At 60.3% G+C, this 65,779-nt stretch overlaps 5 protein-coding genes across 13 annotated transcripts in view; 3 read left to right on the forward strand and 2 right to left on the reverse strand.

Moving 5' to 3' along the window:
• The first annotated feature begins 2,131 nt into the window (after positions 1–2,131).
• Positions 2,132–8,952, forward strand: POLD2 (DNA polymerase delta 2, accessory subunit). Of its 2 annotated transcripts, none has more exons than XM_044245755.1 (11): positions 2,132–2,170; positions 3,060–3,331; positions 5,477–5,598; positions 5,803–5,926; positions 6,181–6,295; positions 6,470–6,668; positions 6,952–7,032; positions 7,169–7,326; positions 7,549–7,676; positions 8,065–8,166; positions 8,529–8,952. In XM_044245755.1, the coding sequence occupies exons 2-11, from the start codon at positions 3,112–3,114 to the stop codon at positions 8,687–8,689; spliced, it is 1,410 nt and encodes a 469-aa protein (XP_044101690.1). In that variant the 5' UTR covers positions 2,132–2,170; positions 3,060–3,111; the 3' UTR covers positions 8,690–8,952. The 2 variants fall into 2 exon arrangements, with proteins under 2 accessions (XP_044101690.1, XP_044101689.1); XM_044245754.1 differs by lacking the exon at positions 2,132–2,170 and adding an exon at positions 2,219–2,442.
• Positions 8,953–9,067: 115 nt separating this feature from the next.
• Positions 9,068–18,824, reverse strand: AEBP1 (AE binding protein 1). Its single transcript, XM_044245756.1, has 21 exons — positions 18,401–18,824; positions 16,425–16,766; positions 15,839–15,901; positions 15,641–15,712; positions 15,360–15,494; positions 15,204–15,281; positions 14,509–14,586; positions 14,236–14,316; positions 14,079–14,132; positions 13,082–13,191; positions 12,870–13,009; positions 12,539–12,623; positions 12,298–12,442; positions 12,116–12,201; positions 11,693–11,816; positions 11,307–11,503; positions 11,036–11,215; positions 10,473–10,824; positions 10,253–10,392; positions 10,058–10,157; positions 9,068–9,888 (listed from the first exon to the last, which is right to left on the reverse strand). The coding sequence occupies exons 1-21, from the start codon at positions 18,651–18,653 to the stop codon at positions 9,239–9,241; spliced, it is 3,465 nt and encodes a 1,154-aa protein (XP_044101691.1). The 5' UTR covers positions 18,654–18,824; the 3' UTR covers positions 9,068–9,238.
• An 18,621-nt stretch (positions 18,825–37,445) lies between these two features.
• Positions 37,446–45,677, forward strand: POLM (DNA polymerase mu). Of its 7 annotated transcripts, none has more exons than XM_044245762.1 (12): positions 37,446–37,803; positions 38,984–39,167; positions 39,825–39,923; positions 40,079–40,249; positions 40,917–40,988; positions 42,459–42,579; positions 43,751–43,883; positions 44,006–44,108; positions 44,207–44,437; positions 44,512–44,595; positions 44,749–45,089; positions 45,448–45,677. In XM_044245762.1, the coding sequence occupies exons 1-11, from the start codon at positions 37,610–37,612 to the stop codon at positions 44,833–44,835; spliced, it is 1,479 nt and encodes a 492-aa protein (XP_044101697.1). In that variant the 5' UTR covers positions 37,446–37,609; the 3' UTR covers positions 44,836–45,089; positions 45,448–45,677. The 7 variants fall into 7 exon arrangements, with proteins under 7 accessions (XP_044101697.1, XP_044101693.1, XP_044101699.1 ...); XM_044245758.1 differs by having other exon boundaries at positions 37,736–37,803; positions 38,055–39,167; XM_044245764.1 differs by lacking the exon at positions 37,446–37,803 and adding an exon at positions 37,815–38,184.
• A 9,285-nt stretch (positions 45,678–54,962) lies between these two features.
• Positions 54,963–57,276, forward strand: PGAM2 (phosphoglycerate mutase 2). The gene is made up of 3 exons (XM_044245767.1): positions 54,963–55,427; positions 55,544–55,724; positions 57,070–57,276. The coding sequence occupies exons 1-3, from the start codon at positions 55,014–55,016 to the stop codon at positions 57,234–57,236; spliced, it is 762 nt and encodes a 253-aa protein (XP_044101702.1). The 5' UTR covers positions 54,963–55,013; the 3' UTR covers positions 57,237–57,276.
• Positions 57,277–57,961: 685 nt separating this feature from the next.
• Positions 57,962–65,779, reverse strand: part of DBNL (drebrin like) — an 11,615-nt gene continuing 3,797 nt past the window's right edge. Inside the window, exons 2-13 of one of the 2 annotated variants that reach the window (XM_044245766.1) lie at positions 65,217–65,272; positions 64,032–64,144; positions 63,433–63,507; positions 62,220–62,366; positions 61,482–61,559; positions 61,063–61,217; positions 60,933–60,978; positions 60,595–60,685; positions 59,940–60,035; positions 59,720–59,832; positions 59,306–59,408; positions 57,962–58,938 (exon numbers count right to left, since the gene is read on the reverse strand). In XM_044245766.1, coding sequence (XP_044101701.1) covers positions 58,799–58,938; positions 59,306–59,408; positions 59,720–59,832; positions 59,940–60,035; positions 60,595–60,685; positions 60,933–60,978; positions 61,063–61,217; positions 61,482–61,559; positions 62,220–62,366; positions 63,433–63,507; positions 64,032–64,144; positions 65,217–65,272 — 1,213 coding nt within the window. In that variant the 3' untranslated portion in view covers positions 57,962–58,798. Of the gene's footprint in view, positions 58,939–59,305; positions 59,409–59,719; positions 59,833–59,939; positions 60,036–60,594; positions 60,686–60,932; positions 60,982–61,062; positions 61,218–61,481; positions 61,560–62,219; positions 62,367–63,432; positions 63,508–64,031; positions 64,145–65,216; positions 65,273–65,779 lie in introns of both variants that reach the window. The other variant, XM_044245765.1, reaches the window with a different exon arrangement.

Below are 65,779 nucleotides of genomic sequence, written 5' to 3' on the forward strand. Positions count from 1 at the left end.
GGGAAAACTGGATAGCTCTATGCAAACAAAAGAAGTTAAACCTTACGTAAAGCCATATATAAAAACTAATCGTACGTGAATCAAAGACCTAAATCTAAGAGCCACGACTGTAAAACTCTGAGAAGAAGCCATGGCGGGCAAACTTCACGATACTAGATTTGGCAGTGAGTTTTTGGATATGACATCTAAGGGACAGGAGACCAAAAGAAGAACAGGTTATGATAGGACTTTAATACAATGAAAACTGTGTGCATCACAAGACAGCGTCGACAGAGGAAAACCCATGGAATGGCAGAAGATATCTGCAAATTACATCCCTACAAGGCATTAATATCCGGAACACATAAAGCACTCCTGAAATTAAAAAACAAAAACATAACCCACTGAAAACATGGACACAGAACTCGGGAATTTCTTCAAAGATACACAGGTGGCCAACAAGCCCATGAAAAGGCATCCAACATCACTCATTATCAGAGACATGCAAATAAAACCCAACTGCGGTGGTACTGCACACCCCAGGAGGCAGGCTACCAGCAGAGCGCCAGAGAAGACCGTGTGTTGGCCGCGATGTGTAGAACCTGACGGACTGCACTGCGGCTGGGAACGTAAAAGGGCGCGGCTGCTGGGGTGAGTGCGGCAGCCCCTCCGGAACCTGACCCGGAGGGACGGTGGACTTGCTCCAATTCCACCTGCAGGTATGTACTCAAAACCTGAAACCAAAACCTTGACACATTGTGCTCACCTGCATCCAAAGCAGCGAGTTTCATGAGCCCCAAGAAGGAAACCAGCTAGGGCGCCTGGGGACTCATGTCATGACCGCAGGGTCCTGGGATGGAGCCCCACAGGGGGCTCCCTGGTCAGCGGGGGGCCAGCTTCTCCCTCTGCCCCTCCCCCGCCTGTGCTCCCTTCCGCCGTGTGTCTGTCATAAATACGTAAAAGCTAGGATGCAAAACAGCTGAGTGTCCTGTCGGGCTGACAGACGGACGAACAACCGAGCTCTGCGTGTACGAGGCGGCGCTACTGGTCCTGAAAGTCCGCAAGTTCCGACTCGCGGTCCAGCATGGACGTACCTGGGAGATCGTGACATAAACCAGACGCGAGAAGATGGACCCCGCATGGTTCCCGTCCGCGGGCACGTGAGCTGAGGCCCGGGGACAGACGGACGGACGGCGGCTGCGCAGGGGAGCAGATGCGGCGCTCCGCGGCGCCGTGGTGAGGCCGGACGGTGCAGACGACCGCGCCGCTCCGGGAAGGCGCTCGGAAGCCTCTGGGCCTTGCACCCCAGGGGTGCTCCGGGGGCCGTCCTGCGTGGTGCAGACGCCCCCGGCGCGAAGACAGCCCGCCCGGCACGGCTCGGCGAGGAAACGCACCGAGTTCCCGCCGCGCGCCACGAAGCCTGCCGGGAGCCCTGCGCCCGCGCGTCCCCCGCACATCCGGACAGACCCCGTCTCACGCGTCGACAGCTGCTCGGGTTCAGGGGCGCGTCCCGCGGTGCCCTGCACACTCAGCCCTCGCAGGCGGCACCGCGACGCGGCGGCGCTGTGGCCGCAGGACCCCGAGGCGGGCGCAGGGCTGCAGGCCGACCCTGCACGGGTGCAACCGCGCGGGCGCCCCACACGCCCACGACCGTCCGGGGCGCCGCAGGCTGGAGGATGAGGGAGACCCCGGTGCGGGGGTCGGGCCACAGCCCGTCGGCGTTCGCGTCACTAACCTCAGCCCGAAGCGTTCCTCCGCGGTTCAGGACCCCAGTCCCGGGCCCTGCCCTCCGCGGGCTGACCTCAGGCAAGCTCCTCGGGACACGCAAGCGCGCGTAGCCCGGGAAACCCGGGACGCGGCCACAGGTGGGGCGCTCGCGGACTGGCGGGAGGCGGAGGTGGGCGGGGCGGCGCGCGGAGGAGGCGGGAGGCAGGGAGGCAGGGAGAGGAGGTGGGCGGAGCGGCGCACGCAGTTTGGCGGGAACCCGGCGAGGAGGTGGGCGGGGAGGCGTGCCGGATTGGCGGGAGGCTGTGTCGGTGGGCGGGCCCCGCCGTGATGACGGAACAGGAAGCTCGGCGACTGGTAGAAGGCGTTGGTGGGCGGGCACTAGTGAGAGGCGGTGCTCGGAGGTGGGCGTGGCGGCGAGCGCGGACTGGCGGGAGGCGGCGGGAGGCCGGCGGCCGGCGACTAGGTAACTGAGGTCCTGCGACCCCGGACCCGCGTGGCGGCGGCGGAGGCGGCGGGGCCGGGGTTCCGGTGTCCGCGCGAGGCCCTCTAGGGTCCCTGCTGCACGCGCAGAGCCGAAACCGGAGCGCGGCCTGAGGCCCGCGGGGCTCCTTCCCGGGCTGCGGCCCGGCTGCGCGCGTTCGGGCCGGAAGTTAGTGCGGGCAGCGCGGCGGCCGGGAGCGGGACGGCCGAGCGGGGTCCGAACCGGGGTCCGAGCCGGGCCGCCGCGCTGGAACGGTACGCAGAGGAGGAGGGACCGTGAGGCGTGCGCTGCCCACGGTCCGGGAGCTCGTGTCCCAGGCATGGGGCGGACCGCGGACCTGCCGCGGCGGTCGGAAGGGGGACACGCGAGCGCCCGGGGAGGGGGACGGTGAGACGGGAGCCGAGACGGCGGGGACGGGGGCCAGCGAGGCCGCCACGTGCAGACAGAGGCGGGGACAGAGGAGTTGTAGGATCTCGGGGTCTCGGTCACTGAAACGGGCCGGTCGAGCAGAGGGTGGCAGGCGTAGGTTTGTTTCCAACAGGCGTGTCTCCTGGGGGCGCAGGTAAAGGGAGGCTGGCCTCGTGCCCGACATGGGGCAGGGGCCGGGGGTCGTCTAGGTAGAGCGTGAGGCAGGCAGCGCCTTGCTGGTTTGGAGAGAGTCAGGACAGCCCCAGGTGGGACAAGCCTTCCGAGCCTTCCCGTCTCCAGTTTCGAATGAGTGTGACAAGGTGACCGGCTGGCATCCAGCCTGGGCTGTTCTGAACCACGTCTGGGCTGGCGTCCTCCTTCCATGCCCGCAGGTGCAGGGGAGACATGGTGGGAGAGCTATGGGGTGGGCAGGGGCTGCAGGGCTACGTCTGTGTCTTCACAGTGACTGCCCCGCCTGGGCCCAAGCACGGGGTTCTGAACGCGTCTGGCACACCATGTTCTCGGAGCAGGCTGCCCAGAGGGCCCACACTCTCCTCTCCCCACCGTCCACCAACAATGCCACCTTTGCCCGTGTACCTGTGTCCTCATACACCAACTCCTCCCAGCCCTTCAGGCTCGGGGAGCGCAGCTTTAGCCGGCAGTATGCCCACATTTATGCCACCCGCCTCCTCCAAATGAGGCCCTTCCTGGTGAGCCGCGCCAAGCAGCGTTGGGGTAAGTGATGCATTCGGGGAAGTACTTCCTGCCTGCCAGCCCAGAAGGGTCCGGGTGTCGGGGGGTGTTCTAGAGATGAGCGACCAGATACATCTGGGGCCTTCTTTAGTTTACCCCCCTTCCCGGTTGTCTTGGGAAAGCAAACCCGTTGGTGCCTCCGCTGCTTCTTCAGGTAGTTACAAGGATTAAATTAAGGAACCGGTGGCTTTAGAGGCTGGGATGAGGTGGGCTTTGTTCTCCTGGGAATAGTGGTCATCTTACTGGTGTAGGGACGTTCCCTGTCTGGAGAGCAGGATACGTGCTTGTTTGCCCGCATGTGGCCACCTGTGTCTCAGTGCGGCAGGCCAGGTACCTGGCACTGGGAGCCCAGGTCCGTGAAGACACGCCTCCCACCTCGGGGGCTCCCTGTCTGCTGCTTCTTTGGGCCCTCCAGCCTGGTTCGGTCCTGTGGACTCTTCTGTCAGCACACATCTTCTTCCTTCTCCACTTGGTCCGTGACCTGTCCTGCAGTTACATTATTGGTTGTGCAGACAGGACCCGCAGTTTCAACTTCTGGCCGATGCCCCGTTCCTCAGTCTTACTGTGTGTCAGAACAGCTTTCCAAGCTGTTTTCAGTTCATCTGGAATGTTTACAGGTGGGACCGGGCTTCTCCATCCATGTGTGTTGGCCCCAGCCCTGGCCTTGGTGCTCCAGCTTGGGTCTCAGCTGTGGGGAGCCGTGGCACTCAGGCCCGACCCACAGAGCCGGAGGGAATCGACTCTGGTGTCATTCCAGGCAACAAGAACTAGACCGTCACATGTGTTAGGGACATCTTGTATTGTCTGTACCGCAGGCACAAGTGCAATGGTCATGTCCTCCGCCACAGAATGAGGTCTTCCTGTAGCTCCTGGTGGCCTTTCCTTGGTTTCCTTGAAGCCCTTGGGGACACCCTCCTCAAGCCCCGTGTCACTGCCACCTTTTAGGTTCCAGCAGCACCCGGTCTGGTGTGGCATTGCCTTGCAGTCACCACTGCTGTGGCTCCCATGGCTCCATGGCACTTGTCACAGGGGCTGACCCCTTGTTGACTGCTGTCATTTCTCTCCCTCTGGGTTGTACCCTTGGTGAGGATGAGATGGGCCATGCTGTTCACTCCCGGTGCTGATGCCTGGCCTGGTGCCCGCATGCCATCCAGCTGCACACGTGTCCTGCCCTCGATGCAGGGATGTGTGGTTCTGCCTGGTGCTTAGGTGTGCACAGTGGATTCCAGCTGTGCAACCTTGAACTGTCACTTAACCTCTCTGTGCCTCCGCTGCCTCAAGCGTGTGATGGGGCAGTAGCATCTACCCTGCGTGTTGGCAGGCGTGGATGAGTTTCAAGGACAGTGCTCGGTGTGAAGCGAGGGCTTGGCAGTCCGGCTCCGGAGTTTGTTGTTTCTGTGGGTCTCTGGCATTTCTCTTTCAGCTGCTGGCACTCTCCTTACCTCGTTTTGAACTACTAGCCTCCTCCCAGGGCGCAGCTCTGTGGAATGTTCTTGGTTATTCTGAGGCAGAAGGGGCAGCTCCAGAAAGGGCTGGTCCTGGGGTCACATGATCCCTTCGGCTCCTGGCAGCATTTTTCCCAGGCTCCGGGTCTTTCCTGACAAACCCACAGGCCTTCTGGGACTTGTGCTCCTTCCTCTTGCCTGCCTGGGTGAGCCCTGCACACCGAGCCTCTGTAGTTTTTAGGGCAGGGTTCTTCTTTCTGAGAGTGAGTGTTATGATTTTGGTGTAAGTGACGTAATGCTCCGTGTCAGTTTCCTGGTTGCTCGTGCTGTCATCGACGGCATGGTCACAAACCCAGCAGCTTAACACACCAGACCCGTATTCCCTGTTCATCCTGGAGACCAGGAGTCTGAATGCAGGTGCTGGCCGGCCAGGAGCACCTCCTCTTTGGCTCTCCCCGTTTCTCGCAGCAGCCATGCTCCTGTCTCTGAGTGTCTGTCTTTCTTATGAGGACGTGGGACGCGGGAGCCCCGCCACATCTTTCTGTCTTCCTGGGGCCGAGGTTGCTTGTGTCAGGGGGTCTCTGTACTTGGTGGTCTCCTTCTCTGCAGAGGCCGGCCTGTGGGCCGCTGCGTGGTGGGCGGGGAGGCCACTGGGTCCCTGAGCCCGTGCCATCGTGCCCAGGTGGTGGAGTCCAGGTAAAGAAGCTGTGTGAGCTGCAGCCGGGGGAGAAGTGCTGTGTGGTGGGGACCCTCTTCAAGGCCATGCCGCTCCAGCCTTCTATCCTCCGCGAGATCAGTGAAGAGGTGAGGTTGGCCGCTGCTCCGGGAGCACCATTGGGACCACCAGCCATGGACCCCGGGAATCAGGGCTGGGCCTCTGTCCCGGGGTGGGGGGTGGGGGGTCGGGGGGCGTCCGGGGACTGCAGTCCCAGAATCTCATTGATGGGGCCTGGGAGTCTTAAGATCCGGCTTCTGGCCCCACAACTCCCTCCCATCTCTGCCGTCCAGCACAACCTGCTCCCCCAGCCTCCCCGGAGCAAGTACATCCACCCTGACGACGAGCTGGTCTTGGAAGACGAGTTGCAGCGCATCAGACTGGAAGGCGACGTCGACGCGTCAAGGCTGGTCACAGGTGGGGGCGGGGGGGCGGCCCACACCTGTCGCTGCAGGTGCAGCCCTTCCTCCCCAGAGCGGAGGCCCAGGGAGGGGGGTCAGTGGTTCCTGCCTACATCCAGAGGTGGTGACCCCAGGATTCGGTCCTGAGTCCTCAGTGAGAATGTTCTGGTGTGGCAGAAAGGAACTAGCTGGTTTTGCCACAGGGGTGCCTAAAAGGAGATGGTAGCCTCTCAGGCTTCCATCCTGGAGCCTGACACTGCTGCTCCCCAGGGACAGTGCTGGCCGTGCTCGGCTCCGCGAGAGACAGTGGCAAGTTCGTGGTAGAGGACCACTGCTTTGCAGAGCTCGCCCCCCAGAAGCCCGCACCCCCCCTTGACACAGACAGGTGAGGAGCAGGCACTGAGGGGTCTGGCCAGTGGTCTGGGGAGGTCATGGTTGCCAGGCTTCATGTCCTCTACTCACCCATGACGGTGGCAGAGCTCTGCCTGTGGCCAGGCTGGGGGCAGCAGTGGGACTCCTGCTCTCTGGGTGCACAGGAGGACCCTGACTTCCCCTGCAGGTTTGTGCTGCTGGTGTCTGGTCTGGGCCTGGGTGGAGGCGGGGGCGAGAGCCTCCTGGGCACCCAGCTGCTGGTGGACGTGGTGACAGGGCAGCTGGGGGACGAGGGGGAGCAATGCAGCGCTGCCCATGTGTCCCGGGTCATCCTCGCTGGGAACCTGCTGAGCCACAACACCCAGAGCAGAGATTCCATCAACAAGGTACTGTCCCCGCCCACCCGCCTGCCCACACTTGAGCCCCTCCTTCCCCAGGGAGAGTCGGGGTGCAAGGTTTTGCACATCTGGTGGCCAGTGCCCCACAGTGATGCTGCGGTCTCTGCCCCGGCCCTGCTTTCTGAGGGCGGGGGACCCCGTGGCACAGAACCCGTACCATCCCTGAGCAGTGGGCCTCTGCTCCGCTCTCCACTGTCCAGCCGGGGATCTGAGTGTCCCTTCAACCTGAGCCTGCCTTGGGGCCTGACAGCCTGCGGACTTCTATCCCCAGGCCAAGTACTTAACCAAGAAGACCCAGGCAGCCAGCGTGGAGGCGGTCAGAATGCTGGACGAGATCCTGCTGCAGCTGAGTGTGAGCGAACTGGGTGCTGCCGGGGACGGGACTGGGGTCTGTGTAGCGGGCGCCGGCAGGTGGGCCGGGGCAGGGGAGGAGGGGGGCTTTGGAGGGCACTGGGCCCTGCAAGCTCCCCTGCCCCTGTGCCCTCCAGGCGTCGGTGCCTGTGGACGTGATGCCAGGCGAATTCGACCCGACCAACTACACACTGCCCCAGCAACCCCTGCACCCCTGCATGTTCCCGCTGGCCACCGCCTACTCCACGCTCCAGCTGGTCACTAATCCCTACCAAGCCACCATTGATGGAGTCAGGTAGCTGTAGCCACACCCCCACATGACACCTGGCCTCAGGCCTCAGTGGCACCAGGATGGGAGGGTTGGGTCCAGGGCTGCAGAGGGCCCACCAGATCTGGGCTTGCTCTTAGAGTTGGCTTGGGACACCCACCGTGAGAGTGCCGGGTGATCTCAGGGCCAGCTCCTTTGGGAGCACAGGCGGTGACCCCATGCGGGGATTAGCTGAGCCTTGCCTTGCAGATTCCTGGGGACATCAGGACAAAACGTGAGTGATATTTTCCGGTACAGCAGCATGGAGGATCACTTAGAGATCCTGGAGTGGACCCTGCGTGTCCGTCACATCAGCCCCACAGCCCCAGACACACTAGGTAATGGGACTCAGCCACGTGGGGTGGGGCCAGAGGGCCAAGGGAGTCCTATTCAGGGGCCTTGATGTCCAGAGGGTTCGCAGCCTGGAAAAGCTTCACGCTAGTTCTGGAATCTCCCCTGGAATCTTCAGGCTTCCACCGTCAAGGCGCTGTGTAGGGCCAAAGACCGTGGAAAGCATATTGGGAGCTCTGGGTAGAGCCTGGCGCCCTACCACAGTGGCCACCCAGCAGGGCATGCTGACCTGACCCCAGGGCCATGGGGCTGTGGCACAATGGGCAGGGCTGCTACCAGCACAGCCCGAGTGAGTATGAGGGGGCGGCGACCCAGCTGCCCTGACTGGGCACCGTGTAGAGCTGAGAAGCTCCAGCTGCTGTGGGCTTCCTCCAGGATGCTACCCCTTCTACAAGACCGACCCATTCATCTTCCTGGAGTGCCCTCACGTCTACTTCTGCGGGAACACCCCTGAGTTTGGCTCTAAAATCTTCCGAGGTGAGTCCTACCTTCTGGGGGCCCCGGGCCTGGGGTGTCACGAGGGACCGTATCCTGGGGACAGGGCTCACAGAGGAGACCTCCCTGGAGTCCCCAGGTCCTGTGGGTAGCTGACTGAGCATGTCCGAGCAGGGGCTGATCGAACCGCACCTGTGCAGCAGGCTCACTGCCCACCTCTGGTCAGCAGGGCTTCAGACTTTGACCTTCATGCTGCCCTCGGCCCTTTGTCTGGTCCAAAGGGGCTTCTGTGGCCAGCACCCCGACAAGGCTCATGGGGAATTCCTGTTTGCTTCTGGGGACTTCTGTTGGAGCCAGGGCCCACCCAGAACCTAAGTGGGAGTGCCCGTGTATCTTCTTTACAGGACCAGAGGACCAGAGGGTGCTGTTGGTGGCCGTCCCCGACTTTAGCACCACACAGACTGCCTGCCTTGTGAATCTGCGTAGCCTGGCCTGCCAGCCCATCAGCTTCTCGGGCTTTGGGGCAGAGGACGAGGACCTGGGGGGCTTGGGTCTGGGCCCCTGACTCAGAGACCCCAGCTATCTGTTCCATGTGACACTGACCCAGCAGCGGCATTTGTTTCTTAAGAAAAGCCCGATTGGGACGCCTGGGGCGCTCGGCCCATGGAGCAACCAAGTCTTGATTTTGACTCAGGTCTGATCTCAGGGGCTTGAGATGGAGCCCCATGTTGGGATCGGCGCTGGTGGTGGAGTCGGCTTGTGAGTCTCTCTGCCCCTCCCCCTGCGCATACTCTCTTTCTCTAAAATGAATAAAGTCCTTAAAACAAAGCCTGACCAGTGTGCTCCTGTTGAGCCCCAGGCAGAGAAGAGGCCGGTGGGGCATGCCGCTCTCCCTCCCCTTCCTCCCGCCTCCCACCTACCCCAGTGCTCTGCAACAGGTGTGTCTACCGTGAGCTTGCTTTATTGGTGAGGCTGTCGGGGCAGATGGCTGAGGAGTCCATGCGCACGGGGCCCTGCAGCGCCCTGACCATCCAAAGCAGCCTGGCTCCTCGGTGTTGCCCCATGCGCGTCCCCTCCCGGCCCGTTGACCTCGAGGCAGGGGGCTTCCCTGTGCTCAGAAGTCCCCAAAGTTCACTGTGTAGGTTTCGGCTGTAGTGAAAGCGAAATCTGGGCCCATGACCACCACCACCTCCTCCTCCCCGTGTTCCTCCTCCTGTTCCTCCTCGTGGTCCTCCTCCTCTGGCCCCAGCTCCGTCCCAAACTCCGTCACCACCTCCGTGTAGGTCTCCGTCTCCAACTCCTCCCAGCCCACCGTGGTGGCCTCGGGCTCAAAGGACCAGGGCCCCAGGCTGGCGATGGGGGTGGGGGAGGGGGTGAGTGAAGGCGCGGGGGGCAGCGTGACGGAGGTAGTGGGCGCAGCCGTCCCGGGGGTGCCGGGGGCAGCGGTCGCAGTGGCGTTGAGGCGCCGGAGCCGCAACTGCTCGCGCATGCGCAGCCGGTACTGCAGGCGGCGCCGCTGCATCCGCCGCTGCTGGGGAGTCATGGGGCGCGAGGGGTCGATGCGCGGGATGGGCCGGTTCCCGTTCATGGCCATGATCTCACGAATGCGCTTCCAGTTGGAGCGCGCCAGGATGAAGTTGCACTGGGTGGCCCCGATGTCGTAGTCCACGTTGCAGGTCTTGGCACTGGGGGTGTAGCCCTCGGCGTGGGCCGTGACGCGGTACTCACCGGGATTCAGGATGCGCCAGTAGTCGCCGCCGCTCGCTGCAGAGGGAGGCCGGCGCTGCTGCCCAGGATGTGCGCTCCCAGCCCCCAGCCCTCCCTCCGCCTCCCGCGGACCCTGGGGTGGGGGGTGGCACCGCGGATGGTCGAGACCCCGCACAGATCTGCCCCCGCTTCAGGCAGGAGGGGTGGCCCCGTGTGCACAATTTACCTGTCTTCACGCCGTGGTTAATGCCACTCACAGAGATGGTGGCGTTAGCGATAGGGATGCCCTGCTCATCCGTCACAACCCCCTTGATGCCCCGGTGAACCTGCAGAGGGACACAAGGCCGGGTGTCCCCTTGCAGGCCCCACGCAGCTCCTGTGAGCTCCCAGGGGCCCCAGCCCAAGCCAGTGCCCACCCCACCTGCTCCATGAAGGTGAGGAGAGCCTCCTTGTTGTTCTCCCACTCTCGGGGCAGCTCGCTCTCATGGGGGAACTTGTCGCAGCCCAGGTAGATGGAGAGCTCCAGGCAGTTGGTGTGCAGGTAACTGAAGTCGTTGATGGCTACTCAGGAGCAGACAGAGCCGCAGTCACTCATGGGCCCCGCCAGATGCCCCAGCCCGGCCCCTCCCGGGCTGACTTACTCCCAGACCGGGGGTTCCACTTGGCCCCATTGACGATGCCCATGCCACTGGTATAATCCTGTGCTTGGCAACCTCCCCGGTATGGCTCCGTCATGGTGAGGTGGGCAGACGCGAAGGAGATGGCCAGCCAGCGGAAGATGGCATGGTCCGGGGTCTCCTGGGCCTCGGATACCTCGTCCTCGTCTTCTCCCCGGGCAGCTGCCATGGCCGCAGCCAGCAGCTGCTCCTGGGTAGGGGTCCGGGCCATGTCGTAGGGGTAGGACACGAGACGCTCACCACCATTCAGGTTGGCCCCCAGCACGAAGGGGTTCTTCTCCATCCAGGCAATGATGGCTCGGACCTCTGTGGATACCTGGGGGTGGCCAGTGCGTGAGGTTGGAGACACAGCTGCCATCATCTCCCTTGCAGAATGCACCCCCATACTCAAGCCTCCTCTGTGCCCCCATGCCTCGGTCGGCCCAGTCCCAGCCTCAGTCCCCCACCAGCCAACCCCCAAGTCCAGAGCTCAGGACCCCAGGGTCTGGGCTGCTCCCCTAGGCCTGCTAGCCAGGCTGCGGCCTCACCGTGGCATCTGGAGAGAGGTAGCGTTCAGGAATGGGCAGGTTGTTGTTGGGGACCCGGTAGGGGACCCATTTCCTCTCCTCTGCTCCCCAGAGCACAGAGTTGAGATCTGGGAAGTCCTCATAGATGTCAAAACCTTCCTCAGTCCACAGCCCCATCGCCCAGTTCCCAAACTCAGAGCCCTGGAGGAACGAGCGGGGTTGGTGTCAGCCTGCCCCCCACCCCCGCTCTGTCACCCCCACCCACCAGCCCAGCTTCTGCTCCCCGACCCACCATCTGCGCTGCCACCTCGTAGCCGTCGGGGTTCAGTGAGGGCACCAGGTGGATGCGCGTGTCCTGCACCAAACTGCGCACGCGGGGGTTCCCGTCGCGGTACTCGCGGCACAGGTACTGCATGAGAAGCAGCAGCAGCTCTCTGCCCAGCACCTCATTGCCGTGGATCCCAGCCGTGTATCGGAACTCAGGTTCCCCTGCAAGGGCAGGAGCCTCAGCAACCTCCCAGGCCCCAGAGGAAGCACCCACCCAGGGGGCTGGGGGCAGCTGAGTCTTGCTGGGCCCAAAAAGGCAGACTGGGACCCCCAGAGAGGCTCTGAGATAGGCAAAGGGACCAGCTGCAATGCCAGGGAGGGCAGGCCTCCAGGGGGTTTTGGGGCACACACCAAGCTCGTGATCCCCGGGGTTGTCCGAGATCTCCATGGCATAGATCTTGAGCCCGCGTGAGCTCTTTCCCAAGCTGTACGTGCGGGTAATGGTGGGGCACTCCTCGTTCACCACCTTCATCAGCTGGGCGCAGGAGAGGGCACCAAGTCACAGACCCCAAACCCACAGAGGCAGCCCTGCACGCAGGCAGCGCCACGCCTCTCCCACCACCCTGGTCTGTTCCGTGGGGAAGGCCTCTGTGGTGGGAGTGGTCCCTGCGGGCCATACTACCAGCACCAGAGGGAGAGGGCCTGCAGTTTTCCCCTGCCTGAGGTGAGGGCCAGCCGACCCCCACCCCTAGGCAGGCTGCATCTGGGAGCCCTGACCCCAGTCACCGGACAGCCTCTTCCCGCCCCTGCGCCGACCCAGGGACAGGCCCTCACCTGGCGCATGTCCTTGTAGCTGTGGTGCCGGAAGTCCAGGTTGTCGGTGGCCACCACCTCGTTCTGTGCGTAGTAGCTGTGGACAGCTGCAGCAGGCAGCCGAGGCCCTGAGTGGGCCACCAGCCAGCCCCTCCACCCCGGCCAGCCCCCCACCCGGCTGCCTGCCGGCCCCCTGCACTCACGAGTCACTGGACACCCCAGAACCTCCAGGCGCATGCACAGGCTGCCGTTCCAGGTGAGAGGGTAGACGCGGATGAAGCGGGCCACCACCGGCTCTGGGAGCTCGCTCAGCACAGGCGTGTCCTTGTCCACATTTCCATGGAAGGTCTGGGGAGAGGCTGGGCTCAGAGCAGCCCCCCCACCCCTGCCAAGAGCCGCTCCCAGTCCCGATGCCAGGGCAGAGCCACGAGCTCAGGTGCCCACCATTTCCTCGTAGCCATTGGTGTACATAGTCCACGTCTGGCTGTCGTTGCTGAAGCCCACGAAGAAGGAGGTCACGAAGTCGTCACTGGGGAGCAGATGGCTGTCAGGGCAAGGCTGCTCTCCCTACCCCAGGTCCCAGGGCCTCAGGAGCTGGCAGGGGCATGTGGAGCTCGACCTGGGTGGCAAGAGTGGCTCCCACGCCCGCTATGTGCCACAGGTGGGTGATCTGCTCATCCACGAGGATTGGGCGTGGCACATCCTGCATGGGATGCAGTCCTGTGCCCAGGGCCATCCATCCCTCGAAAAGTGCCTGGGAGTCTGGCTGACGTACTGGATGCTGGAGTCACGGCCCTGGGTGATGACGCCCGTGAACTTGGTGATCCTTCTGGTGTCGACCTCAATCCACTGTCTCTGAGCGTCGTCCTCAGCGCACCATGCCCCGTCGTAGTAGTCATCCTCGGTGGCCCCAGCCTGTTGGGGGGTGGGTTGAGCAGGGGGAAGAGCCCCCGGGCCAGCCTAAAGATGGACGACCCCGACACCCACCTGTATGTTGAGCCGGCCTCGCTGAGCACCCAGGCCGTGGCGCAGCATGGACGAGGCCCGGATCTGGTTGTCCTCAATGCGGTGGGACTCCATCCCAATGGGGGGACACTCTAGGGACATGGCACCCAAGGCTGGTGGCCCAATGGCTCTGCCACTCCCTCCCGAAATCCAGAACGAGGAGCCCAGAGCCTGCGCCCGAGCATCAGGGGATGCTCGTCAGGGCAGCCGCACCCCAGGCTGTGCTTCCCCTCCCTGGGACTCAGCTTCCTCCTCCAGAGAACTGGCAGTGATGCTGGCTACAAAGGGCCCTGGGGCTTACGTGAAATTACAGGGAACGGCAGGCATGGAGCTCAGCCCCTCCCAGCCACCCCCCCCTTCAGGGCCTCCTGCACACTGCCTTGTGCTGTGAGTTCTATCCCCGGAGAATGATCCCAGGGCACAAATGCTCCAGGACCTATCCCTCCTGGGTCCCAAGACTTTAAAAGCAGGAAAGGGTTCTGGAGGTCTGGAGCATCATCGGGAATTCCAGGTTTGGGACCCACGCGTGGCTTTGGGTTGTCTGTCCAGCACCCTTACCCTGCTGCCACTGCATGGACCCCAGCCCCCACAACCCCCACACTCCCCAGCCTCCCCACATACACCAGCCCCCAACATACACCAACCTCCCCCACATACACCACCCCCAGCCCCCCACACTCCCCAGCCCCCCACATATACCAGTTCCCCACACAGTCCCCAGCCCCTCACTCCACAGACCCTACATACACCAGGTCACACACACCAGCCTCCCATGTCCCCCACATACCCTAGCCCCCACATATACCAGCCTCCACAACACTTCCCAGCCCCCTCAATCCCCAGCCCCCACATATACCTGCACCCACCTTACTGCAGACTCCCCACACTCACACACCCATCCCCACATACCCCAGCCTCCCCACCCGCAACCCCCACACCTGCTCTCCAGTCCCCCGCAGGCCCCAGGACCCTCACTCACTGACTTTCTCGGTCGGAGCCCACTCCTCCTCCAGCTCCTCACCCTTCCGGGGCCCTGGAGGCAACAAAGGGAGACGTGGTGCAGAGGATCCTGGGTCTCGGCATGCACGCGCTCTCTCACAGACACCCAGGCAGCGAGTCCAGCCCCAGATGCACACCTTTGTGGTCCTTGCCCTTCTCCACGCTCCACTTGTCATCCTTCTCGTCCTCCTTGGGGCTGCCCTCCTTTTTGGGTTTCTCTGAGTAGTGGAAGGTAGAAGCCATCTTAGCCCTGGGCTTCAGAGGGCGAGGGGCCTGGGGTCGGTTCTGCAGGGCTGGGGGGCTCGAGGGTCAGGCCACGGGGGGAGCTGGGAGGCTCAGGGGTCAGGCCGCGGGGGGATCTGGGGGGCTCGGGGATCAGGCCACGGAGGGAGCGATGCGGCTGCACTCACTCAGCTCCTCCTTTTCCTCGTCTGTCTCCAGCTCAGCGTGGGGCTTCCCGGGTCTGGGAGGCCCGAAGTAGTAGTCCACTGTGGGGAGGCAGAGCCCTGCTGTGGCCCAGGTGCTGCCCCCAGGGGACCCTCTGTAGACCAGAGCTCCTGGGTCCACAGGAGCCTGGCCAGCAGGACCAAGCAAGAGGGAGAGCAGGAGGAAGTGGGATCAGGGCGGGCCTTGAGGAATCCAGGTAGGCAGGGATGCGTAGGGAGGATCTCCTGAAGGAGAGGCTGTCTAGGCACAGGTAGGATGAGCCCAAGCGGGGCAAGTCACCAGCCTGGCTCAGGAGGGCATGGCCAGGGGAAAGGTGAGCCATGGAGTCCTGGGCAAGGAGTGGGGCGCACACAGGACACACCTTGAGTGACACCTGACGCCTGTAGCCAGGAAGGGCTGGTCTTGAATGGGGGCTGAGTTGGGGCGAAGGGTCAGTGGGAGGGATTAGTGGGGACCTGGGGGCAGGGAAAGGACAGGGAACTTTTCAGGCCCCTGTGGACACAGGCACAAGAGGGAGAGGATGGTGACTGCCCAGAAGGAACTGGAGTCCTGCGCGGTGATGGGAGCCAGGGGCTTCAAGTGGCAGGACCCGTGGCAAGGGAAATCCCACCAGAAAGCACAGGAAGCAGGGGCGTGGTGGGCCGGGCCGGGCACTCACTGTCGTCATAGTGAGGGATCACATAGCCATCCCCGTAGTCAGGGGGCAGGGGTGGCGGCAGCGGCTTCGGAGGTGGCTCTGTGGAGGTGGGAGGCAGGGGTGGGCCCAGAGCCCCCACTCCGGGCAAACCCCTGCCCCCCGGGGTCCCCATCCTACCGATCCTCTCCTCCGGGGCCTCCAGTACGGGCCCGGACGGCTTGGCTTTCTCTTCCGGGCGTTCCGGCCAGGGCCGCTCGGGCCTCCTCCTGGTGGGGGGTGGCCGGGGCCGCTTCTGGCGTCTGATGTACTCAACTGAGGGGGAGGGTGGGCTCTGAGCCAGTCCAAGGGCCCCCCTCAAAGGCAGGGGGGCTGGGAGGACAGGGTTTCTGGGAGGACTGACCCTCGGTGGACCCGGGGCCAGGGGTGCGGATCCGGACGGGGGCAGGGGGGCCACTCACAGTCCTCGTAGTCCTCCCTCTCTATCTGGTCGTTGTAGTCCAGGGTGGGCGGCTCGGTCTCCTCCTCCGGCTCTGGAGGAAGTGCTCATAGCTGGCTTGTGGAAGACACTCACTGATGCCCCTCCCCAGGCCCACCCTAGAAACCCAGCCAGCCTAGGCAGCGGGTCCTCCAAGGCTGGGAGGACATTGCCCACTCACCAGACTGGCGCTCCAAGTCAGTTTTTTCTCCTGGATCCAGCCAAGGACCTGGGAGGGCCCCACCTGCAAACACAAAGCCCCCAAGCCAGTGGACAGGAAGCCCACCCTGACCACGGCTCGTACAGGGAGCGCCCACGAGACCTAGGCCATGCTGACAGCTCCTGGAAGCCTGGGCTCACTCCCAGGAGGCCTAGACTGTTCTGGCCTTCAGCACCCAGTTGGCGTCTCCTGGGCTGGAGAGCTGGAGGGTTTTCTGGGGAGCCCAGGCCCCAGGAGGAGGGCAACCCAAAGGCCGAGGGCCCCACAACACACAGGCGAAGGGATCCAAGTGGGGCCCCAGAGGACAGATCCAGGATACTGGAGATCAAACCCCATCCACAAGGCCACCAACACCCCTACCCAAAGGAGGCAGCCGCCCCAAGGGAGGTCCAACCAAAGGGCTACATTCATGACAACAATAAGTCTACGGGGCCCACCCTGAGTGGCCCTCAGATCTATCTGCAGGAAGCAGGGGCCTAGGGATGCCCTCCCCCTCCCAGTCGCCTAGCAGTCAGAACCCCACAACCCCAGGAGAGCCTGCACACACCTCCCTCCTGGGGCAGCTCCTCAGGGCCGGGGCTGGGGGATAGGGGCCATGGCCACCACAGGGTTTCTGAGGGGGTGGGGGTGGGGGGCCTCTTCCCAGTCGAGGGCCTCTTGGTGGCTTTGGGTGGCTTCTCCTTGGGCTTCTTGGTGGCCTTAGGTGGCTTCTCCTTGGGTTTCTTGGTGGCCTTAGGTGGCTTCTCCTTGGGTTTCTTGGTGGTCTTAGGTGGCTTCTCCTTGGGTTTCTTGGGTGGCCTGAGGGACCCTTCCAGGGGCTGCTTGGTGGCCTTGGGGCCTTTGTCCTTCTTCCCTTTCTTCCCTTTGTCTTTGGTCTTGTCCAGAGGTGCTGTCACAAATGCAGACTTATGTCAAATCAATGGAGACTTCACTCTGTACCTCACGGGGCCCCCAAGGTGCCCACAACCAGGGCACAGCAGCTCTTGCTTGTCCCACGTTTCTTGGATTGGGAAAAAGAGAGGTTAAGTAGCTCGCCCTTGTGGCGGAGCTGGGATAGGAAACCAGGCTTCCCGTCCACAGCTCGATCTGCAGCTCTCAGCCACCAACACTGCAGCTTGGCCAGGGGAAGCAGGCCCTCACCCTCCCACCTGCTTAAACTCAACAGAGGCCCGTCACCATGCTCTCCTTCCCCATGCGTCCACTCAGCTGACCAGGGGGCGTTATACTGTGTGGGGCACAGAAGGGACAGAGAGGCGACTGAGCGATCCAGGCCTGGGGGAGTGCCCTGTCTAAAGGGGAAGGAGGTCTCACCCCCACCCCACCACCACCCCCCCCCGCCAACTATCACAGAGTCAAGGGCCAGGTCCTGGGGCCTCCCTGAAGCTCCCCACAGAGCAAGAAAAAGGTCACTCGTGCCCGTTTTAAGAAGTAAGAGGTCTGCTGTGGGTTGGCTTCTCTAACCAAGAGGGGGTCCAGGGGGCAGGAGGACAGGCAGGCACTGATGCTGCCCTCTCAGAGTCTGGGGGAGGAAGCAGGAGCGGGGCACGGGGCACGGGGCACTCTGTGGGAGTCCTCCTGGCCCCTGAGAAACTGCGGTGCAGTGCCCGAGGTCTAAACACAGAAAAATTTACAGAATGCACACAGCCAGAAGAAACAGAGCTGCCACCACGGCATCCAGGAGGCCAGGACAGCAAGCCTGGAATGGGGAGTAGAGGTGGGGAGGGGAGGCCATGTTGGGTCCTAGGATCCGCCTCCAAGGGGTGGGGAAGGAGCCAGGAAAGATCTAGAAGAGGACACAGGGGAGGGGCTGCTGACCTCAAGAATGATGGATGGTGCCTGGAATCTCCTGGGAGAGAGAGATCAACAGGACCCTTGCCCCCCTCCACAAAGTCACCACAAACACATGAGATTTATTGACAACTGATTATGTAAGAAGCCCTGGGCCGCATGCCCTGTGATGCTCAGGGCGGTGAATGCACAGTCCAGAGAGGGCAGGGCGCTGCCCACGGCTCCCTGCAGCCCCCTCACCTGCCTCTGCGCTCTTGGAACAGGAGGCTAGGCAGGAGGCTGCTTGGAGCCCTCCCAAGGGAGGCCTGAGGCTGGGACTCTGGGGGGTGGTGTGGGCACAGCCAGGGTGTGCCACACACAGGCCCCAAGACCACATGAGGGCAACTCACAGGACAGACAGGGGGCAGCCAAGTCCCCAGGTGGCTCAATGCTCCTCCTTGGGGGGGTGGGGCTGGGGGTGAGACCGGGAGGGTGCAACCGTGAGGCAGCAGACCTGCTGGATATGTCTCCATGCCCAGAGGGCTGCAAGCCAGCCCTGACCTCTGCCTGGCGCAGTCTCCTGCCAGACATCTGGGCTCTCCTGGGCCTCACGGAGCAGACTGGACAGCAGCCAAACCCCTGCCAGGGCCTGCCCTTGTCACCTGTGACGAGGGGAGCCCAGAGGTCCCCCATCGGGCGCAGTGGACCAACCCCCTCCCCAACCCCACCACCCCCGCACGCCCCTGGAGATCTTACCTTCTTTGGCTACCCCCAGGCGCGCACCCCGCTTGTCTCCCGTCTGGGCTTTGCGGGCGCGCAGGGTGGGCTCGGGGGGCGGCGGCACCTCCAGGTCGTCCTCCCGGGTCTCCGGCTCCAGCTCCGACAGGAAACCCTCGAGGAACTCCTCGATCTCGTCGTCGGTCAGCACCGTCTGCGGGCACCCCCCGGGGCACAGCGCCAGCAGCGCCAGGAGGCAGCCGAGCAGGGGCGCCCCGCGCACGGCCGCCATGGCTGGGGCTCGCGTGGCTGGCAGGGGAACCGGGGACCCCGGGGTGGGGGGGGCGGGGGACTCGGGGGAGGGGCGGCAGAGGAGTCCCGCGTGGGCCGGGGCCCTGGGGTTGGCAGAGGGTTCCGGGAGGGAGCGGGCGGGAAGATCCGGGGTGGGGCGAGAGGGCTCCGGGCCGGGCAGGGGCTCGGGGATAGTGGGGGCTCAGGGGTGGCCGGGGACCTCTGCGGCGCTGGTGGCGGCTGGGAGCTCCGGCCCCGCGTGGCGCGCTCCCGCGCGGACCGCCTCTCCAAAGCTCCAGTGGCGGCCGGGGCGGGGGCGCTGGGGCTTCCGGAGCCGGCTCCCCCCACCCCTGGGGAAGGAGGAGGAGGAGGAGGAGGAGCCGGGCGTGGACAGAGGGGCTGCGGGGGCGGGGGCGGGGGGTGGCGGGCGGCGGTCTGTCCTGGCGCGGTGCGCGCTTGGCACTTTCCGAAGCGGTAACTGGGGCTGGCGTCCCCGGCCTGAGGCTGGCGCCTAGGGCAGAGGACCTGGGGGGTGGGGCGGAGGGGACGCGGGTCTTGAAGGCGCAGTTCCTAGGGGTCCACGCCGCCTGCCCCCCACGCTGGGTCTGCAGCAGCTCACTCGAGTGGGACCGGGAGGCGGGATGCAGGAAGACTAATGGAGGGGGTCGGGAGCCCGGACGGCAGAGTCCAGCCGCGGCTTCTGGCCTCCGAGATCCTCCCCATCTCAGGGCTCCGGACCGGGACCCGCGGTGAGGACTCCCGGCCAACCCATCCTTCCCTCTCTCCGGAGGCTGGGGCTGGCAACCCTGTGAACGGTCACCAGCTTTCCTTCAGACGCCCAACTAATTTCCCGGGTCCGTGGGCCACGTGCGGGTGCCTGGTGAGGGACAGCTCTTAGGGAACTTGCTGTCTAGTGGCAGGCAGGTTCGAGCCTCCCCCAGGGCAGGCGGGCTGCTCTGCTGGGGCTGGGAGCCTCTCAGTAATGCCCCCCTCTCCCTGGGTCCTGGCAAACAAGGGCAAGCTCGGAAGGAGGCAGAGACAGAGCAGGGAGGGAGGGGAGTCCTTTCCCATTGTATTAACTTTGTGTATAATTCACAGGACCCGGACTTAGCACTCACACAGCGATTTCCAACCGAGCTGAAGGGGTTCTTGCCCGCCCCACACCTGAATCTCCTCAGCCCACTTATGTGGCCTCTCCAGCAAACGACATAGCCGCTGGTCAAGCCCGGAAAGATTTACCCACAGTGCCTGTGAGCCCAGTGGCATGTGGACCATACGGGGTGGGGAGGGGGGGTTCGAAGACAGAGTAGACCAGACAGGGCCCCTGAGGGCCCAGCTGGGGAGAGGCTTGGTGTGCCTTTAACCCAGCAAAGCTGTGTGCTGGGACATGCCACAGGGACTGTCCCTCGATGCTGAGGCAGGAGGTGCTTCTGTCTGGGGCTCGTCCCCTCCCTAGAGTTCCTTCTGTTTCCTGCAGTGAACACTGCCTTGCCTCTGGACACACGGCTTTTGCACCGGCTCAGACCCCAGCACAGACAGCCCTCCTGTGCCTCTTACCATAACCTGGTTTTTAAAGACTGTTCACAGCAGCTCCAGCTGCCGCGTGGGCCTGGGAGCACAAGTATTGGGTAGTCAGAGAATCTCGGAACCCATCAGTAGTATCTGTATGGGTGCCCACCTAGATCTGTGAGTCCAAAATAGATTGGTAATGTCTGCCACAGGTGCTGGTGCAGCCCATTAGGACATGTGTGTTTCCACAAGCTCCCTGAAGGTCAGCTGGCCCCACATGGGCCTCACAGCTGAGGCTGGACCTCCCTGCGATGAAGGAGCGAGAAAGTGCGAGAAAGCACCGAGGGATTCAGTGGGTCAAGTTTGGCAGCAGTCAGCCCTGAGCCAAGGTTGTCTGGGAGGCTTTGGACCCCTGAAATGGGTGGGAAAATCCAGGAGCCCCTGGGATGAACCACAGGCAGTTTGGTCCTCGGACTAACGCAAAAGAGAAGGAGCAGGTCAGGAAGCCCCTGGGCCACTGCACGCAGCCACAGCCAGCCAGAGGGACACTGTGGGGGCTGCTGGCTCAGCCCCCGGACCAGGAGCAGGCCCTGGGGAGGCTCTGTACCCCCTCTGTTCAAGGCCCTTCCTTCACTCGGCACCGGCTCACCTTCGTCCGTGCTTGAAAGGCACTGGGGTTGTGTCAAGGTCTGGTCCCTAGGGTCCCACCCCAGCTCTGCTGTCCCAGCCATCTGAGGGCATGAGGAACCCCCGCCCCCAGCCTTAGATGGTGGTGCAGATGCGAGCACGTGCTATGCCTGGTAGGCTGTCAGCAGTGAGACATGCCAGCGTCTGTTGTCTCCCCCCAGAAACCACGCCGCCCTCCTGAGCTGTCCAAGCACCGCCCAGCCCCTGCCCCCAGCCAGCGTCCTGGTCCCTGCTCTGTACTCACCCTGTCATGTGTCCCCAGGCCGGTCCTGGCTACAGAGATGAAGCAAGCTCTTACCCGTAAATGTCCTATTTGAGCCTCTGAATCATCATTCTTGAAACTGTCTTGGAATTTGCTCTGTGGCCCCCAGTTGAGTGTGTCAAGCAGGGAGGCTTGAGGCCGGGGCGGGGGGACGTCACTTCCCTGGGAATGCTTCTGAGTTCAGCTGGCTCACACATGGATCAGATTTGGGCCCAACATCCTCTGCCAGGGAAAATAGAAACCGTAAAAAAAAATGAGAAAGGAATAGAAAGAAACTTTTCCTTGGCCACAGTGAGTCACCAACGGGAACATGAGCAAAAGCCTCGTGGGGAGCTGGGCAGGGGGTGGGGGTGGGGAGTTGGGGGCCCTCTGCCCCCAAGTGTCCGGGCAGGTGGAGAGCAGGGTGGCAGCTGTCCAGGCCAGGCCAGGACCTCCTGCTCCGTGCTTGGGGCTGGGACCCCACTTTCCCACGCATTTACCCTAGAAGGCTCTCGAGCTGGGCCCAGGCTCTGTCTGGGGGCAGAGAGGCAGCCATAAGGCCTGTTAGGGGGTCCCTTGGTGCTGAGGAGCAGGCCAGCTAACCAGACTCTCTGAGGGCAGCATGAGTCAGGTCCGGGGGAGGCGCGTACCGGTGGCTGCCATTCACCCCTTCAGGGTCCGGGGCCTCCTGCTCCCGAGTGGGGTGTCGGGATGCAAGTTCAGGGGCTCTTGGGAGCTAGTGAGGGCCTGCTGGACCTTCCAGCGTCCTGTACCCCCACCTCAGGGGGCTTCCCCTCGCTCCCTGGTAGGGTCTGCCCAAGGGGCCACAGCAGGACCCGACTTGCCAGGGAGAGGGCAAGCCTGGTGGGCCACTCTAGCTGTGTCCAAGGAAAGAAAGGAGAGTTTCTGGAGGAACCTGTGGGCCAGCAGCAAGTCCTCTGGAGAGGGAGCTGTAGGGGCTCTCCCCACCCTCGGTCAGGAGCAGGGGAGCCCTCAGAGGTCAGCATAAGAGCCATCTTGGAGGAAGGGGGCCGTGCAGAGGCCCTGCAGGCTGCCAGGGAGGGCCAGGGGACATGTAGACAAAGCTTTCAGGCAGGGGTCACGAAGGCCACGATGCTGCTTTCAGCAATGTCCCCATGGTGTGGTGGGGGAGCTATGAGCTCCCACATTGGAAGGGGTGAGGAGGTGGAGAAGAATGGGAAGGAATGGAGGCCACCCTCTTTCTAGTCTGGTGGGGTCCACCCTACAGGGACGGGGAGGGAGGATGTTGTAGGTGGGATGAGAACCAGAAGGCTGAGAGGAGGTAGCTCTGCCCTGCATGGTGAGGAAGGCCCCAGGATGGGCCTGGGGCAGGAGGGAGAGAGCTCCCACCATCCTGGAGGTCAGTCTTAGAACTGGGACCTTGAAGAGTTCCGTTGACTTAGTCTGTGAGACCAAGGCTGGCTCAGGACCCCGGGGCCACTGCCCCACAGGGACAGAGCCTGAGGAGTCCTCTGTCTCTGCAGCTTGGACAGCTTCAAGGCAGTGCTGGCCTGGGCCTTGGGAAGTGTGAGGGTCACTCCCATTCTTGCCCCCATGACCTTGGCCCTGTCCCTTCACCCACCAGACCTCAGTATTCCTGCTTTCCAAATGTGGTCACCAGAAGCACTAGGAAATGCTGGGGGTGGGGGCAGGAAGGGCACCCTCTACTGGCCCCTCTGGGGAAGAACTGAGCTCTGGGTCTAAAGATGTCCCCAGACCAGCCAGCCGGCCACCCCAGCAGGAGACCACCTCACCCCATGTCGCCGTGGCTACCACATTCCCCGTACTAGGAGACTAGGAGGCCCTCCACGTCCTAGTCTCCAGCCCACAGCCACCCCCAGTGACGGCCCCCTCCACCCTACCCACCCTGCCCGCACCTTTGGGCCCCCAGGCAATTTGTGCATGCCTCTGTGGCCTGTCTCCACACTAGCTCACTGGCTCCTGGAGCTCCACAAGCAGCTGGCAGGCACAGAGACCATCTGCCCTGGACACAGTCAGGCTGCAGGGCACAGGAAGTGAGTGATGGACTGTCTGGAGACAGACAACAAGGGGAGGGTAACGACCAGTGGGGAGACAGAGTCCTGGCCTGTGAGACAAAAGATGGGGGATCTCAGAGGGGGAGACTCGACCCCCCCTAGGCTAGGACCCCCTGTCAGGCTCCCACGTCTCCGGTCCTAGCACGTGGAGGGCAGACAGGGACGGGATTCACACTTGTCCAGTAGGCTACCATCTTTCCCTGTCCCTAAGTGAGAAAGCAGCTGCTGCGGGAGAAGGGATATGTTTGGGTCACAGCATGTCAGCGGCGGGGACGGGCCAGGAAGGACTTTGGAGCTGGACTGAATGCTCTTTCCATCTGGGCTCCCCAGCCTCTGGGCCCAGGCCAGGGGGCCGCGGTGGCGCTAGCCCGGCCTGCAGAGGCCCGAGTGTCACCTGGGCCCTGGGCAGACGTGAGACATTCACCCACCAACAGTACCACATGCCCGGGGTCCAGCTGGGGCAGCCACAGGGCACACGAACTGGGACAGGCATGAGTGGCAGAGCCGGGAGGCCGCGAAGAGACTCTCCTCGGCTCCTGGGGCCTCGGGAAAGCAGCTTGGGCACCAAGGCTGGGCCGTGGGGGAAGCAGAGCCTCAGTACTGAGCCGGCCAAGCGGAACCTTCCTCCACGCCCGGCCAGCCGGCCCACGTGTGGGGGTCCTCTCAGTGGAAGGCCTGGCAAGCCCAGGCTCTGGACAGCAGGCCCCGGGATCACGTCCCAGCTCCTCTCCGTCTCCTAGAATCCTGGTTCTGTCTCTCAGGATCAAGGGAGAAGGCCCTGGGGCCGGCCCACTCTTCAGCTCCTCCCTCTGGGGAGCGGCCCCTAGAAATGCCCCCTTGCGTGCAGGGGGTCAGGCTGCTGGGGTGGCAGCATGGGACCTGGGGTCTCCCAGACAGTGTCTAGTCGGCCACACAACTGGCAGAACAATTTCCTTGGTTTCTGACATGTGATTTTCCACAGTCCGGTGTCCCCGCCCAGCTCACCAGGCTTGCTCTGCTGAGTGAGCAGAGTTCCCCCGGATTCCTTCCATCACCGCAGGACCCAGCCCCCAGGGAGATGGGGGTCACCACAGCCACGGAGGCCCTGCTGGCTGGCGGGGGGCAGGCGTCCAGTGTCGTGAGAGCGTCTGTGTATGTGGATGGGACCACGGTGCACGGCGGAGGCAGCCGGTCAGCCTGCCAGGGGCGCGTCCCAGGGCGAAGGTTCCAGACAGCGTCTGCTGGGAAATGGACTGTGGATCCTGGTGGCTGTCCTCACCCAGATGAACTCCCGATGGACTGAAGTTACAGATGTTAGAGGAGAAGCTGTCTGGCCTTCAAGGAAACAGGGTTCTGAGTTTGGACTCCTCTCGGGAGAAGTTTCTGGGCAGAAACTGCATAAAAAGAATCAAGACCTTTGTCTGGATTAAAGTTTTAGTTTTCTATTCAAAACGTACTGAAGATCACCTAAAAGGGCAAACAGAATGCTGGGGGTGGAACTCCCTGGATGGAGAGAGCATTTCAGGGGCTCGGCAAGACTCCAGAGCGGCCTCCGAGCTTCTGCCTCTCCCCTCTGACAAGCGGTCACAAGGGCCACGAGGACCCCCTCCAACAAACCTAGAAAGCTGGGCCCGAAAAACAGTGCCTTTGATAAAAAGAAGCTGCCCAATAAAATTCTTTACATTTTTAAACCAATCTGACCTTGTTTCCTTTTTTTAAAAGCAAGAGACAACACAGAATCCAGCAGTGCACCAAAGTACAAACATAAGTTTCCAGGAAATACTTGCAAACTGTTGACCTCATTAAAAAATCACAAAAATGCGAATTAAAATCTGTGCTCGGTGCTACTTTTCCTACGTGAGAGGCTCCGGGACAGAACATCTCCTGGTGGAGGCGGTGCTGGGGAGACCCCGAGCACACCACTTGGGATCATTTGGCTGCAAAGGACAGGACCGGGCTGAGCTTGCTCCACGAGTGTGTCCTACTGGGCTGGGGATGCCCAGAGCCAGAGACGTGACCTCAGGGTGTGTCTGTGCCATGTCTCCAGACCGGTTTGCTGAGCTGCCCTGCGCACTGGGAGGAGCCCACAATCCTCAGGGAGCCAGACCTGCCGGAGAGCGAGGTCAACCCCTCTCCCTCCCCTCCCCCACTCTCTACATCTGTATGTCTGCACATACATGATGTACGCACATGTGTGTTTATAGTGATACACATATCCCCTGAGGGCTCCGTCTCTCTGGAGAGCCCGAGCCAGAACCTCCCCCACAGCAGCCGAGCGGACCGACCATCCCATGGACACCTGGTAGGATGGGGCCCCTGCTGTCCGCTGCTGCCCAGCCTTCCCTGCCCGCCCCCAGCCCTTCCATATCCCGAACTCCAGCTTATCACGTGTCCCAGGAAAGGCTGGGACCAGGTGACTGGACTCCAGCCTCCCCCTCGCTCCCCTCGGCCTCAGCCAGAGGGCGGGCCATATGCACACCCCACGGGGCTGCCCCGGGCCACCTTCCTGGGGGCCACGAGAGGACCGGATGGCTCAGCAGGCCGCAGCTCTTCTTCTTGGGAAACCGGATGCAGCCTTGTGAAGACCGCATGCCCCAGCACCCCCACCCTGAGGCGGGCTTTGGCCACATGGAGGTGCCCTGTGGCCCTGGGGGTGACAAGCCTGGTCTCACAACCCGTCCACAGGAACTCTGGGGAGCAAGGTATTGCGTTAGTCCCTGAGAAATCCTCCCCGGGTCCACCCAGACCAATGTGACACATTCCTGATTTCACTGGGAAGAAATGCCACCAACGTGGTGGGCGTGTCCTATCTTGGGGACATGTTTGCTGTTCCTTCTGCTGGCAGACCCTTTTCTCAGACATCACTACTTTCGGTCCTTTACCCAAAGACCCCCTCTCATTGAGGATCTCTGCACTGCCCTGCACAGGCCTTCAGCCCTCCCCTGTGTCCCCTGGAACAGCCCACCCCACACCCCCACTTGGTAGCTGACATATTGACCCATGGGGTTACCCCGATGGCATTAATGCTCCATGGAAGCGGCCTGCCTGTGCTGATGCCCTGTGCCCTGCACCCTGTGACTTGGAGGTCCCTTCCCCCTGACTACAAGCTTGGTCATGGGCTACTCTGGCCAGTGGGACAGGAACATATGTGTCTCAAAAGGAGGCTTGAAGAAGCACTTGCAGAGTCCCTCCCCCCACCCAGTCCCCCCAACTTTCCAGAACTCTGCGGGCAGACCTGGGCTGGCCTGCTGGAGAACGGAGCACAGGGGCAGGCTGAGGCCCTGGGGGGCCGGCACCCTGCCAGGAGGACCATGAGGATGACCGGGGAGGCTGGCCAAGCTGGGCTCATGTGGAGAGCAGTCTGGAGAGCTGGCCGGCATGCGAGCAGGTAGACGGTGCGGTTTCCATCTGCTGAGCTAAGTGGCTAGTCACTTGGCAAGAACTGACACCTCGGTGTTTATTAGCTTTCTGCCGCCATCGTGACATCTACAGCTGCCCCGTCCCTGTTTAGAGGACGGCCCAGCAAACATGGGCCTGAGTAAACGTCTGTTAAAGTGTCTGGATATGGGCCAGATATCTTCGTGGGATCCCGCGAGCTGGAGAGCAGCGTCGGCTGGAACCGTGTGAGGACAGGAGTGTGGCCAGCGCTAGAGCTCGCAAAGAGCATGGCAGACCACAAGCACCCAGGGCTCTAGATCACTGACACAGGTCATCTGTGAGCTTCAAAGATTAGCCGAGAGTCCCCGTCGTCTTCTGGAAGGTAATACCTTTGCATTATAACAAACCCTGATGAAGCCTAACAGAACAGCAATAGGTAACACCCCCAGGAGAATGCTGCTGGCGTAGACCCGTATTATTGAGAGGACAGTGCGCCAGGCACTGCTGTCTCCGCGAGATTTAAAGATTACATCATCTCTGCGAAAGACACCATGTCTCCAAAATGTAAAACCTGCCTGAAAGATACCAGTTAAAAGCTCCATTATGTAGCAAATGAAACTTTAATGAAAAAAAAATCAGTCTAATACCCAGATTTGAATAGTTTCCGATAGCACTGAGGGTCCTGTGTCTCAGCTGACTGACACAGGGACAGTCGAACGACGACTTGTAACCTGCAACTTCTGATTGCTGAAAATGGCTTCTCAGTTAAGACAGGGTCGGCTGTGAGTGATGGAAAGCCCAATGTAACAGTGGTTTACATAAGGTAGAAACTTGCTCTTTCATATAAATAAAACTCAGAGGCAATCCGTCCAGAGCTGGCATGGCAGCCTAACCACCACCGAAGGTTCCAGCTCCTCTCATCTTGTTACTCCAGCATCCTCAACTTGTTGCTTCCGTCTCCTGGTGCAAAATAGCTGCTTGAGATCCAGCCATCATGCCATCATCCCAGCCAGCTGAAAGGAGGAAAGGAATAGCAGAACAAAATTTCTCCCTTTAAGAACACTTTCTAGAAGTTTACACAAAAGGTCCAAGTTGAATCCAGTGGCCTTGCCCAGAGTGCAGTCACGGGTCATCCCCAGTTCCACAGGAAGCTGAGCAGTACAGCTTTTTTTCCAATGGCCTCATGCCAACCAAGTCTCAGGAGTTCTCTCATTGAACAAGGAGTCCATAATAGGTGCTGAAGAATAATCAGTCTGCGGCAGATGACGTTTTCTCCCGAGTCCGGAGAGATTACTAAACTCATAGGAAGGTACGGAAAAATACCCAGTGTGTTGTGGAGGGCGGTGTCGAAAGTACTCACGTTCCTGCATGCTCGCCAGCAGACCTGAGCCTGAAGCCCAGCCCACTGGAGTGAGAAGCGGGAACCAACTCCAGTGGGCAAGGGGGGCCCCTAGCAGGCATGTACCCTGACTCCAGAGTTCCTGGCCCCAGAGGGGGTTCTGGAGCACCCCAGGGTGGTGGGAGGGTCGTGTCAGGGCTAGAACCTGCAGCGGCTCTCTCTGTCCCCTCTTCCTGACAGCCAATCTTCTCGAAGATGTGCCCCACACTCCTCTCTCTGTTTCCTCAATGTCAGGCAGCTGCACCCGCGTCTGGCATTCTAACCAGCCCCTCGACCACCCAGGGTCACCATGGCTCCTCTCAGAACCTCCTTCTCTTGGACAGGATTGGGGTCACCCAGATCTCTAGGCTAGCTCCCTGCCTCCTCCCCTGCTTCTGGGGCGGGTCCTCTGCACATGGCCCCACACAGTCCACACCATATAGATGCCCTTCACCTGCCCTAGGTTAGGACCCTCCCCCTCTCAAATCCTGTCCTGTGTACAAGCACGGTCCCCAAAGAAGGGGAGGCAGACTTGGTGTCTAGAACCCCAAAGACGTGGAAGTCTGGGGGGACCCTCAGCCCATGTATATCCAAGGCCAGCCCTCAGGGACTCCTGTGGGGCTGTGTAAGCCCAGCCAGGCCAGCCCCCGACCGCACGGGCTCTCCTTGGTCACAGGCCCTCTTCCTGGTAGGTAGTGCTTGCCAAGGGCGGCAAAGGTCAGGTCATATTCGTTTTGGGCCAGGATGACTTGCTCAGTTAAAAACCATTATCGACTGAGTCCGTGAGCAGGCACTGGCACCCTGAGCCCATGTAGGAAGGACCCCCACCCCAGGAGCCTTCTCTCCAGCAGAGGAGACGGGATCCACCACCCAGCAGGCTGAGGGGCGTGGAGGAGGGCCTGCCAGGGTTTCATTACAAAGGGAGGAGCGAGTGGGCTGGGCCAGGCAAGTCCCTGTGGGAAAGGGATCTCGTCCTGGAGGAGGCAGGGCAAGGTCCCAAAGACCCCGCCGGAGGGGAGCAGCTGCAAGGATCGCGGCAGGACGGGGTCAGTGTGGATGGGGGTTAGGGCAGTGGGAGGCCTGGGTGGGTCTGCAGGAAGCCGGCTCACACTGGGGTTCTATCCCGTGGGCAGAGGGGCTCCCTGCAGCTGAAGAGAGTCACGGAGATTGGAAGGACCGCAGGGTGCAAGGAGGCCAGGCTGGAGACGATACAGGGGCAGCACCCTCAAAACCTGGGCTCCGCAGATGGGGAGAGAGGGGCCAGTGAGGCCACTGTTTGTAACTGGTGGGTGGGGTCCGAGGGGGACCCACGGGAAGAGCATTTCCAGGGGAGGGTAATCCCTGCAGATAGCTGGTCAGACATTCCTGAAGCGAGGGGCAGGAACTGGGCAGTGTGGATTTGGGGGTGACTGATGGGAAGGTCAGACGCCCCCAGGAAGGGTGTGGGGAGCAGTGATCCTACCCTACCCAGGTGTGATGTAAGGATCAGATGCGAGGCAGAGGTGGCCACTTGGCTCTATGCCCCCTTGAGAGACCACTTCCCCCAAATGAGTGCTTGTGGGGCTGGCAGGGTCCCCAGGGCCTATGCTAGGTTGGGCGTCGGGTGGTCCCGCCAGCTATGTGCTGGGTCTGCAATCCTACCAGTGGGGGTCATCAGAAACGGGGATGGCACCCCTGCCTGCCTGACTCCAGCCCTGCCCCTGCACTCCAGCGGGCTCAGGACCCCCAGCTGCCCAACCGCTCAGGGCTGCTGGCAGCAAGTCTCTTGAACACTGCTTACTGTGCAAGCTCATTGTAGAAAAATCAGAAAACAGGCAAAAAACCAAGTGATTATGGTTAAGTTGTATCAAATGTATCCCCCCTGCCAGAGAGAACAAGTAACAGTTTCATAACATCGGAAGCACATAGGCTGGGAGGTTTGTGAGGCAGTCAGCCTCTCTGGGTCCCATCCTTGAAATAACAGAAATAATACCTCAGTCTCTGTCCCTATCCCTGACACGGAGCTCCTGAAACCCTTGGAATTTCCCAAGCCACAAGAGCCCTGGGAGCTTCTCTTGCTCTAACATTCAGCCTGGATCCTGTTTCCAGAATAGAGATCCTAAATCTATTGGAATTTCCTGGCTGAAGGGAATGTTTTTCATTCTAACGAGCCCCTCTGGGTGGGCTCCAGGATGGTTTCAGGAACGGTGGTGGTCACCAGAAGGATCAAGCCATGGTGAGGAGCCTGGAGCGTTCTGCCTCACCCCCACACCCCCGGGAAGGGAGAGGGGCTGGAGACTTGCTTGATGATGGAGGCTGTCTCCATGAACCCCGACGTACAGTCAGGCAGTCAGGCACACAGAAGCACCTGGGCCTAAGGTGGACATCTGGAGTCGGGTGGTGGCTGAGTCCCTGACCTGTAGGACAGCCAGCCGGTGCTGGAGAATTGTCCAGGGCGGGAGTCAGAAGGCGTGTGAGAGTCAAGGAGACACAGGAGTGTTTTTCCTGGACAAGATCCCAACGCTGCAGTTAACCATCTGTGCAATGGCAGGCAAGTTCCTTAACCCTCTGTGCCTCTGTCCCCTCCCTGGCAACAGGGGGGCATGGAGCTCACCCGGGAACATCTTGGCCATTGATGAGTTGACATGTGATCGAGCTTAGGACAGCGACCGGCAGAGGGCGCTGATCTAACTATGTGTGTGCGCACATGCTTAAAAAACATGTTATTATTAAAATCTCAAACATATGCACCCGTGGAGAGATGATATACTGCACTTCCTGCCCATCTAAGTTATCGGTTCATGGCCCGTCTTGTTTCTTCTGTGTCCCACCATTTCCTCTAGGCAGGATCACTGGAAGCAAGGCCCAGACATCATATGACTTCACCAGGAAACAGTTTGTTGCGCATTTCTAAAAGAAAGGACCGCCTCTGCCTCTCTCTCCGCAACATAGCCTCCAATCGGTCTTGACCACAATTCCCGGAGCATTCAGAGCTGCTGTTACTCAGCGTGCACATGTACCCAGCTGCCCCACGCATTCTCCGTTCTGCAGCTGGGTTACTTGAACTGGGACCCAAAGGAGGCCCCCGCTGTTCCCTGTATGTGTCTGTGGCTCTGATGCAGGAGGACGCCTGACCACTCCCTGTTATGATCAGGACACGGGGCAGTTACGTACTCTGGAGAGGGTGGGGGAGGAAGGGTGTCTGTAGGAGGGGAGGGCAGCCCCCACCCTACTCCCCACCAGAGGGGCTGTGGGGTCTGGTATCCAGCCACCCGCTCACCCTCCATTCTCATCTCAGGTGAGCTGTAAGGAGTCTGACACAACTACTCACACCTGTTGGTTTCTAGGGCACCAGCTTGCCGGTTCTCTCCACGCCCTGGGCACAGACTCCCTCTTCCATTACGGGGAACCCTGCCCTCCCTCCGGGGGACCTCCTCACTCCCTCACTGTAGCTCCTTTGGTTTCCGCGAGGTCCCGTTTGGAGCCCCACTCCTGAGCTCCTTAGGACTTGGCAGGAGCATGTCCTCCCTTCTCCACTAGGACAGCCAGATCCAGCCCCCACGACGGGTCTCGTCAGCTCCACTCACACACCTCGTCCCAGCGGGCACCTCCCAGCTGGCCTCTCAGAGGGGTCTCCTGGCTTTCCCCCTTGCCCCGAGCTGCTCTCTGGACAGCAGTGGGGGCTTGTGGAAGCTGAGTGGGGTCACGTCCTGCCCCTGCTCAAAGTCTCTCCTCTGACTCTGGGGAAAAGCAGCCTGCAGCCCGAGGACCTCACTTTTTAGCCCCTCGCTGCTTATTCTGCGCTGACCCCATAGGTCCTCCCTCTTCCTGGCAGGTGCCCCCCCCCCACGAGACCCCTCACCTGGACCTCTGCGAGGTCACTGTTCAGACGTTCTCTGCTCAGTGAGCCATCCTGGGCCCTCCTCCCCGAGGACTGCAGCTCCCTCCCCCAACCCCAGACACCCCTGCAGCCTCCCCCTGCCTCCTCCTGTCCCCGGGACCCGAGTTCTGCCTGCAGCACCCTCACCGTGGTTCCAGCTCCCCAGTGCCATGTAGCGAGCGGCCCCGGAGCTGAGAGGCTTCTAGCAGCGCCGAAGACTCCGTGTGGTGTCAGCTAGAGTCCCGGGTGCGATGCTAGTCAGCCACGAGCAGGAGGCACACCCCATTCTCCGCTCCCCTGGTCTCTCGTTGCCCCGGAGCCAGCCCAAGTTTCTCTCCATGGCAGCTCTCTTCTGAGCAGAAGACATGGAAGCTACAAGCCGTCTTCTGACGAAACACAGAGGAGGTCCCAGAGCATCGCCCCTGCTGCATTCTGTTGGTCAGACAGAGCAAGTCCAGGGCCTGCGCAGGATCAGAGGGGACGAGACCCTGCCTCCTGCCGAGGGCTCTGTGCACCCACGCTGCCAAAACCCACTGCACCCTTCGGCATCTGGCTCAGTACATGCCGTCACTTAATCGTTGTCCCCTTGCTTCCACTAAAATGCAATGGAGGCAGAGATTCCTACGTGTCTAGTACACCGCGCCCACTGTGCTCAGACCAGTGCGTGGGGAAAAGCCGGATTTTGCTGAGGTGATGTCTCAGAGGTCAAAGGCCAGTGCTCTGGGACCTTGGAAACAGTCTTTCAGCCCCAAACATCAGTTTCTCCAACTGTAAGATGGGAACATGACGTTAAGACCAATTCCACAGGACTGAGAACAGAAATACAACATAACATATAAGTAGCAGAGCACTTGGCCTCCAGCCAGCTTCCGGTAAATGTCAGCAGTGCACTGATGAGGACCCCGGGCCTGCCTCCTCACCCAGACTCCATCACCTTCCAACTGCACAGGGTCCTGACCTGGACACCCCCCGGAGCAGCAGCCTGACCACCTGTCTTCCTCTGGGGAAGGACGGTCTCTGACCTTGACCTGCCCCACGACTTAGGGCAACATGCTGCCTCCCTGTCTGACTTCTCAAGACCCTCCACCTTCTGGGCTGCCATCCAGTGCAACCGGACTTGCCAGCCCAGGGCTGTCCCTGAAGCCACTACACTGGGACTCCCCATCATCGTAGCTGTGTTTTATTTCGATGGTAACAGTAGTAAGTGGGAAAATAACCTAAATAAAGTACATTGGTTTTGTTAACCTTCACAATGAAAACTGCCAGTTATTTCACCAGGAACAGATGGGCTTATTCAGGAGTAAGAGAATTTCAACCCCAGTACAAACACACTGGGCAAAACCCTAAGCAAGTCTGGGTACGAGGAGAAATGGGGTGACTCGGGAGGGGCTGTCACGAGCCCAAAGTGCTTGCGACGGAGGAAGCTGGGAGTGGGAATTAAGTTGTGGCCCTGGGACGAGGGACGTGTCTCTCACTCCTGCAGGTGTCGCAGCCTTGGGCATGGTCCAGTCCAGGTTAGGGCCCTGTGGGCTCTTCCTGTCGGGTCAGCGATGGATCCAGGGGAAGGTCGTGAGCGCCCCCTGCCGCAGCTCCCCTCTCCATCTCTGGGGGGTTTACCCCGTACAGACCTGCAGTCACGTTCATTCCAGAATGTGGTGAGGTTATAGGCTGCTGTGCTACAAGCAGAATAAACTGTAGTGGGAAGAGTAGACAACTTTGTCAAGTTGGGATGGAGTTCAAGTCACAAACGTCTCTCTTCTCAGAGGCCCTGGGACCCCTTGGCTCCCCACTACGGGTAACCACAGAGCCAGGCTGGTTGGCCAAATGAACCCAGAGAATTCTGGTGAATGACACGCCTCTACTCCATTGTTCTCAGGCCAGATTCCCATGGCGAGGGGAGTCGGGGGCTGTCCTCCACCCTCTGGCCCTGACTCACCCCCCTGGATCCTGACCCCCAGCCTCTTGCTGATCCAGATTTGTATGTGTTTGTATGAACACCCAGGGTGCTGGGTTTAGGAAGTGGGCCTTGAGACAGTAAGGTCACGAGAGTGGAGGCCTCCCAGATGGGATCAGGGCTCTTGTGAAAGAGGTGCTGTTTTTCACCCCTTCTACCCCGTTGGGGACCCAGCGGGACGTGTGCAGCTCTCACCAGCATGGAACCTACAATCCCGGCCTCCTGAACGGTGAGAAGTAAATCTCTGTGGTTTATAAGCCACCAGTACTGGTGTTCATTATAGCCACCCAAACGGGCCAAGACACCATCCAATCAGCAGCCAACCTTCTCCTCCAAAGGCAGTAAAGCGTGTCTGTATTATACAACCTCCCATACCCTTGGCGAGCCGTAGCCCCTAAGACTAGCACATCCATTCCTGTCAGAAATGAAATCCTGGGGCCCTGATACCTCTTTGCAGATCAGGGACGGTTGGCCGTGGGGCTCACCAGTGGAGTCCAGAGCTGACCCTAGGTCAGAGCACCCTCAGGGGGAAAGGGTGAATGGTGTCCCCTCCCATTCATGTCCACCTGGAACCTTATTTGGAATAAGGGTCTTTGCAGATGTCATTAAGATAGGAAATTTCAAGGAGCGCCTGGGTGGCTTAGTCGGTGAAGCGTCTGCCTTCGGCTCCCTGATTAGTGGGGAGTCTGCTTCTCCCTCTGCCCCTGCTGCTCCCCTGCTTGTGCTCGCTCATTCCTTTTCTCCTTCTCTCTCTCAAGTAAGAAAAATCTTAAAAAAAAAAAATAAAAAAAAAGAAAGATAAGAAATTTCAAGATGAAGTCATCCTGGGTTAGGGTGATCCTTAAACCCAATGACTGGGACCTTCATAAGAAAAAAGGAAGGGAGGGGGTGAGGCAGCCACCAGCCTAGGCCCACCAGGAGGCCCCGGAAGCTGGAAGAGGCAGGAAGGGACCTCCCTGGAGCCTCCAGAGGAAGCATGGCCCTGCTCACCCCTAGATCTTAGAACTCTGGCCTCCAAAATTGGAAGAGAATAAATTCCTGTCATGTGAAGCGACTTGATTTGTTGAGAACTGAAAATGCCAGGTGCTACGGGTAAACTGTCTCCCCCACACCCCTCAAATTCCTACACTGTGGCCCTAACCCCTGGTGGGACTGTATTTGGAGATAGGGCTTTTGGAAATTATATGGTTAAATGGGGTCATAAGGGTAGGGTCTCGATTCAATGGGATTAGCAGCAGGTGGCAAGGCAGAGATCTCCTCAAGCTCTCTACAGATCAACATCAGGCCCTGTGAGCCTGGAGAGGAAGCCTCGAACGAAGTCTCTCTGCCTACACCTTGATGCTGGCCTCCCAGCCTCCCGGCCTCCAGGCCGTGAGAAATGTCTGTCATTCAAGCTTCCACTGCGGTGTTTTGTGATGGCCTGAGCTGACTGAGGCAGCAGGTACCCCATACCCACGGGGTGTGGAGGGAAGCTCAGGAAGGCGCAGGGCCAGCAGCATCAGCAGTCTGACTGTGTGCCCTCCGGAATGCTGCCGGCAAGTAGCCTGGAAAGACGGGAACCCAAAGCTGGGGTGGGCCCCAGAGCAGGCAGGGCAGAGGCCTGGCCCCACCGGCCAAGGGCAGGTGCAAAGTGCACCAAAGTGAATTTTTGAGAAGATGGTCCACAGGGAGGTTTTGTGAAGGTCACCCGCAGGGACCTCTCTGAGCTGGAAATGGAAACAGGAAACAGGATTCATCTTGGAAAAATGCAAACTCACATATCTGGGCAAAACTAATCCATACCACAGGCGGGAGGACTGCAGCCCTCAGGGCGGCCGTGAGGGCCCAGGCAAGGGCCATTGGTGTAGCCTCTCTCTTTGAGGGGTGGTCTCAGCATGGGGAGACGCCCTGAGGCTGGGGACTTAGGCATCTGGGAACCCCAAGGCAGGCTTAGTGGGAGTAGAGGGCTCAGGTTTCTACTTCTCAGTGGGCCAGATGGCAACCTAATGGTCCGGGGAGTGGTGGGCAGAGACAGCACCCCGCCCAGCAGTGCTGTGACTTTGCTCATGGGGCCCAGGCCTCCACTCAGTGGCACGGGCTCCTTCCCCCTCACAGAACCTCCCTGGGCCTGCAGAAAGCCTCATGCTCCTCAGTTTTGCAAGCGCCAAGCGTTTGTAAATATAAATGTGTAAAAGTGATGGGTCGTTAGAATTTGCCTCTGCCCACAGGAAGGGACCTAGGTGCCCTGGCCAGAGACAGAGGACATTAAGAGGGAAGAAAATGGTTTCAGGAGAGAAATGGCTGCCCCCTGAAGAGAGGCAGGAACCCAAAGGTGGGGAACAAGGCTCTGATCCCTTCTATAGCCCCTGTCAGCACCTCCTTCCCCACTGGCCGGAGAAACGGGCACAGGAAAAGAAAAAGGAGAAAGGAGCTGACGGCCAGGCCACCTTGTGTGCCAGGAGGGCAGGCTGCTGTTGGAGAGGGAAGAGACCTGCCTGAGGCACCTTCCTCCCCAAGCCCTGTGCCCACCATCTGGGACAGGAGGCCTCCAGGGAGAGAAGAGGAAGGATGGGGTGGGAACAGGGTTGCACTTGGCCTGTTGCCCCTGTTCATCTGAGCATGGGCCAAACCAGCTGCAGCAGAAGGAATCCAACATGTAGTGCCTGGAGATGAGAGAGACACTCCATACTGTCGGGACGTCTGCTTTCCCAAACTGATCTACACAATCAAAACAGTCCCGGTGTTGGAAAAGGTTTGGCTGGTGTGATTTTTGTTTTCATTGTGTTAGATATGGTTACAAAGTCAGCTTCCAGAAGTCCTTCTTACAAACTGCCAGCTCCCGCACGCCGACAGGTGCACCGGTCAAACAATCTGGTTCGAGTTTCGAGTAGGGGTCTTCTGCGAAATTCCTACCGTGCTCTTGCCAATTTTTCCATTAGATCATCGTCTTTTTCTTATTTATCTGTGGACAGTTTCACAATTACAGGAATTAGACAATTCCCAAATACACGACACTCACTTTCCCCCCTGCCGGCCTTTTAATTAATTCTCATGGCATTCTCAATTTCAGTATGGTCAAATTTACTATTCTTTTCTCCCCCTTCCCTAGGTTTATTGTGATAGACATTAGTCGACTTTCCAGGACCTTTTTTGTTTGCTTTTTAGATTTGGACGTTTTATGCATCTGGATTTCATTTTGGTGTTAAGGAGTGACGGAGGAAGCCAACTTCTATTTTTCCAAATGGCCGGCCAAGGGTACCAAGGCCGGGGGGCGGAAACACCTTCCTGGGTCCGAAACCCCTCGACCGCACGTTCCGACCTCGCGCCCCGTAGCGCCCCGCCCTGCGCGTCCAGCCCCCGCCGCGCTCTCCACCCCACCCCGTACGCCCCACCCCCACGCCCCGCTCTCCCCGCCCCCACGCTCCCGAGCTCCCAGAGCCCTAATCCTAACCCTACCGGCCCCCGCCGCGCATCCCGCCCCCGCCGCTCCCCGCCGGCCTCTCCCGCCGAGCCCTACCTACAGCGCGTCCCCTCGCCCCGCCCCGCCCCGGCGCTCCGCGGCCCCCATCACTCCACTCCACTCCACCCCTGCGCTCCGCAGCCCCGCCCCCGGCTCCGCTCTCCGCGGCTCCACCTTCGCGCTCGCCCCGCCCCGCCCCGCCCTTCCCGGGCCCGCCCCCCGCACCCGCGCTCTCCCGGTCCCTTGGCGGTTTTTTACATAAAAGGCGTGGCCTCTGGTGCTATTTGCATGGAGACCCGGCAGCGGGCGCAAACGCTCGGCGGTGGTGCCGGAGGCGCCCCGAGCCGCCCGAGGTGTGCGGGGCGCGGCCCGCTCGCTCGCTCCGCCGGGTGCCACGTCCCCCGCCAGCCCGCCTCGGGCACCTTTCTTCCGGCTTCCGCGCACCTCTTCCTGGCGGCGGCCCGCGCGGAGCCAGGATGCTACCGCGGCGGCGGCGAGCGCGGACCGGCTCCCCCGGCGGCCCGGCCCGCCCCGGCCCCGCCCGCCCCTGCCCTCCGCGCTTCCCCGGGGTCGCCATCCACCTGGCCGAGCCGCGCATGGGCCGCAGCCGCCGCGCCTTCCTCACGCGCCTGGCGCTCTCTAAGGGCTTCCGGGTCCTGGACGCTTACAGGTGCGCGGTCGCGGAGAAGCCTGCTGCCCGGGGCCGCCCTGGGGCGCCTGCTCGCGGCGCCTTCGTGGTTGGAGGGCGCCTGCACCAGGGGCGCGGGGCGGGTGCTGCGCCCTCAGGGCACCGAGGGACGGCTGTGCGCGTATGGCCCGACCAGCACGGCCCGCGGACGCTGCTGCGTGGTGGGAGCCCTCATGTCGGTGCTCAGACTTCGCCGCGGACCAGCCACTTTCACGAGCCGCGTTTCTTTTCAGCGGAGGACGTTAAGGTCTAAACCGACTCACCTGGCAGTGAAGGGGCCCGCGGTTTCGGATTCCAGTTGACCACGGCTCTTGGTGCTTTCCTGGCTTTCCCCGAATATCCTCTCCGCAGCGGGTGCTCGTGGTTAGGGCCAGGAGTGCTCTGTGGGACACGCAGAGGGCGTGTGCCTGGGGCTCTGGAAGGAGCCAGAGGGCCGTTTGGGGTGGTTGAGGGTATCCCCGGCTCACCGCCTTATGCCCTGGGCGAGTGCGTCTTGCCCTGTTAGCCAGGCCGACCTCGCCGCTCAGGCAGAGACAGCGACGCGAGGCTCCGAGATCAGCAAAAATCCTGGGCTGGGTGCGGAGACACTGCTGCGATTAAGGAAATGGGTCCCCGTAGGTTTGAAGTTGACAGAGCAAGCAAACCAGGGGCCAGTCCCCCAGCAGCTTTTGTTCTGGTTTGTTTTGAAGTGATGTAACCTTTCCCAGTGGTTAGACCCGCTCAGAGGAGTTTAGTGTGCGGAGGGCTAAGCCTCTAAGCCCTTTGGTTTATGAGTTTGTTTAATCTTTGCAACAACCCTAGGTGGTAGTCACGTTGTTAACGGCTTTAAAGAGGAGGAAATCAGGGCACAGAGAAGTGAGATGCAGTGTGTGTGGCAGAGCTGGGGTTCAGACCCAAGCAGCTTGGGTTCAGCAGAGGGAGAGGCTCAGGGCCTGGCCTTCATTCTCAGGGGCCCAGGGAAAGGATGGATGAGTGGACAGAAACTTGGGCTGGGCCACAGCTCTGTGGGTGGTGGGGTGGCAGATGGTGGCGAGGAGGGGCTTTCTGAGGAGGTTGTTGGAAGCAGGAACAAGTGCTTGCCAGACGGAGGGGACTGTGAGCCAAGGCGGAGCAAGGCAGGAAGGACCTCTGGGCGTCAGCTTTGTCCCCTCTCTCTGCCCAGCTCCGAGGTGACGCATGTGGTAATGGAACAGACCTCGGTAGAGGAGGCCAGGTGCTGGCAGGAGCGTAGGGCGGCGGCCTCTCCTCCAGAGGGCACCTGCCCGGCGCTGCTGGACATCAGCTGGTTCACGGAAAGCATGGCGGCTGGACAGCCTGTGCCCGTGGAGCCTCGGCACCGTCTGGAGGTGAGCTGGGTGGCCTGGCCTGGGGCCACCGAGGAATGCTGGTGCAGGCTGTGGCTCAGAGGGGACAGGTGACCTGTCAGCAGCACCGCCGGGCCGACAGTTGAGGGGGACAGTGGGGCTCAGTGCAGACCACCAGGGGCCCTGGGAGGCCAGGCCTTCCCAGCTCCTGCTCTCACAATTGCTATGAGCTCTTGCGGTCTAGTCATTTCGAGCATCTTCAGGCCTTTCTTGCTCAAGTATTGAGATGGTTAGTCCCAGTCAGATGACCCGAGGACTCCTGGATGGGTCCGTGGCTGCTGCCCTGTGCAGTGTTTCCTGGGGGATGCAGGTGTGTGTGGGCTCAGAGTCGGGCGTCCTAAGTTGAGACCTGGGCCCTGCCTGTGGGCCATGAGCTGCCATCCCTGTCTGTGAGGGGGACGAAGAGCACTGGTAGCCCACTTGACCGAGAGGGCTTCAGGAGGTGGAGCACTCACCAGGTGCGGTGACAGGAAGCGTAGCCCCTGAGAGCCCGCAGTGGCCGTGCCTGCCACTGTGGTGGGTGAGGAGCCCCTCCTCAGCCTGCTCTGCCCTCCTGTCCTTGTTGGGATGGGGCTCCAGGGTCTGCCTGGCCCCGGGAGCCCTCAGCCTCCTCATGGCCTCTGTATCACCCGTCCCCAGGCGGCTGTGCCCGGGAAAGGGCCGCCCGGCCCCGTGAGGGTGCCACCCTACGCCTGCCAGCGCCCCACGCCGCTCACACACCCCAACACCAGCCTCTCGGTGAGCCCTGGGTTCCCAGCCTCCCCGGGGTGGGGCCAGACCTGCTCCCAGGAGCCCTGCTACTGTGCCCTATCCCAGCTTGGGGACAGGTGGGTGGGAGCTGGAGGATGGGGAGCTGGGCTCCCTCCCCCCTCACCAAGGGCCTCTCCCGGCAGGAGGCTCTGGAGGTGCTTGCGGAGGCCGCAGGCTTTGAGGGCAGTGAGGGCCGCTTCCTCTCCTTCCGCAGAGCCGCCGCGGTGCTCAAGGCCCTTCCGAGCCAGGTCACGGCCCCGAGCCAGCTGCAGGGGCTGCCCAACTTTGGAGAACACTCCTGCAGGGTCGTCCAGGTGGGTGCTCCACACGCTCAGCCTGGTGGAGTCGGGCGTGCGGGCAGGTGGGTGAGGTGGCCTGGAGACTGTGAGCGCGGGGGTTGGGGACTCAGGGAAGCTGTGCAGGCCAGCTTCTGGTCCTGGGCAAGCCGCTCTCTACTCACGTTCCTCGTCTGTAAATGGGGCCACACTGTGGGGCTGGGAGGGGCCGGACAGGGCTGGTAGCTGGCATCGCCAGCAGTGGCCTGCTGTCTGGGAGCCCTTGACTTGGAGCACCCCCTTTTAACATACAGAGTATGTAAGAACCCAAAATGTTAGGTCCTTCGCGTGTCCTGTGAAGTGAGCCATCTAAGGGGTACACTTGCCCCTGGGAGAACATGTGGGGACCAGACGTACTTTTGAACTCAGTTAAGCTTTTATGCAAAGTCCTGTTGAATATGTCCCCCGTGTTTGGAAAAGCCATGGTTTACGTATCTTGGGACCTGTCATTCATCTGAAAGGTGGCCCGTGTTCCCTGGACCGAGAGCCATGAAGCCAGGAGCACTAATGCCTCCCCAGGCGTGGTCTGTATTTCCAAGTTGGTCCTGATCGGATGAAGCTGCCTTGCTGAGTGTTGGGGTTCCGCCTGGTCCTTGTGCCCCGCCCTTGTCTCCAGTTGGGCTGAGCCTTTTGCTTGGTCCCCCAGGAGCTGCTGGAACATGGGGTGTGTGAGGAGGTGGAGAGGGTCCGGCGGTCAGAGCGGTACCAGACCATGAAGGTACGTGCAGGGTGGACCCCAGCAGGGGCTTGGAGCCCTTCTGGGGAGCACAGAATGGCTCCATCCGTGGACGGGAAGCGAGCAGGGCGCCCACCTCAGAGGAGGTGTCACAGAGGCGGCGGCAGCTGGCTGACACCTGATGTGCATGAGGCAGCCAGGTTGAGCGGGGCGAGGGCAAGCTCGTGCTGAGCGCAGGGCAGTGCATTCATCACTCGGCAGTGCCTGTTCTCATCGGACCGTCAGTGGGACAGTGCCCAGTGTGCCGTGTCCACCGGCATCTTGAACGGAGCGTGCTTGACGAAACTAACTTCCTCCCGGAGCCAACTCTACAGCCTTCCCCTCCTCGCATGGTCTCCCTCTTTATGATCTCGCCTGTCGCCCTGCCTGTGTCCATAGCACACCTGCCCCTGTTCCTCCCGCCTCCGACAGGATGTGCCCAAGCTCTTGTGGCCGCCTCTGTCTCACTGCTCTGACACCCCTCCCATCAGCGACCAGCTGGGGCAGGGGGCTTCCCTGACAGGGTGGGCCGTTGGTGCTCTGGGGGTGGCCCTGAATGTGCTAGGGGCCGACGGAGGGCTTCAGAGAGGGAGAGGAGCCATGTGTGAAGGATGGAGGGTCCTAGGTGAGCGCCCAGCAGAGAGGTGGGTCAACAACCAGAAGTTCATTGTTTAAGCAACATGGTTGGGTGGTTCTGAGCGTTTTTTCTGTCGGCACTCGGACTCTTGGTTCAGGGAGTCGAGGGAAGGAAGGACCGCCAGCATAGCCTGAGAGGGGCAGGGCTGTAGCCAGAGGAAGCAGGGCTCGGGGACCCAAGGCCACCAGAGTCATCCTCCTTTCCGCGCACTGGCCCACTTGCCAGCTGAGACGCGGCCACAGAAGCTCCTGTTCCATGGGTTACAGCCGCTGCCATGGCACAGGCCTGACCTTCTGTTTTATTTCCAAAAATTGCCAGAGAGGGGATTGGCTAGAGCAGGTGCCTATCTCCGACCAGTGAGCTGTGGTCAGGAAGGAAAGAGTGACTTGCTAGGGCTGGGGTCCAGGCCCCCCACCCATGTGGGAAGCCCCTGTGGTGTTAGCTGCCCCCAACGAGAGGTTGGCCCCCATGCTGTATTTCCTTGTGGCCAGGTAGTGACTCCTGCTTGGTGTGGTTCCCAGTGGCAGGAGGCTGTGGCCATGACTGGTGTGTGGTGCTGGACCTGCATGGGCCCTGGGGAGAAAGGTTGCCAGAGCAGGGGCCCTTGGAGGGAGGTGCAGCGGGGTCTGTCTGGGCTGTTCCCTGTGCAGGCCAGCCTAGGGGTTTGAATCCTGCCTGTGTGTGCACCGTGTGGCCTTGGGAAGGCTGCTGGAACCAGACAGCCGGGAGTGGCCACGGGGCAGCCCAGCCAGTGCTGCCCTTGCCAACGGTCGTGGCCGTCTGTGTTTTCTGTCAGGGCTTTGCTCCTGACCACACTGTGCTCATCTCCCAAACAGCTTTTCACCGGGATCTTCGGGGTTGGGGTAAAGACTGCTGACCGCTGGTACCGGGACGGGCTGCGGACCCTGGACAGCCTCCACAAACAGCTCCAAAGGCTGACCCAGCAGCAGAGAGCAGGTAAGCCTCTGAGAAGGGCAGGACCCTGGGCTGCCCGCACCTGGAGCCCTCAGCACCAGCCCACGGCGCATGCTGGGGGCTTCCTGGACGGTAGGGTGTGGGGTCAGTGCATGGAGGTCCCGGGGCAGGCAGGCCTCTCTGTTTGGTGGGGTGGAATCTGGATCCATTGCAGCCCATCCACAGCAAACAGCGATGGTGACAGTGACTGCTGTGACGTCCGCGCCTCCTGGCTGGACCAGGAAGGGGAGGCTGGGTTTCAGTGGCCAGTGCCCTGTGAGCAGCTTGCTGGCACGGGGCTGGTGTCCTGGCATGCTGGCAGATGACATGGGGACCTGTTGTGGCAGGAGTGGCTCAGGTCAGGGCCTGTGATGGCAGGGGGCCCTGTGCCGTGGAATGAGTGTGAGCTTGAGAGTGGGTCAGGCCTGGGCTGGATCCTGCCTTGGCCCCTAGCTGGTGACCTGGGACTTGAATTCTTTGAGCCTCCGTTACATTGTCTATGAAGCGTGTGGTTCTGTGAGCAGCTCTGTGTGAGGCCAGTGGGTTGCAGGGCTTAGACGCTCTCTCCTCCCCACGTGGCTGGGGTTGGGAGCCCTGGCCGAAGTGGTTCCGCAGCCTGGCACCCACCGCATCTTGGAATATTTCCCCTGGGCTGGGGGGGGGCCTGTATAGGGGACCCCATGCCATGAGACCCAGGGAATCACATGTCTGTGACAGAGGAGCTGTTACTGCTGGTGCCACTCGGCTGCTCGGCCCCCATGATGTTTTCAGGAACCCCCTACTGAGAGTCTGTGCCCCCAGGTGTCGTTGCTGCCCTCTGAAACCTCTCCTGACTGTGCAGGAGGTAGCAGTGCCCCCGTGGGTGCCGAGATGGGCCAGGGCTCCAGTGAAGGGGTTCTGCCTCTTTCACGTCCTTATCACCTCTGGCCCATTTTATGGAGAGGAAAACTGAGGCCTCAAGGGGCAGGGTCTGCATCATGAGGGCATCCACACCAGCACCCTGATGGGACGGACAGTCATTGCCATGGTGGGGAGTGGGTGGGGCACATGGGGACTTCTGCCCTTTCGTGTATCTGCCCACGGATCTACGGTTTCCTCTACCTCAAAGTGAGGAGGGTCCGGTGGAGAGTGCAACCGGTGGGGCGGGAACGGTCAGGGGCCCGTGCTTCTGCAGGACTCCAGCACTACCGTGAGCTGAGCGTCCCGGTGCAGCGGCCAGAAGCCGAGGCCCTGCAGCAGGAGGTGGAGGCTGCTGCGGTGGACATCCTGCCCGGGGCCACTGTGACACTGGTGGGCGGCTTCCGGAGGTGAGGGGGTCTGACGGCCCTTGGGGAAGGCACGGAGCAGGCCTTGATCCTGGGACCAGGGAGTGCATGACTGCCACAGCCCTGCGTGGCCCGAGTCAGACAGGTTGATGGTGCCCCCGTAGGGGTAAGTTGCACGGCCACGACGTGGACTTGCTGCTCAGCCATCCCCAGGAGGGCCTGGTGGCAGGGCTCCTGCCCCATGTGATGCGCCGCCTGGAGAGGCAGGTGAGGGGCTCGGACTGCCTGGGCTGGGAGGACTGTGGGACCCGGGTTTCTGCCCTGGCCCTGCCCCGCAGCTGCGGCCACACCTGCTCGGCCCGCAGGGCCTTGTCCTGTACCACCAGCACCACCACGGCCACCCCGAAGATGCCGCGCGCCGGACCCGGCACAGCCACACCATGGACGCCTTTGAGAGGAGTTTCTGCATTTTCTGCCTGCCACATTCCCCAGGGGCCGAAGCAGGGGGCGCCCATAGGCGGGCCGTGCGCGTGGACCTGGTGGCGGTCCCTGTCAGCCAGCTCCCCTTCGCCCTGCTTGGCTGGACGGGCTCTAAGGTAGGCGCGTGCTGTGGGGGCCGGGCCAGGGGCTGCAGGGGGTCGCGGCCCTGCCACAACCCTACTCTCCCCAGCATTTTGAGCGGGAGCTGCGCCGCTTCAGCCGGAAGGAGAGAGGGCTGTGCCTGAACAGCCATGGGCTCTTTGACCCCGAGCAGGTGTGTCGCTGGGGGGACGCCTGGGGGAGGAACCTTGGGCTGGCCTTGGGCTGCCCGACCGCAAGCCCTCCCCACACCCTTCCTGAGGAAGCCCGAGGAGGCCGTGGGCGGGGGGAGCGCTCCCAGGCCATGACGCCCGCACTCTTGCTATAGAAGATGCTGCTCCGTGTGGCCTCCGAGGAAGACATATTCAGGCACCTGGGCCTCGAGTACCTTCCTCCAGAGCAGAGAAACGCCTGAACCTGCCTGCCCGGCCCACTCAGCGCTGGTGAGCCAGGCCCCGTGGGCTCCGGGAGAAGCTGCGCTGCTGCCCCAAGCCCTCGCCCCTGCCGACCCCTGACCGGAGCCCCACCGTGCAGGGCGCTTCTCGCCCCCTCCCCAACTTCCAGTCCAGGATCTAATGAAATGAGCATGTTGTCCAAACCAAGCTCTGTGTTCTGAGCGTGCTGCTGTGACGGGGGAGCATGGGGCACCTGGCCCCCATCGGCTATGGGGTAATGGTTGGGGGTTGGGGACAGGGGCCACCATGGCAGGGTGCCACTGGGCCAGTGAGAACATGACTGGCGCTGTCTCCCTGGTGGGGCGGTTGCGGAGCCCGAGGTGGTGGATGGCGGTCTCCCAGGGCTCCGGGGGATGAGGGCCTGGAGCACCCCCCACCCCGAGAGTCCGCCAGCATCTGGAGAGGGACAGGACGCAGAGCTGGAGCTAGGGTGGGTGGGGCAGAGACTTTCGGGTGCTGACTCCCACCTCTCAAGCAGGCGTCCCAGCTCTGCCTTTGCTCTTCCAAGCTCTGTCCTCGGGCCTTTAACAGCAGGTCGGTCAGCGTCCCCCCTCATTCTTCACATTCTACAGCTCCCCTCCTCTGCACACTCCTCCGCTCTGACCGAGCCGCACACGCCCGTGGGGCCATCATGGAGGGGCACTGAGTGTGCGGAGTCCCCTGCTCGGCCCTCGGGCCTGCTCCTGCTCCAGTGCCCTCGCTGCTGGACTGTCCACTCAGAACACTGTCCTGACGCACATGTCTCTGTCAGGTTAGGACTCCCCGGACCACTCTCTGGAATAAAAAATATTTTTTAAAGTAACTTGCAGTAATCTTGACTCTTTTTGGTGTACGGTTTGACGACTTATAACGTGTAGACACGTCCACCTCCACCAGGCCAGCCTTGAAATAAAACAGCCAGTGGTTGAACCAGCAAAATGGGAACGGCAGAGGAGCCGCAGTCAGAACAGGACCAGGAGGAGGAGGTTGGGAGGGGCTGCTCTGTGCGAGTCCGGTGGATCGGGGGCTCTGGTGAAGCCTGGGGGCAGGGCAGGCTCCCTCTCGAGCTGGTGCGGCTTCCAGACTCCTCTAAGAGAGGCGGCCTTCCCGCAGCATTCTCAGCATTGGGATGCCCCGCGCTGTCCCGTCGCCATCACGTGCTCTCACGGTGCTTCCTTGTCCCTGCGGGTGTCCTTCTACAGAATGTCCTGTGAGTGCAGGTGGACTCCCTATGCACTTCCAAGACCAACCCCTCCAACGGTGCCTCTGAGAGTCCTCTGGGCACCCGCTGTTCCCCCTTCCACCCACGGAGCCCCCAGAGTTGGGCCGTCCGCCCGGCGAGAACCTCGTGTCCAGGTTCCAGTGACAAGACACCGAGAACCACCACAGACTTGGACGCGCAGGTTTTCCTTTGTCTTGGGCACACGGTGAGACGCGGGGTTTCCTGGGCTCATGGGGTGAGGATGTACCACTTTCCGAGACTGCGCCGACTTGTCCTGCAGGGCACCCGCATCGCACCCACACCGGCTTGGTGTCCCCGGAGCCCAGGACTGGGTCCTCAGCTACACTCGCGGTGTCACAGGGGTGCGTGGCTGTTCTGTGGGCGGGCGAGGGTTCACTCCTCAGCCCGGCACTTCCCAAGCCCATGGTTTACCTTTTACGAGGGCTGCCTTACCCCTGTGTCAGGCTGCTAGTGTCTGTCCTCATGATTTTGGGTCACGTCTCTGACCCAAGGTTACAAACAAACGTTTTTCTGTTTTCTTGTAGAACATGCATTTTACACCTAGGTGTAGGACTCATTTTGAGTTACTTTTGTTGTAAGTCTGAGGCTGAGGTTGGGCATCTGGTATCTGCACGTGGATGTCCAGGGCTCTGGCACCATCTGGCAACAAGACCATCTTTTCCCTCCCAGATTGCCTTCGAGCCTTCCTGAGACGTCCATTGGCTGTTTTTGTGCGGAGCCGTTGCTGGGTTCTCTTCTGTTACTCCCTTGCTGTGCCCGTTGCCTCGAAAGTACCATCCCAACTCGACTGCCTGGAACTGGGGAGCTGACGAGAATCCCCTCTGTTCTCGCCACATTGTTTGGACTCCTCCTCTCCTGACTCCGCAGCGATTTTAGAGTCCGCTTGTCTGTCTACGAAACACTACTTCGGGACTCGCGAACACAGGCTGTCTCTGCTCCTGTCTGCTTGACTACGACCCTTCCGTCCAGGTAGTACGGTTTCCAACAGAAACCCTGGCGCACTCTGTTGGGTTTGCGCCTGACACCCCCCTGCCTGCTGCCGTGGCAGATGCTCTCGGTTTCCAGTTGGTCACTGCGAGCACTCACAAACCCGCCGACCCTGGTGCGTCGCTGTTGGCCCCGATACCAGACAGAATCACCTTTAGTGTAGATTTCTGGCCATTCCGTCTGTCCACGCCAACAGCCCTGCCGTGTGTGACTGGGAGTGATTTCAGGTCCCCTGCTACTTGCTTGTGTGACCTTGCTGGCCTAGCCGGAGCCTCCCAGATGCTGCAGGCAGGCGTGGGTCCCTTTGTCCAGCACCCAGTTGTGGGCTTGGCGTTTCCCCACTAAGATGACGTTAGGGGTCTGGCCTCTGTAGGTGCCCTTTGTCTAGTGGAGGAAGTTCAGCTTTATTCCTAGTTTTCTGAGTGTTTTTGTCAGGAAGGGGTGTTGGATTTTGTTAAACACTTTTTTTTCCCATTCAGTGAGATGATCGTGAGTCATTTCTATCAAAAAACGTAATGTTCTCCTGATACGATATATTAACCGGATTTCAGAGTTAACCTCCCGGCATAAATGTTGTGGTGTACAAAGTCCATTTTATTTGCTACTGGAGTCTGTACCGAAGTTTGTACACAACTGGTCCTGTCTGCAGCTATCTCTGATGTCTTTGATGAGTGATGGTATCAGGGTCTTTGATACTGTTCACTTTGACCAACGTGCTTATATTTACGGCGAGTTCCTTAAAGCCAGCATGGGAGTGGGTGATTTCTAAAAGTCCAGAGTATAACGTGTCTTTGATTCACCATGTTTGCCTGTGATATTGTGATGCACAGGGCACCTGGCTGGCTCAGCCGGTTGGGCGTCCAACTCTTGATTTCAGTTCAGGTCCTGATCTCAGGATCCAGCAAACCGGCCCCGTGTCCGGTGCCTGCTCAGTGTGAAGCCTGCTTCTCCGTCTCCCCACTCCTGCTCTCTCTCTTTCTCTCTCAAACAAATAAAAATCTTTTAAAAATATATTTATAATATTTATATCTGCATGTAATATTTATAGAAAAATATTTAAATATAATAAAAAATATTTATAAGATATATTTGGTCTTCCCATCCATCTCCTGGCCAGAGTCCTGAATCCCATGCAATGTCTCAGGTGAAAAGAGTGTCTTTCTTCCAGTGAGGCGCTCAGGATGGGGCCAAGATTAGAAGCCCAGCCCCAAGCTCAAGGGAGGGGAGAGGTGCTGGAGATGGCCATAATCAGCCACACCACGAAAGTCCCTGAAGTGCGGGTCCGGAGAGCTGCTGGGGTGGGGACTCGTCCTGTGCCAGAGGCTGGAGCACCCCAGTTCCTCAAGGTTGAGGAGCAGGTGCTGATGCAGTCGGGACCCTTCAAGAACTCACCCTACGCACACCATCATCTTTTTGAACAGGCCTGTTACCATGTTCTTTATTGTATAATAACCGGTAAATGAAAGAGTTGTCCTGAGTTCTGGGAGTTGCTGAGCAAAGTATCAACCCAGAGAGGAGCTTGTGGGAAGCCCGATCGGTGGCTGACCTGGCGGAGGTACGGGAGAGCAGCTGGGGCTTGCCGTTGGCATCTGAAGCAGGGGGAGTTTTGGGGGACTGAGCCCTTCCCTGTGGGGTTGAAGCGGTCACCAGGGACATGGTGTTAGAGCCAAGAGAGATGGTGGGACCCCCAGTTCTCCTCGGTGGAGAGCTGCCTGGTACAGTGTAGGTGGTCAGCGGTGTGAGAGGTAGAGTCCGAGAGTAGAAACAGCCTCATTTCGTTAGCTGCTGTGCAGACAGTGCCCGTGTCTAAGGCCAGACCCTTCCCATTTAATGAAACTATTGTATGGTTTGGGGTTAGGCGAGCAGTTGTTCTCTGTTTCTTCTTTCCTGCCCTGCTGCTCTCTCCCTGACTGCATTTCTTTGTAGATACCATATTTATGGGGCCACCTGCGTGGCTGTCAGTGAAATGTCAGCCTTCGGCTCAGGTCTTGATCCTGGGATCCCAAGATCAAGTCCTGCATCAGACTCCTTACTCGGTGGGGAGCCTGCTTCTCCTTCTACCCCTCCCCCATTCTTGTGCTCTCTTGCCTGCTCATTCATTCGCTCAAATAAATAAAATCTTCAAAGAAAAGTATATAATGGCTCTAGGAATTATAGACACACTTTTCGTAGCCTGTTTAGGATTGACATCTCACCACTTCGTGTGGGATGGAGAGCCCGCAGTGCCGTGCAGGTCCCCTCTCCCTTCCTGTTGTAGTTCGAGTCCCTCTACATACACTGGACCCCCCAGCAGTGTTAGAATGACAAATTCTAAATTTATAATTTATATATATATGCAGTTATAAATTAAGTTTATATTATACATAAAACTCAAGTGTAGGGGACGCCTGGGTGGCTCAGTCGTTAAGTGTCTGCCTTCAGCTCAGGTCGTGATCCCAGGGTCCTAGGATGGAGCCCTGCATCGGGCTCTCTGCTCAGCAGGAAGCCTGCTTCTCCCTCTCCCTCTCCCTCTGCTTGTGCTCTCTCTCTCTCACTGTGTCTCTCTCTGTCAAATAAATAAAAATCTTAAAAAAAAAATAAACTTAAGTGTAGCTATGTGTACATATGTATATAGCTAAACTTCACAATGAAAACTGCCAGTTATTTCACCAGGAACAGATGAGCTTATTCAGGAGTAAGAGAATTTCAACCCCAGACAAATACGCTGGGTAAAACCCTAAGTAAGTCTGGGAACGAGGAGAAACGGGGTGACTCGGGAAGGGCTGTTATGAGCCCAAAGTGCTTGCGACCGAGGAAGCTGGGAGTGGGAAGTAAGTTGTGGCCCTAGGACAAGGGACGTGTCTCTCCCTCCTGCAGGTGTCGCAGCCTCGGGCATGGTCCACTCCAGGTGAGGGCCCTGCGGGCTCTTCCTGTCCGGTCAGCGGTGGGCCCAGGGGAAGGCCGTGAGCGCCCCCTGCTGGAGATCCCCCCATCTCTGGGGGGGGTTTCCCGGTACTGATTTTCACTATATATGTGGTTTCTCCCCATTTTTAAAAAGATTTATTTATTTGAGAGAGAGAGAGAATACAAGCAGGAGGGGCAGAGGGAGGAGAGAGAATCCCAAGCCCGATTCGGGGCTCGCTCTCACGACGCTGAGATCATGACCTGAGCCGAAACCGAGAGTGTGCACCCCACTGGCTGAGCCCCCCAGGCGCCCCCGTATATGTATCTTAACAATTTATGTTGCTCCTTCTGTATTCTTGATGTTCTCAGTTTCCCTACGACCCCGTTTCTCTTCTGTCTGGAGAACTTTGTTACTATTTTCTTTTAGAGCAGCTGCTCTAGGTGTGAATTCTTACTTTTTCTTCATCTAGGGATGTCTTTGTTCCACCTTCGTGCCCCGGGGCATTTCTGTTGGGTATAGAATTCTCAGTCTACAATTCTTGCGTTTTGACAGTTTAAAAATATTGTTCTGCTTCCTTCTAGGCATGCATGGTTTTTGGTCTGGCAAAGAATGGCTCCGGGCATGAAGTGAATCATTTTCCTCTGGCTGATTTTGGAATTTTTTCCTGGTCTTTAGCCTTCATACGTCTCATGGGGATGTGTCGGCATGAGTTTCAGTTCTACGACACAATGCTATCAGCCGTAATCACCATGCTTTGCACTGGGTCTAGACTTTCTTTATTTTTCAGACTCTCCCAATTTCCCCCACCCCCAGTCCCTGAAAATCACTTTTGTGCTCCGTTGCCTTCTGGATCGGACCTTCTTCTTTTTTTAAAGTTCCCCGTGTAAGCCGTACCACACAGTATTTACCTTCACCTGGCTAATGTCCACAAGATAACACACTCAAAGTCCATCCATGTTGAGGCAGACGGCAGGATTTCCCTTCTCCTGACTGAATAGTATTTCACTGTGTATTACACATACGATACGTGTGTATATGTACGATGATAAGTGTGCATCACACCTTTATCCACTCCTCCGTTGATGGACACTCAATTTCCGTCTCTCCTTCTCGGCTGTCACAAATGCCACATTGAACATGGACCGCCGATGTCTCTTTGCAATTCTGTTCTCATTTTCTTCAGCTACATACTCCGAAGTGAGATTTCCAGAACATGGGTATTTTTCATGTTTCTAGGAAACTCTGTACTGTCTTCCAGAGTGGCTGTACCTGCTTGCATTCCCAGCACGGTGCACGGGGGTGTGGATGATCTCAGCAACACTTGTCATCTTTCGTCTTCTCGGTGATGGCCATTTGAACAAGTACAAGGGGATCTCGATTATGGTCTTGATTCGCATTTGCCTGGTGATGACTGGCGAGGAACGTCTCTTCAGCACCTGCCAGGACTTGCTTCCCTGGAGTCAGGATGGGGCCTTGGCTTCCAGGTACATGTGGCTGCATGACCTTGCAACTTCTAGGCCCTTCTTTGATGCCCTTGGCATTTCCCAGGCCCACGTTCAGGTCTAAAATCATGATCTAGGAGGCTCCCAAACTCACTTCCTTCTCTAGATACACCAAATCCACAGGCACAGAGAAGCAGTGCCCTCTAAAAAGAAATCCAGAAACCAGTTGAACAATTGCTACGAATTGGGCACATGTGAAAGTACACACAGTAATCTGGGTCACCAGTGTCTGCCTGGAAGGAGCTTGTGTGTGTGTTGCCATCCTGTCTCTGACAGCTGCCTTCCAGAGGCCATGTCCCTTGATCACCCATTTCTGGTGGCCCCATGAGGCTCACATGCACAGGTACCACAGGACCGTTCAAAGAAGACAACATTCTTAAACAGCTCTCTGCCCAGGGCTCAGCACAGAGTATGCAGACTGAAATCCGATCTCCCAGGCTTTCCATGAAAGAGGACTTTGCTTACTTTAAAAGCTGCTGCCTGCGGCTCAGCCTTCTAATTTAGCACACATCCAAGGCTGAGCCTCCCCTTTGGGACCCTGGCAGGACCTGGCACACATTCAACCACTGGGAGCCACTGAGAAGAAAGAAGGTGGCTTGGGCCATTGCGAAGGTTTGAGAGAACCAAGAGTTTGGGCTGGGTTGACTATGACAAGCTTCACCCCCTCATGAGAGCCCTCCGTCAGGGTTCAGAGAGACGGTTGTTGTGTCAAAGACACAGAAGCCAACACAGAGAGTCCAGGAAAATGGACAGAAGAATAGGTTCCAAACAAAAGAACAAAACTCCAGAAACAGACCTTCATGAAATGGAGATTAGTGACTTAGCCTGATAAAAGGTTCAAAATAGTGTCATAAAGATGCCCACTGAGCTCAGGAGAATTAGGCATGAACAAATGAGAATTTCATCAAAGACATGGAAACTCTAAGGAAGTACTACACATAAACCACAGAGATGAAGGCTACAGAAATGGAAACGTATTCAACGAAGGGTTCAGCAACAGACGACGCAGAGCAGACTTGACAGAACAATGGAGCTCATCTGCTCAGAGGAGGAGAAAGAAAAATTGAAAAAGAATAGCTTAAGGGGTTTGTGGGGCACTCCAAAGAACCAGGATGGGCTTTACAGAGTCCCAGAAAGAGGAAAGAGAGTGAAGCTTCTTCGAAGAGATAGCGGCTGAAAACCCCACTACCCTAGGACAAGAACTGCGTGTCCAATCCAGGAAGCCCACAGAGTCCAAATAAGACGAGTTCAAAAAACCCACACTGAGACCCATTTTAATTAAGTTGTCAAGAGTTAAAAATAAGGAGTAGCTTGAAGTGTCTTAGAGTATCTTACTATTAAAAGCAGTGAGAGAAAAACAACTTTTTACATGGGAGTGTCATAATACTTTCAAAGTGCTGAAGGAAAAAACAAAAACAAAAAACTGCCAGGCAAGAACACTCCACCTGGCAAAGCTGTCCTTCAGGACTGAAGGAGGGAGAAAGAATTTTCCAGAAAAGCAGAAGCTGATGGAGTTCATCATCACCAGACCAGCCTTATAAGAAATATTGAAAAGTGGCGCATGGGGTGGGGGGGCGCCTGGGTGGCTCAGTGGGTTAAAGCTTCTGCCTTTGGCTCAGGCCATGATCTCAGGGTCCTGGGATGGAGACCCGCGTCAGGCTCTCTGCTTAGAGGGGAGCCTTATCCTCCCTCTTCCTCTGACCCACTCATGCTCTTTCACTCTCTCTGTCAAAGAAATAAATGAAACCTTAAAAAAAAAAAAAAAATAAGGTAGGGGCGACTGGGTGGCTCAGTGAGTTGAGCCTCTGCCTTCTGCTTAGGTCATGATCTCAGGGTCCTGGGATGCAGCCCTGTGTCGGGTTCGGCAGGGAACCTGCTTTCCTCTCTCCCTCTGCCTCTTTCTCTACTTGTGATCTGTCAAAAAAAAAAAAAAAAAAAAAAAAAAAAAGATAAAGTTCTTGAAGCCATGCCTCAAGCTTCTCCAGAAATCCGCTTCAGGACGCAGGACCCACCTGCTCGTGTCCCTCTGCCACACTCTCCTGTGGGGACTGGTTCTTCACTGCCCCTCTGCCTGTAGTGCTGTCCCCCAGAGTTCATCCTGGCCGAGTCCTTCGTGCTGCACCTCCAAGGTGCCATCTCTACCCCCTCCCACTGCCCTCCCACCTCTCCCTCTCCCCTCACTGCCAGGACGCAGGAAGAAACCTGAGTAGCTTGAATCTTCCTCGTCCCCCACTGAACAGGAGCTTCCTGCCTGGTTCTCTGCTGGGCCCCCAGGGCATGAGGTAGAGGGGACAAAAAGCAGACCACATAGCGGTGTTGCTCTAACAAGGGTAGAGACGGAGCCGCAAGGCCTGCCTACATGTGGCGCTGCAAGGAGGAGGGTGGCCTCCACCCTCACAAATCTGAATGCAGAGGTCTGGTCCCCAACACCCACCTCGGCCCATGCTCCTGTTGGACATGAACCCAACAGCCCGTGGCTCTGTGGAGCATGCCTCTCAGATTTCTTTCTTTGAAAGGTGGTTTCAGTGGGGAGGGGCAAGCCTGAGCCTGGGTGACGGCGGGTCGGGTGGGAGACTGTGGCAGCAGCATCCTCAGCTCCCCTCTGGCCCAACCCCTCCATCTCCCCTGGCTGTCCTGGGAACAGCGCTGGTCGGCTCAGCTCAGCCCCCTGCCCGCACTACAGCCTCGTGCCCCTCCTGCAGGGCCCAACTGCTGGCCCCCACCCACTCCCCTGGCTCTGCCCACAGGGACCTGACCTTTCACTCCCTTCTGTTCCTCGAGGGGACTAGTGGAGGTGAGGTCACCAGGCCCACCCCTCGGCCTGGCCATCAGCCACAGGCCCCCTCGGTACTCATCCTGTGGGCAGGGCAGAGGGAGCTGGGGAGGGGGACTAGAACTCCTGGGGGAAGCCCCCCTCTGCAGACCCCATGCCCAGCTGAGCAGAGCAGAGCCACCGGGGGAAGCTCCTGGCCACTCACAGGCTTGCATGCGCACACACACGCAACAAGTGACATGCACACACATGTGTACACATCACACCCAGGCACGCTTGTGCCCACGCACGTGTGCACACAGACGTGTACATGGGCAGACACAGACTCCTCTTTACACAAGCCAGCTGCCTTGGCGGAATGCAGGCTCGCTCGATCCCAGTTATGGCGACAAGGACCAGCCACTGGGCGTGTGGCCCCCTCCTGCCTGCAGGGAGGAGCGAGTGCTCAGAGACCGGCTGGGTTCCCGCCAGCAGCACCTTCCAGGCCTGTGGGGGACTCTGCCCCTCGTTCCCCATCCTGCACGCAGCCCCACCCAGCCCCGGCGCGGGTGGCTGCGCGGGTGGCTTCTGGGGTGGCTGCTGGGGCTATTTTAAGGCTGGCTCTGGGCCTGCCCTCCCCCTAGGCTTTGCTACTGGCCACCTGCCGCCGCCCGTCCAGCCTGGAATGCTGACTGGCAGTTGGTGTGGGGGCGGGGGGGCTGCGGACAGACTGTTATAAAACCGGGTGCACCGGGGAGGCCGCCGTCCCTGCCTGCGGCCCCGGCGCCACCATGTCCACCCACCGCCTTGTGATGGTCCGGCACGGCGAGAGCACCTGGAACCAGGAGAACCGCTTCTGTGGCTGGTTCGATGCGGAGCTGAGCGAGAAGGGGGCCCAGGAGGCCAAGAGGGGCGCCCAGGCCATCAAGGATGCCAAGATGGAGTTTGACGTCTGCTACACGTCAGTGCTGAAGCGGGCCATCCGCACCCTCTGGACCATCCTGGACGGCACAGACCAGATGTGGCTGCCCGTGGTGCGCACCTGGCGCCTCAACGAGAGGCACTACGGGGGCCTCACAGGGCTCAACAAGGCCGAGACGGCCGCCAAGCACGGGGAGGAACAGGTGAAGATCTGGAGACGCTCCTTCGACATCCCGCCACCCCCCATGGATGAGAAGCACCCCTACTACAACTCCATCAGCAAGGTGCGCTGCCTGGGACACCAGGGAAGGGTCTAGGGTGGGCAGGGCCTCAGGGATGGCTCGGGCGGGGATGGGGTGCTGGCTTTCTGGGGAGAGAACAGCGGTGTGGATGACCCCAGGAGCGGCGGTATGCAGGCCTAAAGCCTGGGGAGCTGCCCACTTGCGAGAGCCTCAAGGACACCATCGCCCGGGCCCTACCCTTCTGGAACGAGGAGATTGCCCCCCAGATCAAGGCTGGCAAGAGAGTGCTCATCGCGGCCCACGGGAACAGCCTGCGTGGCATCGTCAAGCACCTGGAAGGTGAGGCCCATCCTTGCAGGGGGTGTGGGCAGAGGCAGGTTGGGGAGGGCCGACGGGGCACATGCCCTTGAACCACTTGGCTCTCAAGTTCTCATCTCAGCTACGTGCCCCCTGCCAGACAGCTCTGCCCAAGAGCACTCAGGGTCAGGAGTCAAACTGTGAACTAGGAGGACTAAAAAACCACTTAAAAAGACTACTTAGCAAAATGTTTTACTCGTTTGTGTACTGGGACACTATATACAATGACTTTCCTTCTGGAGATCGAGGGTGGAAACATCTGCTGATCCAACCCAGGCCCAGAGGCCTGGGGCTGGCTGGGCTTCCTGGACATGAGCCTGGGAAAGATGGTAAGGCCATGCCCAAGGACGCCCAGGCCCCACGGCCAAAGCAGGGCTGTCTGGCCCCAGCTCTACTGCCGTGTGGCTCTGGGCAAGTCACTTCCCTTGCTGGGTCTCCACCACCTTCTCTGGGGTTGCGGGGGAGCTCATTAGGCCCAGGGCAGGGGAACCCAGGCCCTCAGCTCACACCCACGCAGGGAAAAGGTAAGACCAGTCAAGAAGGTGCAGGGGTGCAGCCGTCCTCAAGCCCGGCCTGCAGCTGGGTTCCCAGCAGGGAGCCCGGCGTGCTCCTCCACTGGGCTCTCTCGGACACTCACAGATCTTTGGCCTTTAGGCTTGCTGAAGTGTGGAAAGGGAAGAAGGCCAGTAGGGTGGGAAGCCTCAAGCCCCCTGCTCTGGAGGTCAACAGAGAGCTGGCCAGAGCACAGACAGGCAGGCCTCTGAGGCCTAGCCAGCCCCAGTCCACCCTCAAGACCACCTCGTGCCCCTGCTCTCCAGGGACTGGGTCTGGTAGAGGAGCACGGAGGCCAGCCTCACTCAGTCTCCCACTGCCTGGAGAACGGGGAAGTGGGAGCTGGGGTGCCAGAGCCGCAAAGGTCGAGCTGCTATTCCGGGCCAGGGGCTGCAGAGGCCGGCAGGGTCAGGTTTCCCTGGAAAACCTCGCCCTTTCTACCCACAGCCTCCCCTCCACCCTGGTCACAGGTGGCCCTGCTCGCTGTCCCTCCACCCCCAGTTGTCAGGAGCACCCCTGCTCCTGATGGCTGGAATTTAGAATGTTCTAGAAACCAAACAGAAGAGACCAACAGCACAGCCCCAGGTCTCAGTGGCTTCTGGTTCGGGGCACAAGGTCCCAGTTTACCACGCTATTTCTGCAGGCCACTCAGTCTCTCACTACTGGCTCGACGGTCTCCAGGGGCATCTGTGTGGGGGGGCTTGCTGCAGGGGATGGGAGGGCTGCTGCCTGGCTGACTGGCCAAGAGGATTAAGGACCTGTTCCCCTGGTCCAGGGATGTCGGACCAGGCCATCATGGAGCTGAACCTGCCCACAGGGATCCCTATTGTGTATGAGCTGGACCAGGCGCTGAAGCCCACCAAGCCCATGCGGTTCCTGGGGGATGAGGAAACTGTGCGGAAGGCCATGGAGGCTGTGGCCGCCCAGGGCAAGGCCAAATGAAGGGTGGGTTTCTGGCAATAAAGGCACCCGCTCCAACCACCTTGAGTCTGTTGTGGCCCTGGCATGCCCAGCTCCAAGGCCCTGAGCAAAGGGCTCCACAATCCCTGCCCCAGTGCCCTCAGGCCCTGCTGCCCACCCGATTAGGTGGGAGAGGCCCAGGAACCAAGGGCAGGAGTCTCATCCCCAAGCCAGGCTATCAAGTACCTTATAGCAAGCCCCGTATGGTGACAGCCACCTGGTAACCTTGCCCAAGCATCGGGGTGCCTGGGGTAACCCAGCTGTCCCCAGTGAGTGGGTACTGCAGTGAGGACACCACCTCATGGCCAGCTTCCCTCGGGTGGGCTGTCCTTGTCGTCCCTGTAGCCCCGGGGTGGGCAGGGTGAGGTGGTCTGAGCCCCACCCCCTGGGTGTCTCCACAGCTGGGGACATGCCCACCACTGGCCTCTGAGCTGACAATATGGGACTCCTGGGGCCTCCGTAGCTGGGGCGGAGAATCAGGGCTGGTGAGGCCTGCCTTTGCAGCCTAGGGGACAAGGGGGCCATCTGCCAACACCCAGGGCCAGGGGTCCCAGTGCAGCCATCACCCCGGCTGCTCCTCTCTGGCAGCCACCAGAGCACAAGGGGAACGGCAGCTCCCGACACCTCACTCGACACTTGTGCACGCACTCCGCACGGGCAGGGAGGGCGGCCACCAGCCCCTCCCAGAACATGGAAATGCAACAGGCTGACGTGAGTCACATCTTGACATTTATGCCTCTCCTAGGGGCCACAGTCGGCACACACACCCGCACACAACCCCACGCACCCCGGAAGGGGTCGATTTCCACACGACGGCATTCAGGCCACAGTAGGGCAGTGCTCACTCTGGAAGCAGACACAGGTGGCCTGGGACGGACAGTGTGTAACAGCAGGCATCGGCCCTCTGGTCACTCCTCCGGAACCAGAATCCGGGCACACACCGGGACTGGCAGAACAGGGCGCACCGCACGGAAGAACGTGGGTTTGCTGATCACACACTCAGATAGGGGCTCGGTCATCCCTGCGCCACTTCACACAGTTTGCAGCCCCGGGTGGAGGAACGGGGAATGGGGACATATGGCAGGACCCAGAAAGATGACCTGCTGCCCAAACCGTCACGACCCACCGAGACTTTGGTCCTAAATGCTAAGGTCACTGTTCCCGAAGACTGCTACCAGCCGAAGCCACCACCCCTTAGGGCCAGGAGGAGAGGAACCACAAGGCAAAGGCCCCTGCTCAGACCACCCAGTGAGGCCACACCATGGCTTCCTGTCCTCCGCAGGGGTCAAAGGCCAGGCTGTCTGGGAGGGCCCACAGCAGCCAGAGCACGTTTGGGGATCACAGGGTATTGCTGCATCTAGAGTGACAGGCTGAGCACCCTAGTCTGAGAGATCCCAGGGGCTTGTCTTCTTTGCAGGGGGGTCCCATGCCCGGAGGAGTGCCGTGTGGCTCTCGCGGCACGCACGTCACATCCCCGGCAGTAAGAGAAGCACGCGTGGGGGGGAAGGTAAGATGGCCTCGGCGCAGCCAGCAGCAGAGGGCCCTCACTCGATGAGCTCCACGTAGTTGGCAGGAAACATGCCAAAGTGGCCGTCCGGACCATAGCCACGCCACCAGCCCTCGTCGATCACCTCGATGCCCGTGATGAGATTCTCGGGGTCGAAGGAGATCTCCGTGTCATCAGCTGCGGGATGGGGAGTTGGAGGCTGCACTGGAGACCGGGGGGCCCTTCCTGACGGCCACCTTCCCCCGACACACCTTCTAGCAGGACCTGACTGAAGGCCCCCCGCCTCCGCACAGCAGCCTGCTTCCTGAGCCTCCAGGCAGGTCCCCGGGTTCCAGTGCGCAGGGTCCACCCACCCTCTGTTCACACTCCCGGGCTCTAGCACGACGCCGGCAACTGATATTCACGGGCAGCTGCCCAGCATAATGGGAAGGCCCAGGCCGTGCAGGGCATCCACCCCATCCTTCCCCAACCTTCCTTGAGTCCCAAGGGAGCGTCAGAAGCCTGCCTCCTGATGCGGGGCCCTGCAGGGTGAGTGGCACATTACCTGCCTGATAGTCGTACAAGGCCCGCGCACAGAGCCCTTTGCCGCTCAGCCCCAGGTAGTGGTCCACGTGCTCAGAGCCAGCATCTTGCTGCGGCACCTGTTCCTGCACGGAAAGAAGGGAAATCTGGGCTTTACTTTACAGGCCTACACCCGGCCTGGGGGAAGGGCACAGCACACAGAGGGCAAGGGTTGCTGCCATCCTACCGCCCCCAAGATGTCCCCCTGCCCCAGGACCTTCCTGGCCAGCAGATGAGTGCTAGACCATGTACTCCCTGGGGCCACTCCAACATTGAACAAGAGACTCCCCATGCAGCGGCCGCCGGAAAGTCAGGCACCCTGTGCCTGGCATGGGTGAAGAGAGTGTTTCTGGGCAGGTAGCCCCTTCACAGCCACGCCCCGCTGCAGGGAACCCACCATCGGGGGCTCCTCATAGACGGTCTCCTGCTCTGGAGGCTCCTCGTACACAGCCTCTTCTTCTGCCTGCACTGCACACTGCGGAGGGCTAGGCGCCAGGTCCTCGCAGACATCTGCATGGGAGGGTGCGGCCCACGCTGAGCCCAGGGAGGGGTGCAGACGCCCTCCTCCCTCCCACACTCCTACCCCCAGGCCCCCACGGGACAGCCAAGGGCCTTGCCTGCCCTGGGCCTCGAGGACGCCTGAGTGGGCTCCGGGCTGCGGAGGGTCTCTGGCTGGGTGAGCTGTTTCTGCAGGAAGGGGCTCCTGAGCTTGCCTGCAAACAAAGGTAAACATGCAAGTGCTGGACGCGGGAGAGATAAGCTAGGTCTACTGCTTCTGTGCCCTGTGCTGCCTGGAGTAGGGACCTGTCCCGGGACATAGCTGTCACAGGGAGGGGAGAGAGGGTAGGGGAACACACAGCCGCTGCAGAAACACATCACACACACAGTACGCTTCAAGCAGCTCCCCAGTGTGGGAGAGCTGATGGCAGTGGCCATCCCGTGTCCTTGGGGGCAAAGAGGGGAGTGACAGAGGCTCTGGGGCCCGGCCACCATGTGCAAGCTATACCAAGAGTTAATGGAGTGGGGCTGGCTGGAAACTCTCCTTCTGAAGCCATACGTGGCCCTTCCTTTCCAGGTGGCTGCAGAACGAGGCCGTGGGCAGGAAAGGAATACCCGAGGCCCAGCCTCCCCTCCCAGAAGCTACCCTTAGAGAAGTCCAGGCTCTCCTTGCTTCCTTGCCTCTGTCGCTACTTCTGGGGACCCTGCACTGGGACCGAAGGCTCTGCCTCGGCCTGCTCCTGCCTTGTGCCTAGACCCAGAGGAAAGACTCACCTGGCTGGGGGCTTGTGATGGATGTGGTGGACATGGCCCTCTCCTTCTGCCTGAAAATCTCACGTGGGTGTGCTGGCTGGCTGACCGGCTCCTGCAGGGGGGCACATGGGCCCAGCAGTGAAGAGGGGCTCGAGGGCCTCGTCCAGGACCGGGTGGAGGGCCATGCTGGCCACATCTTGCCCTTCATTGCCCTCTCCACCGCCACCTCCGGTGCACCCACGTGTCCCAGATTCCACTGTGCCCCAGCTGGCCGCAGGACCATCCCCCCTGGCACATCAGGGACAGCCCCGGCATTACTGCCACAGAATCTCAGGGGCTGGGGGGTACGCAAGTCTCACCTGCTCCTCTCGGCTCCTTGAAACCACTTCCTGCTGCTCACTCTTCCTGCTGGGAGGGGCGGAGGCAGGAGCTGCAGTCCAGCCATGGCCCACTCGGGACCCTCCCTCCCTCTTAACTCTGGGGCCTCACCTCTGGGGCCCGGCCTCGCTGCCCTGCTCCTCCCGATAGCGCTGCTCCCGGCGGGCGGCCTCGCGCAGCTCCCGCTCCCGACGCTCCTGCTCCAGCCGCTGCCGCTCCTCTTCCGCTCGCCGCTTCTCCTCCAGCCTACGGTTCTCCTCCTCCTTCTGCAGGGACAGCGGCCGGCCTGCCCAAACTCGACACCTGCACCCTCCCATTCCCGGGCTACCTGGGCATCCGTGCGGCGCCGCCTGGAGGGGTCGCCCACCAGCCCAGCAACCAGAGCCCGCTCGGCCTTCGCCTGGCCACAGGCACGACCAAGGGCGCGTGTCATGAGAGCTTATTGTGAGAGAACCCGAGGAATGGTGAGGATGGTGCCGCAGCACCATCTCTGAGGGGCAGCTGTGCTCCATGCGCCTCACGGCACTCACCTCTGCTTTGGCCCAGAAGCTGTCTTTGCCAACTCTTTTGATCTCAGATATGGCGTTGGTCTTCTGGTACACAGAGCCCTGCAAACGACAGAGGGTCCTCTGTGGGGCCGCCCTCGGGAGCCCAGGGCTCAAGCAACAGCCATGGGGACTGCACCGGGCCTGGTGCCCCCTCCAGAGACCAGCCAGCACAAGATGGCCTGAGGGCCCTGAGAGCTGCCAGACAACGCCGACGGGGGTCTCTGGCTGCACCAGGCCCCTGTGGATGGAAGCCAGTCCCCCAGCCTCAGACAGCCGACCACTGTGGCAGTGGCCAGGGAGTCTCCACGGACCCCAGCTGTGCCCCGGGAACTGGGCTCCCCATAGCTGGGGTACTTGGTGTCTGCCCCCGATGGGGAGGGGCCTGCCTGCCTACCTCACATCCCTCCACAGAGCCCACCACCCAGGACTGTGCAGGACATGCTGGTGCTGTGGCCTCGTGACTGGACTGTCCCTGGGGTATGAGAAGCTCCAGACCAGCCAGTGGAACCAGCAGGCAGCACAGAGGGCTGCTCCTCGTGCCCACTAGCGCCTGCCCCACCAGGGGCAGCTCCAGCTTCCGGCTGGCACGGGGGTCACCGTCGGCACCGGAATGGGGCCCAGGGACCGAAAGCCAGGCAGGCAGGAGCCCAGCCCCATGAGGGAGAAACCAGCCTGTCTGCTGGCTCCTGCCTGCCACACTTGGGCCCAGGGAGCACTCACCACCGGGGCCTGAGGGCCCGTATCCTGGAAACGGCCGCTCTCCTTGTGGAAGGCATAGTTGGCACCCGAGGCTCTGGCCACCTTCTGCATGATGCACTCGGGCTCCACATCCTCTTCAGCCCTCGCGTTGATGGTCACGTGGGCCCCCTGTGGTGGGACAGCATGCAGGTGTTGCAAGTCCAGGAGAGGACAAGACGCACAGCTCAGGGAGCACAGGAAGGACAACTGTCGTCCTGGGCTCTGGGCTGAGGACCTCAGGGCCGACAAAGCTCCTGAGGCAAACACACTGCACTTGTCCCAGCACAGGCACGCAGTCTCTGCCCTCCGTGGCCCTGCCTGCAGCTTGTTCCCAGGTGCCGGGCACCTCTGCTGCAGGCCCAGGCACGAGAGAGATCCTTTCTAATTCACAAAAGCGAACTTCAAAAAGAATCTGGAAACACATTTTCCACAAAATGCAATTTCTTCTTCTTTCTATCCATTTCTTTCTTTTCTGAAGTTCTTTAGGTTTTATTTACTCAAGTATCTCTACACCCAACCGGAGGCTTGAACTCTCAGCCCCGAGACTGTGTGTCACGTGCTCCTCCCACTGAGCCAGCCAGGCGCCCCCGCCACCAATTTCTTTTTGACAAGTCAGATCCATGGCGTCACTCGCTGTGAGTAAACACCCAGCAAGCCTGGGATCCTCTCTCGGCTTCTAGATGGATAAACTGAGGCATATCTGAAGAAGAGTTGGCAGGCTAGAAATCAAAGTCTCGAGCCTCTCAGACAGGAGCCACAGACACACGAGGTGACTTGACAAGCAAACAACAAGCGGTTTTTGGAACTGAATGAGGTGCGCTGGAAAGGAACGCAGCAGGGCCAGGCACGGGCAACTTCCCGTCTCCTCCAGCTCCTGACAACACGGCTGAACAAACCCTCACAAAACCAGCGGAAGCCAAGGCCTCGCACCCCAGGACTAGCCGCAAACGATGATCTCTGTGCTCAAGAAGGCCACAGTCATCCATCCTTCCTCCCCAGTGAGCTCAGCTCACTGGGGGCTCCGGCTGCAGTGCAATCTCCTGGGCACTCGCCAAGCACGAGTGCAGCAGCCTCTGGTCACACCTGAGTCTGGAGGAAGCGGCAGGTGTGGACATGCTTCCAGCTCTGGCTGCAATGCGCTCACACCCGCCCAGGTGCTGTGGGAGGCCCGGGGGGAGGGGGGGTGCGTCCTCACCTTCAGGAAGCTGGCCATGGTGCTGACGTGGTTGGCGCACGCTCCCTTCCGCACGTCGTTCACACCCTCGCCCGTCTGCAACACAACACACCCGGTGTGACTCGCCGGCTCCCCCAGAGCCACCGCCCTCCCTGGGGTGCAGCAGAGGATAAGGTGAACCCCACACCTCCAGGTCAAGGAGGTTCTTGAGGCAGGATGACCGCCTGCTCCCGCTGGGCACGGGCGGCTCCAAGCTTCCCAGTCCTACCCAGGGGTCCCGTGCTCTCTGAGCCTTCTCCAGGCCCAGGACCCCTGCTCCCTCAGGACGACTACTCTGATTGGGACAAAGGCAAGGGTGTCGTGTGACTGCACTGCGTGCTCTGTTTTGTGGGAATGATTCTGGGCTTGGGGGCAGAGCAGGGGATTCCGCGCTGGTAACGCCCCTGCGGTCCTTCGGGGCGCACACACTCCAGCCACTCCCGTTCGTTCACTGCCTGTGAGCCGCCCTGAAGGCAAGCCCTCCTCTGCTCCCATCACAGAAGGCAGAGGAGGAAAGAAGGCAAAGGAATTTTCCCGGGTCACACCCAAATGAGAACTTGGGGCCCCCCAGTTCCACGTACCCAGTTGATGAGGACAAACTTGGGCAGACCGGAGTTGGGGTCCTTCACCCTGCAGAAGCCGTACATCACCTTCCCGCTGTTGAGCTCCTCCACCATCTCCTCCAGGCCCCCCTCTGCAGCAGGCATAGGGGGCGTCAGCGGGCCCCGTGCCCATGGCTGGCCCTGCACAATGCCCACCGGGAAGGGAAACCCAACCTGCCCCCAAGCCAGGGTTCTCAGGGCTGCCTGCATCAGAATCAGACTCCTGGTCCTTCCCCACTACACGGACTTACAGGAGCTGGCGGGGTGTGGGATCTGCATCTGTGACAAGGACCTCAGGCAATGGTGTACACCCCCAAGTTTTAAAACCATTCCTAGGGGCACCTGGGTGGCTCAGTGGGTTAAGCCTCTGCCTTCAGCTCAGGTCATGATCTCACAGTCCTGGGATCGAGTCCGTCATCGGGCTCTCTGCTCAGCGGGGAGCCTCCTTCCCCCTCTCTCTCTGCCTGCCTCTCTGCCTACTTGTGATCTCTCTTTCTCTTTCAAATAAATAAATAAAATCTTTTAAAAAAAAAGAAAAAAACCCCATTCCTATAAAACCCACAGGGAGTTCTGGGAAAAAAAGGATGTCATTTCTGCTACAAATTAGGTACCAGGCTTTCTTTTTTCAAAAAAATTTTTAAAGGATTTTATTTATTTATTTGACAGAGATCACAAGTAGGCAGAGAGACAGAGAGAGAGAGAGAGAGAGAGAGAGGAGGAAGCAGGCTCCCTGAGGAGCAGAGAGCCAGATATGGGGCTGGATCCCAGGACTCTGGGATCATGACCTGAGCTGAAGGCAGAGGCTTTAACCCACTGAGCCACCCAGGCGCCCCTAGGCACCAGGCTTTCAAAGGGACAGTCCCTGCAACAGCCCCCACGAAGGGCCCTGAGCTGATGGGAATGTCCCGCAGTAACGCTCGGGCTCAGCTCTTAGCCCCTCCCCATAAAGAGAGCGGTGAGTGGCTCCCCAGCACTGAGGCTACTGTGGGGACGGTCATGGCAGGCTTGCTACTTGTAGGGGACACCCGCGTGCCTGCGGCTCCCTCCACGTGCAGTGAGGGCTGAAATGCCAGCCGCTGGGGACACTGCTGGCTGCGACTCTCTCCCCTCCCCCACACCTGCCTCCTGGGGCCTCCCCCAGCATCCTCACTGGGCCATACTCACCCCCAGTGCCGGCCACACGGATGTCATTGCTGTTACCCTCATAGGTGAAGAGAGCCCTGAAACACAACACAAACAAGCTCTGTGACCGGCGTTCCCGCCGTACCCACCGCGAGCGGAGCACGGTGGCCACCGGCCCCGCTGGCCCACGAGGCGGGAACTCGGCAGGCCTCCCAGAGCTGGGGCCTCTCAGGCCTTGGCGCGGCAGCTTCTCCTGAGGGACAAACTTACGCAGGTAGCCCCTGTCTGCCATGAGAAACACCGAGCTGTGAAGGTTGTTTGATTTGAAAGACGCTCCATGTCCAACGTGGGGCTGGAACTTGCCTCCCCAAAATCAAGAGCCACACGCTCGACTGACTGACTGGCCCGGCGCCCAGGGCTGGCGAGCTGTATCGAGGCAACCTTCCACACCTTCCTCAACCCGAGGCACCCCGGGAGAAGTGGGAACCGGGTGGGCGCATCAGGCACTGGTAAGGTGCCCCATGCCCTCGTGCAGGTCTGCTCTGTCTTCTGAAACCTGAAGATTTGGCAGAACAGGTCGCTCTGGGCTTGGGACTTTTCTAGAA

This window comes from Neovison vison, chromosome 4 (genome assembly GCF_020171115.1).
Source record: "Neovison vison isolate M4711 chromosome 4, ASM_NN_V1, whole genome shotgun sequence".
Lineage (NCBI taxonomy): Eukaryota > Metazoa > Chordata > Mammalia > Carnivora > Mustelidae > Neogale > Neogale vison.

Excerpts from the sequence above, each read along its gene's own strand:
- POLD2 (XM_044245755.1), top strand. The coding sequence starts at position 3,112 with ATGTTCTCGGAGCAGGCTGCCCAGAGGGCCCACACTCTCCTCTCCCCA. Across the intron at positions 5,599-5,802 it reads TCCGCGAGATCAGTGAAGAG|CACAACCTGCTCCCCCAGCC; the intron begins GTGAGGTTGGCC and ends TCTGCCGTCCAG. Across the intron at positions 8,167-8,528 it reads TGGCTCTAAAATCTTCCGAG|GACCAGAGGACCAGAGGGTG; the intron begins GTGAGTCCTACC and ends TCTTCTTTACAG.
- AEBP1 (XM_044245756.1), bottom strand. The coding sequence starts at position 18,653 with ATGGCGGCCGTGCGCGGGGCGCCCCTGCTCGGCTGCCTCCTGGCGCTG. Across the intron at positions 13,010-13,081 it reads GAGGCCGGCTCAACATACAG|GCTGGGGCCACCGAGGATGA; the intron begins GTGGGTGTCGGG and ends ACCCCCCAACAG. Across the intron at positions 10,158-10,252 it reads TCCTCACCTTCATGGAGCAG|GTTCACCGGGGCATCAAGGG; the intron begins GTGGGGTGGGCA and ends GTCCCTCTGCAG.
- POLM (XM_044245758.1), top strand. The coding sequence starts at position 38,682 with ATGCAGTGTGTGTGGCAGAGCTGGGGTTCAGACCCAAGCAGCTTGGGT. Across the intron at positions 43,884-44,005 it reads CTGGTGGGCGGCTTCCGGAG|GGGTAAGTTGCACGGCCACG; the intron begins GTGAGGGGGTCT and ends GTGCCCCCGTAG. Across the intron at positions 44,438-44,511 it reads TTGGCTGGACGGGCTCTAAG|CATTTTGAGCGGGAGCTGCG; the intron begins GTAGGCGCGTGC and ends TACTCTCCCCAG.
- PGAM2 (XM_044245767.1), top strand. The coding sequence starts at position 55,014 with ATGTCCACCCACCGCCTTGTGATGGTCCGGCACGGCGAGAGCACCTGG. Across the intron at positions 55,428-55,543 it reads ACTACAACTCCATCAGCAAG|GAGCGGCGGTATGCAGGCCT; the intron begins GTGCGCTGCCTG and ends GGATGACCCCAG. Across the intron at positions 55,725-57,069 it reads CATCGTCAAGCACCTGGAAG|GGATGTCGGACCAGGCCATC; the intron begins GTGAGGCCCATC and ends CCCCTGGTCCAG.